Source organism: Protopterus annectens, chromosome 16.part0 (assembly GCF_019279795.1).
Source record: "Protopterus annectens isolate FY-2018-M chromosome 16.part0, PAN1.0, whole genome shotgun sequence".
In the NCBI taxonomy this organism is placed as follows: Eukaryota; Metazoa; Chordata; order Ceratodontiformes; family Protopteridae; genus Protopterus; species Protopterus annectens.
The window spans coordinates 305,027,128-305,099,216 of NC_056750.1; positions in this window are offsets into that span (position 1 = coordinate 305,027,128).

Consider the following 72,089-nt stretch of genomic DNA (forward strand, 5'->3'; position numbering starts at 1 on the left):
GAGTGACATCAGGCAACCTTTCCACTAACCCAGTCTACGAGTGACATCAGGCAGCCTTTCCACTAACCCAGTCTTTGAGTGACATCAGGCAGCCTTTCCACTAACCCAGTCTACGAGTGACATCAGGCAGCCTTTCCCCACTAACCCAGTCTACGAGTGACATCAGGCAACTTTTTCAATAACCCAGTCTACGAGTGACATCAGGCAACCTTTCCACTAACCCAGTCTACGAGTGACATCAGGCAGCCTTTCCCCACTAACCCAGTCTACGAGTGACATCAGGCAGCCTTTCCACTAACCCAGTCTACGAGTGACATCAGGCAACCTTTCCACTAACCCAGTCTACGAATGACATCAGGCAGCCTTTCCACTAACCCAGTCTATGAGTGACATCGGGCAGCCTTTCCACTAACCCAGTCTACGAGTGACATCAGGCAACCTTTCCACTAACCCAGTCTACGAGTGACATCAGGCAACCTTTCCACTAACCCAGTCTACGAGTGACATCAGGCAGCCTTTCCACTAACCCAGTCTACGAGTGACATCAGGCAGCCTTTCCCCACTAACCCAGTCTACGAGTGACATCAGGCAGCCTTTCCACTAACCCAGTCTACGAGTGACATCAGGCAGCCTTTCCCCACTAACCCAGTCTATGAGTGACATCAGGCAGCCTTTCCACTAACCCAGTCTATGAGTGACATCGGGCAGCCTTTCCACTAACCCAGTCTATGAGTGACATCAGGCAGCCTTTCCACTAACCCAGTCTACGAGTGACATCAGGCAGCCTTTCCACTAACCCAGTCTATGAGTGACATCAGGCAGCCTTTCCACTAACCCAGTCTATGAGTGACATCAGGCAGCCTTTCCACTAACCCAGTCTATGAGTGACATCAGGCAGCCTTTCCACTAACCCAGTCTACGTGCGACATCAGGCAGCCTTTCCACTAACCCAGTCTGTGAGTGACATCAGGCAGCCTTTCCACTAACCCAGTCTGTGAGTGACATCAGGCAGCCTTTCCACTAACCCAGTCTACGAGTGACATCAGGAAGCATTTCCACTAACCCAATCTACGAGTGACATCAGGCAGCCTTTCCACTAACCCAGTCTACGAGTGCCATCAGGAAGCATTTCCACTAACCCAGTCTACAAGTGACATTAGGCAGCCTTTCCACTAACCCAGTCTAAGAGTGACATCAGGCAGGCTTTCCACTAACATATACCTCTCATTCTGACATCAATATAGGTAAAGCAGCATTCATTCCATTAGATAAAACATGACAGAAATGCACATCTTTAAATTAGATATTTTAAACAGACCCCATTATATGATCTGTCAGTCATATCTAAACATTTTAAATACAATTTCCTCCTCCATAAATCATTTCTTCCTCTGAGAACCTGTACCAGACACTGTTATGAGACTACACCCAAGTGAAGTCCTACTTTTACCAACAGTATAGTAAAGGTGATTGCTATTTCAGATTACTTTACATTTCTTCATTTCTGTAATTGTTCCTGCCATATTACTAAGTCTGGAGGTTTTGTATTCTTCCCTCTCATGATGGTGCACTTTTTTGCATAGCAAGTAAACTCCAGAAAAGAAAAGTTATGCTATAGATACTTTGTTAGGAGCTAACTCCCTAAACCCTTATTCTGAGGTTCGGATAAAAGGTTGTACCTTACCTTACATCATTCTCTAGGTGGGCCATTTATGACTCAACCTCTAAAAATGCATTGCAAGATCCCAAACTACTGTCTAGGTATCTCCAGCATCTATCAGGTAGTTCTGGAAAATATTAGTACCCACTTTCAAGTGTAAAAATTGCAATTTAAATAAGTCCCTACAAACAGTTGACTCTAGATGAATACTGTGGAGCACAAAAGGAGGTCTCTGTGCCCATTGAAAGGTGGATAGTGCCAACTGTTTCCCCAAATCCCACGATGATAGCCGAAGTGGTAATTTACTATATCTAAGTACCTTATATCCAGCAGAGATACAAGAAGATTTAGTAGAACCCTTTTCTCAAAATCTTTTGCAGGAAGCCACTTAAAGAAGTAATAATGATATGAAATGCTACTTTCTTTTTGCTTGTAGGAGGACAACAGAAATACAAAAAAACTTACAAGTTTAATTTGTAGAGGAACTTGTCTCCCAGTGGGAAAAGAAAACATACTCATTTTCTAGAATAAAAAATATTTGTGTTCTTTTTCTGGGAGGTAACTCTAGATACAAAGCCAAGCTGACACACATGGTTAGAAACTCTATAATGCTCAACACTCCTCTTTAGGGATTTTTTTTTTCAGTTATAATGTAAGTACTCAACATTATGGCCTACTTTTAAAATTTCTACCCATAGTAATCAATTGTCTGATACTGTGAATAGCCTTGCTCTTATTAAACTGATATCCATAACCATCAAGATGAGCATTATTTCATATTTTCTGGTTATTTACCTTCAAATGAAATTCATACTCTTTCAATGTTGATTTAGTCCTTAAATTTTCATTGACTGCTAAATTAGTCTCATGATTCATAATTACCTGAAACACACTGACAACCAAAACAGAGTAGCATGGCCACAGTAATGTGTTTATTGCCAAGTATACTACCAAACTGTAGTTTTCAAGGAGATGCGTGTAATGCAAGATATTGAAGGAGACCTCAGAGTAATTTCCCCTAACACTACAGAGTGGCACCAATGTCGATATCTAGCCTTTTTAGTCATCACATCAACAGCCCCATTCTCATTCATAGCTTAATATGTTTCAATCAAAGACTGGCACATTACAATCAGCAAAGGGGAATTAGCTAATACATCCTATGACCTTCTCAAGAGCCACCTCCTTTATGAGATGTTTGGCTAAAAAGATTCACATCCTCCTCACATACCTTAGGTCTGTTACCAAACCTGACTTCTGTCACTGAAGGTGGGAAACCTTCCCTGCTGCCACTAAGCACCTCTCCTTACCTACCATGTAATCCTGCCTTCAAGTTAGCATAAAATTCAGCCATCATTTAATTTGACGTGAAACCCAACTCTGGTACATTTCTAGCAATCTGCTTTTATGATGAGGTATGATATATAAACATCCTCTGCCACTAATATGTATGCACAGTTATTAATTCTATGTTTAATCCTCCCTGCCACTCTAATAGATATGGCCCTTTGCCAATTACACCTTCATCCCACTTCTGAATTCTGACTGATGCCATGCTGAGACCATTATTGTTTTATAATACACCACTTTTTGCTATATTAGCTTTATCAAGTCCCCAAATGGCATTTAACATAGGTCATTACACTCTAGGTGCAGAAGAATTCTGTCCAGCTACCTCCAACACTTTACCTGATGTTGCAGCTCAGACCTTAGCTGAGGCCACCTAATTCACCTCTTTTCCCTAATCATTTTATTGACCACAAGCAGTCCTCCCAAAAATTGTACTTGGTTTTATGCTGCAATTACTATTGTAATCTTTTAATATATGAATACCCCAGGATTAATATTTTCTCAAGACACAATACAAAAGAAAGAATGTTAGAGCAAGTTGCCTTTTGGGTGTATTTTATAAGCATTAGATGTCAATCTTCTTAATTTATTGATGTACTCCTAGATGTCCCTGTCCATTTGTGCACCAGGGGCTGCCTGTATCCAAAATGAATAGGGTATATGTATATGTGTATATATATACATATATATATATATATATATATATATATACATATATATACATATATATATATATATATATATACATATATATATATATATATATATATATATATACATATATATATATATATATATATATATATATATATATATATATATATATATATATATATATATATATATATATATATATATATATATATATATATATATATATATATATATATATATATATATATATATATATACATATATATATATATATATATACACACACACACACACACACACACATATGTGTGTATATATATACACACACACACATATGTATATGTATATGTATATATATATATATATATATATATATATATATATATATATATATATATATATATATATATATATATATATATATATATATATATTTTTTTTTTTTTGTCAAAGTCACACTACCCAACTGTCTTCTTTAACACTGCCCTTGTATAGAACTAGTTAAGACAGTATCCTTGTTAGTGACAGAAAAACTGGCCCCCCCTTGAGTCTTTCAGTGCTTTTCTTCCATGCTTTCTACTACATTCCATTTTGTGCCTAACATGGTTTGAAGATACATCCATTGTCCCCTGTTTCTTGGTCAGTCTTGGACTTCCCACTAGTGTACAGGCCTAATTGCTCAATATCCTCACATCCAGTGTATGCATAACTACAGGATGTTCCTCTTTACCTTTAGGCTAGATTAATTTTGGCCTCCTAAATGCTTCACAAAGGGTTAACAAAAACAAAAAAAAAGTTCTGAACATTCACTTCTCATATTCATCATGGCATAATCTTAGAAGTTTGTCCCATAACGTTTGCATTTCTGCAAGGCCAATGGAGTACTTTCAATCGAGGTTGAAGGGTCTCTCTCAGCCCTTCAGTATGCTTATTATTTGAAATGCTTTAGTGGAGTCTACCCATACAACCGATAACTGCTAGATGTATGGCTGCCTTACCCCTGCTCCATACATGCATCTTACATTACAAGGGTGTATGCTCATAACTGTTTAAATGTTATGAACTGCAACACTAGCCAACCTTACATACTTCTGCTGCATATGAAGTATGTTTGTACTGGGAGGTAATTATTAGCGGACATTCTCATGGATCCACAATTCACATAAATTAAATGGTACCTGTTTCAGTATTGATGCCACTTCTGGTGCCAGCCTCCTGAACCTGGCCAAATGTAGACAAGGAAAGGAGTCAGCCAAAAAGCTACCTAACCCTCATGCATGTTAAACTCTGATCATCATATTCGACTCTAAGCAAAGCAGTGAAGTACCGCGTTAGTCTAGCCATTCTCCTTTCTCTCCCACCTAGCTATATGTTCTGCATCAGAACTGTCTGACCTGAGTCTAATTGCTTTATGTGCCATCTGCAGCCCCTACAGTTCTAATACAACCACCACTAGGAAGAGCTCCATTTCTATACAAGGACATTTGGCTTCCTGCTGCTAATCATCCTTGACTGCATGCTGCTGAACCCAGTTTACTTAAAAGTGTAAACCCTATTTATCCTCCGTCTATGTCTATGTATAGTCCTGCTGCTTTTTCTTGCTGATTTGTTGCCTTAGTGCTATTCCACTGAATACAAGAGTAAACTTTAGCCAAGCTTGTAAATTGCATTGCTAATCCTTTGTGACCATAATCCTATGGTGTGGCTTTATGCATCCTGCCCTTTTGCTGCTAACCTCTGCATGACTGATCTGTCTACTTGGATCCCTCAGTAAGTGAAATTCAACAAGCACATCAGTACCTGTGGCTGCTCATGTCAGAAACTTAGGTAGGGTTGGCAAAGGATGAATGTTGGTGGGCGAGATTCGGCAATGCATTCCATTTATGCATTTAAACAGTTGCAGTTATGTGGCTGTTCAAATGAACTGAATGAGTGCTGTAATATTTGAGTGAAAGAGCTTTCTTTCTTTCTTTATTATTTTGTTGCTCCTCAGCTTTAGTTTTAAGGGGTGCCAATCTGGGCACTAATCTTGCTAGCTACTCCTGTGATTTTAGCGTGATGTTTCCAAATCTCAACCCATGATTCAAAGCTTTGTGTAATTTCTCAGTCTTTTCCCCAGTAAGGTGGCAAAGCCCACCCTGCTATCCATCTCTGTTTCCCAAAAATGAGATACTAGTAGAGGGTCTTCCTGCCTTCTTGGATGTCAAGGACAGTAGTAGATCCTGTCATACTATCACAAATCTTGTCACTAACTGTTGACACTGCTTTGAATTTGCCCTCCCCATGAAGAGGAAATCTTCCAGACAGTGTATTATGTAATCCTTACCTACCTTTTGTGGTGTCTTCCAGGGCAAGAATGCATTACATTTCATTTCTCAAATGCTGCACAGGCTACAGAGCCTTCCACATGCATACACTTATACATCTAATATCACTCAGCCATCCCTGGTACAATTCATCTCTCAGCAACTACCTAAAAGCTGTTTCTAGGTCTGCCTTTGAATCAGTGTTTCCTTAACTATCTGTTGCATTTTAGTTATGGCCTTAAACAGGAGACTGATGCTTCCCTTTCATCTGTATAATCATTTACTGCCCCCCACCCCCAGGAATGATGAATGAGGAGTAAGACTGAATTCCCCTGGTTGTGAGGAGTAAGACTGAATTACCCCGGTTGTGAGGAGTAAGACTGAATTACCCCGGTTGTGAGGAGTAAGACTGAATTACCCCGGTTGTGAGGAGTAAGACTAAATGACCCCGGTTGTGAGGAGTAAGACTGAATGACCCCGGTTGTGAGGAGTAAGACTGAATGACCCCGGTTGTGAGGAGTAAGACTGAATGACCCCGGTTGTGAGGAGTAAGACTGAATGACCCCGGTTGTGAGGAGTAAGACTGAATGATCCCGGTTGTGAGGAGTAAGACTGAATGACCTTTATCTTGGTAGTTTGCTGAATGATCCTGCAATCATCCATGTTTTTGTCTTCTTCTCTAACTTTGCTCTTACAACATCCTGCCTTTCTCGTTCTGATTTTAGACTGGTTATCCAACCACCCCCATCCCTTTCAGTGGCATTCTGAAGTCCTGTGTAAACCCTTCTGCAGAAGAATGCCACTGGTTTATCTAGTTACCCGTGCAGATATTCAATTAAAAGGTGCTTTATATTTGTTTTTAATGGGTCTGGAAATATTGGATATATTGCCACTTTGTCTTTGAAAAGGAGGCTTGTCCCCATTTCTGAGGCAGGTTTTTGACAGGTGGTTAGACTTCTGACATGACAAACATTGGTACTGAAACTTACAATTTGTACACTGACTAATGTTATATACAAAACATCTTCCTGGTTCCCCTCTATGCCTTCAACGGCTGTCTCTCTTGTCCCCCAGCAGCCCATCCTCCCTTGATTCTTCCGCGATAATGATGCTGACTGATTCACCATAAAGTCACAATTAGTAGTGGTTGTCCGATCTTCTGATAGTCCAACAGAATGCCCCTACATCTCCCCATGACCATGTTCTCTCCAGGTAGGCTTGTCTCATCCTCCTGTGATCTTCATCAAATCTTAGTAACTTACTGCTCCATGTGTACACCTTATTGGGGTCACCCCCTGGAAATGTGACCACATACCTACTGCTTTTTGGTGTCTTCTTTCTCCCATTCTTTTGGCATAAATGGAGAAATATATGGTACATCTGTCCCACATTCTTCTCACAAAATATTTTCTTCTTTGTTCTGCCAAATTCTTATGTTCTTATCTTTGCCTTCTCCCTTCTCGTCTCCCCTCTTTATCAAGAAATATCTTCATACTTCTAGATTGCTATTTGCTGTTTGAGATTTTCCGTCAAGTGGAAACCAATTGGCTGGTTCTGAGTTTTTACCCCATAAACTTGTTGCTGTGAAAATTCCAGACCAAAGCTATCTGATGTAGTTCAGATAGACTAATACTGGTTGCTAGCCAATCTGTATTTCCAGTGACTCTGTCAGGATTGTGTTCTTATCTTTCTTTTACAGTTTACTTGGTCCTTCCTTTCAACTATAAAAGATACTTAAATCATTTTTTTCCAGAATTAAGACTGTTTTTCCCATTCTTACTCTTTCTCTTATACTCAGTATCACATTTTATATTATTTCATTCTCTGATGTTTACTCATCTGTGAAAACAAAGATGGTTTGTCACCTAATAGTAAGCCTACAGCTTCAGACGGCACAGTGGTGCAGTGGTAGCATTGTCACCTCGCAGCAAAAGGTTCTTCAGTTCGATTATCAGCTGGAGTGCCTTCTGTGCAGAGCCTGCATGTCCTCCCTGTATTCATGTGGGTTTTCTCCAGGTACTCTGGTTTCCTCCCATGTTACAAAGACAAGCATCTGGAGTGTTTCTCCCCGGGCCTCTGCTGAAAAATTGCTTTATTCCAAGTCAGACTTTCCCAGTAAACAAATGTTAAATAAATAAATGTTCCGTCCTACAAAAACATTCTATGCAAGCTTTTCCTGGGCCAACTGTTTTAAATATAATGAGCTATAAGATGTGAGATTCAGGTAGACAAATTGCAAAAGAAAGTATCATAAGGCATTGTACAAGCCTAACATGACATGCTCTGGAGAAACAGAATAGCAACGAGGTGTCAAAGAAGGTCAGAAAAGTCTACGTTATATTTGTATGTTGCAGTGTAGGGTCATTTTATAGGGAGGAAAATACACAGTAGTAGAAGTAATCATTAAGTTTCTGGCTCATAATTTAATACCTCGTCCTAAAAAAAATACCTCAGATATGCAAAAAATACACGCACAAATACACGCACGCGCACGCGCACACACACACACACACACACACACACACACACACACACACACACACACACACACACACACACACACACACAACACACACACACACACACACACACACACACACACACACACACACACACACACACACACACACACACACACAGCATTTGTGGCCCTGAAATAAAGATCCAGCTGCCTTTGTTGCAACAGAATATACTCTTCTATCATTAAAGGCACATGTGTAGCCTGCTGGCTGAATAGCAGCATGACATGTCCCAGTGGTGGTGCCTAGTGAGATGTGACAGCAGGCAATGACGGCAGGAGATGAAGTAACCCTGCAGAAAGTCTAGGATTAAAATAATGACTTTTTGTTGAAGGCAGAAAGATGGGTGCTAAGAGTGGTGCAAAAGATAGTATTGAAAGGATTGGAAAGGCTTAACAAAACTGGGAAGCAGTCTAAACCATACAGCTTGAAGTTCTGATGTAGACCCCCGACCGAGTGTGTTCCCTGTGTGCTCTTAAGGGAAACTGTGCTTGATGCAGAGAGCTGCATCTGGAAATACTAGATGTATCCGTTTTTGTACCAAGTGAAAGTCCCTCTCCAGTGTCAGTGGTGAGGATTCAGCATCCTTGATTACTGGCCCAGAGTGGGGACATCACGTATTAATAAGCAGTGGTGTGGATATTAATTGAACTTCTGTAGCCTGTAGGGAGTTGTCACTAAAGGTGCGTGTATTCTCGGCAGCCACAAGGTAAACATACAGAGTTTCATTTCCACAACAGTTTTATTTATTTATTTTTTTTGTTAGTTTAGTTTGGTCAGGGAAAGCAGGCAAAGATGTCAGCACAGGATTATGGCAAGCTGAGAAAGAACCAGTTGGCCAAGGTGCATGAAACCAAAGGACTGGTATATGCCAACCTGACTAAAGAGGAAATGATTTCAACCATAGTCACAGCTCAGAGCAGCAACCAGGAGGACAACCAACTTGGTGAAGGGAACGTACAACCCTCAGAAAAAGAACAGTTCACCTTTTCCTCAGAGGACCTAAAAATCCATCTGGAGTTAAAGAGACTTGAACTGGAAGCCAAATGCTTAGAATTAGAATCAGTAGAGACACAGTGGCATTTAGAGGTTGAAGTAAAAGCAGCAGAGACACCGTGGCATTTAGAGGTCGAAGTAAAAGCAGCAGAGACACCGTGGCATTTAGAGGTGGAAGTAAAAGCAGCAGAGACACTGTGGCATTTAGAGGTCTTAGTAAAAGCAGCAGAGGCACAGTGGCATTTAGAGGTCGAAGTAAAAGCAGCAGAGACACCATGGCATTTAGAGGTCAAAGTAAAAGCAGCAGAGAGACAGTGGCATTTAGAGGTCAAAGTAAAAGCAGCAGAGACACCGTGGCATTTAGAGGTTGAAGTAAAATCAGCAGACACTGTGGCATTTAGAGGTTGAAGTAAAAGCAGCAGAGACACTGTGGCATTTAGAGGTTGAAGTAAAAGCAGCAGAGACACTGTGGCATTTAGAGGTTGAAGTAAAAGCAGCAGAGACACTGTGGCATTTAGAGGTTGAAGTAAAAGCAGCAGAGACAGGATCTTATGAGGTATAAGAATAGGGCACCCTCTTAGGACTCACATATTAGATTTATCACTACATATGGGTGTAATACACCTAATTTTTTTACAAGTGATCCAACAAAATTGGAATATACTGATGGGAGATGTCAGGCTTGGCAACATGTTACCAGGGAGATGCCCTTTTGGGTATGGGAGAGGTAGAACATTGGGATCTTTTTGTACTCATTACAAAACTGGGTTCTTGGACATTCAGCCACAGCATCAAACAACGCTGATGGGGGATCATCTGTTGGGTGTTTTCCATGTAGGCACTGCACCCGTTGCATCTGGGTGGACAAGACCAAACAATTTACCAGTAGAAACACGGGCCAGGTTTATGATATAAAGTTTTTTGCTAATTGTTCTAGCGAATGGTTGATCTACTTAGCTACCTGCTCATGTTCTGCGTTTTATGTAGGACAAACTTTGAGACCTGTGAAACTCCATATTAGTGAACATATTAGTGATATTAAAAATAAAAAGCAAGTAGTGCCTTGTAGAAGCATGTTTTGAACCACCCTACAGCCAATTTTAGATTTACTATTATTGATATAGTCATTGGTAAGAAAGGGAATAAGGTTGGTTGGCACAATATATTAAATTCCAAAGAAAGAAAATGGATCATCAAACTGGGGAGGTTATTCCCCCCCTGGGCTTAATGAACAATTGTGACCAATCATGCTCTTTTGCCAATTAACTGTTGTATATATAATGTGGCTATTTGTGGAAGTTTTGTTACACTGAGAAAAGGCTATGTAATCTTTGCTGAAACCGGTCTGTTTGTTGTCACATTAAATATTATTTATACACCACTTTGGGCTGGCAGTTCTTTCTTGGACTTTGTTATTCATTTTGGTGCTGCGCCCTTGCCGTACCTGTTGAGGCTGGTTGCTGTGTACATCTTCTAGCCACAGCTCATGACATTCATTTTGCAGGTCATATGGGCATGAAGCATACAAAGAGACATATTATGCAGAACATTTACTGACCTGGGATTGCAAGGGATGTAACGGGGTACTTCAGGACCTGTGAGCAGTGCCAAGCTGTAGGCCATGCAGGAGATAAGGTCAAGGTTCCTTTGATGCCTTTACCTGTGATTGACGAGCCATTTTAGAGGGTAGCTATGGATATTGTGGGGCCTCTGAATATCCCAAATTCCACAGGGAAAACGTATTATGCTACTAGATACCCTGAGGCAATAGCTCTGTCCTCTATCGAGGCACAGAAGGTGGCAAATGCTTTGTTAGAGAGTTTCAGCAGGGTAGGTTTCCCCGAGAGAAATACTGACCAACAGAGGTGCCAATTTCATGACAGACCTGCTGGCTTGTCTGTGGAAGTGTTGTGGGGTAAAGCACCTAAAGACCATCCCCAGACTAACAGTCCTGTGGAGAGGTTAAACTCCACACTAAAGACAATGCTATGGGCATTTGCAGACTAGTTTAACAGAGAGTGGGACAGATATTTGCCCCATTTGCTGTTTTCATACAGACAGGTACCCCAGGAATCCACAGGTTTTTCACCCTTTGGGTTGCTGTATGGGCATAGGGTGAGGGGGCCTTTAGATTTGATTCATGATGAGTGGGAGGGTGAGTGTAAATCCCACAAGGAGTCTGTTGTGGCATATGTCCTAAACCTCAGGAGAAGACTTAGGGAGCTCATGGACTTGGCCCAGGAGAACCTGGCAGCAGCCCAATAGCAGAAAAAGGTTTGGTATGACAGAAATGGTCAAGCCCGAGAGTATGCTGTGGGACAGCAGGTTATGGCGCTCATTCCTATCAGACACAATAAGCTGAAGGCAGCTTGGGAGGGACCCTTCAAAGTGGTAAGGAAGGACAGTGATGTTAACTACATGATAGAACTGCTAGGCAGGAGGCAGGGGCACAAATTACACCATATTAACATGATGAAGCCTTAACTCATTCCCTCCATTACAGCTCTCTTAAGTGTGTACCTTTAACTCCCAGTGGGTGTGGCTTGAGCTTTTAAAAATAAAGTTAGCACTTTACAGTTCAAACAAATATTCATATCTCTGAAATGATAGACAAAGGTCAAATATCAATACAATTGTGTTTGTCATCATAAATTCTTTAAAATGAAATCTTCTGATACCTCGTATGTAGCATGGTTTTGGAATTATTAATGCAAATATGAACAAACAATATTTGATGCATAGAGGCATCAGTAAGAGTTAACTGCAGAAACGCCTGGAGGCGCACTTGGTTGTAATGAGTTAACATGATAGGAAGGTACTTGTTCTAAGTATTTGCAGTATGTGGCAGGAGCAGTCTGAGGAGGATCTATGGCTACATCGAGCCAGCCAGCAAAATGCCAAGTTGCTAAGGTGGATCCTAGGATTGCAGGCATATGAACTTGTAATGCAGCACTGTAGTGGTGTCAGCAATGCCAAGGCAGATGGGATCTCAAGACAGGATACAGGGTAATGTATTTCCAGACAGGCCCACTCCTCTCAAGCAATGTTTCTCAAGGGTCACTTGAAAAACTAGATTGAGTCTTCAAAGAGGGGAGAGATGTGATGATGCGAGGTATTTACAGCTATATCTCATTAGACCCATTATAGAATACAACGCCCCATTTGGTATGTACCTCTCAAGACATCTGCAACAACTGGAAAGGCCTCAGAAATACCTCACTAAAAGAATCACAGGCCTAAAGCAGATGCCCTACGCTGACCGCCTTAAAAAACTCCAGCTATACTCTGTCGCATATCGTCTACTCAGAGGTGATCTCTGCTTAACATACAAGGCCATGTCAAACCCAGAGCTGTTGGACATGCTACACTTAAAGAAATCCCAATCCCTCAGAGCTACACGCTCCAGGGATCTAAACCTTGTCATCACAATAAACAAAACATGCTGGAGGGATAGGTTCCTGACCCAGAGACTCCCCAGACTCTGGAATAGAGTGCCCATACATGTCAAGCAGAGTGCCTCTTTGGACCTCTTCAAGAGGAACCTTGATGACTGGATGGGAGAAAGGAAATTCACCCCAGGGATCACGTCAGTCACCCTGCTAGACAGGGGTCCAGGAAAGTAAATAATGTGGGAAGAAATAGCCAGGAAATTGTTATGGCTAGGCTTGTATAGGCCCTAGGGCTGATAGCCTAGTACCAACCTATGAACCTATGCCAGGAGAATTAGGGCAGTGGACGTGTAACATATGCCAGCACAGATAGCTAGAATTTTGTAAAGAATTCTATGCCATTTGTATATTAAACTGATACTGCTGATTATCCTTCTTCTCATATCAACCTCCATGGTTTTACCCAAACCATTACCTCAACTACTAGGCTCAACAAACATAGCAATAGAGAAAGCATCTTAGACTGGATTCTCATAAACAAAGTCAAAGATAGTTACAAAGTAGGAACATTGCCAGATGATGTTAGCGATCACTCCTTAACATTCATAACAAGGGAAAAGGCAGATTGTGTAAACCCCTGCACTATAAGAAATATACGCATCATCAAACATTTTAACCCTGAACTGTTTCAGTCTGAACTAAGTGCATGTAACTGGAACCCCTTAAATCACTCCCTCTCGAAAATGCAGTACTATACTTTAACTCTACTTTCTTATCCATTCTTAACATTCATGCTCCTGAACGCATCATTAGAATTAAATCTAAAGCAGCCCCTGGCTCTCCCATGAAACCAAACAACTTATTCTCACTAGAAATAAAGTCTGGGCCACATGGAGATCCCACAGAAATAACCCTGATCTTCTACACTTCCGCCAGCTTAGAAATTTAACCAAAAAGGCAATAATAGCTGACAAAAAGAAATTCTACTTCAATCTACAACAAACTCACCTTAATAATTCTAAACTTTTCTGGTCCTCAGTCAATAGACTCCTCTCCCCAGGAAGTTCTAAAACTCCTTCCCCACTTAATGCTGATCCTGATACCCCTCAACTAACTGCAGATGCCTTCAATACATTCTTCACTAAAACTATACAAGCTCTTGCTAAACAACTAAATGCCAACAACTCACACACACCTTATAACCTTACAAACTCTTCCTTTAAATTCTCTCTACATCCAATCTCTACATCTTACATATATAGACTCCTTCTCAAACTAAAACCTTGTACCCCCTCTGCTGACAAGCTACCTTCACTGATTCTACAAAAAGCTGCCAAGGTTATCGCATATCCTATTTCCATTCTCATAAATAGGACAATCAAAGAAGGAATCATCCCAGATATCTGGAAGGTCTCTCATTATCCCACTCCATAAAGGTGGTAACTCCATAGACTACTCCAACTATAGACCTATTGCTCTCCTCTCTCCTCTGGCCAAAATTATGGAGAAATGTATCCATCATCAGCTTGTACAACACCTCTCTCTCCACAACATCATAGCTAACTGTCAACACGGCTTCAGACCATATCGTAGTACTACTACCGCCCTGCTTTCCTTTGTAGACACTATTAATCTGAACCATAACAACAACCTACACTCTTCTGCCATCTTCATTGACCTCTCCAAAGCATTCGATATGGTTAACCACTCTTTATTAATCAATACTCTTGAATCCCTATCTTTTGATATCCTTGCCATTAGATGGTTTAATTCTTATCTTACAAACAGAAAACAAGCAGTTCTCTGGAATAACCACATTTCTTCTCTTTTGCCTGTTTCTATCGGAGTTCCACAAGGCTCCATTCTTGGCCCACTTCTCTTCTCCCTCTTCATTAATGATCTCCAAACAATAATCCCTCAAGCTACTTGCATTCAATATGCCGATGATTCCACACTCATCTGCTCAGCATCTTCCACCTCAGAACTTATCTCTCATACTCAATAAATCTTTAATACCGTTGAAACATGGTTCTCTAGTAGATTCCTCTTATTAAATGCTAAAAAAACTAAACTTCTCCTCTTCACCCCCACTACCAAGACCCCCCCCCCTTAAACTTCACCATCTCCTCCAACAATGCCACTATCATTTCTCCCGACTCTACCACTAAACTATTAGGTATTACAATTGATAATAATCTCTCTTTCAGCCAACACATTAACAACTCCATAAAACTTGTCAATAGAAAAATAGGATCCTTATATCGGATTAGACCATTTCTGACACCTTCCACTAGAACTAGGATTGCTCACTCCCATCTTCTTTCTACTCTTCTCTATGCTTCTCCCATCTTTACCAACCTCAAGAAAAACAACCTTACCAAATTGGCTACCTGCTACAATAACATTGCTAAGCCGCTACAGGTAACCCCTACAGAACACACCACTGTCTCAACCTGAAACCACTAGGCTGGCTAGAGTTTCAAAACTATCTTGCAATCCAACAACTCACTATTGCCCATAAAATTCTGTACCAACCAAAGAACACCCCTATACTCTCTCAACTCATAATCCCCTATAACAACCTTAACTCTCCGCTCCTCTAATAAACTATTGACTAGTTCTATAAAATCTAATAACACTGCTGGTGACTCCCTTTTTACAAATTCAGTAAGTAAAAAATGGAATTTATTACCTAGCAACATAACAAAGATTACATCATTGCCTCTTTTCAAACAAAACATTAAACTGCACTTCCAAAACCACTGGCTGTGCTCCTGTAGTAAACCTGATTAACTTTCCACTACTTATACTCTACTTTGAACTACCTCCTACTTCTTTCTCACTGACTCTACCCTCCACCTGGCTTTCTTCTTCTACTCCCACTTGTCTTCCAAATTACTTCTTTGCTTGTTGACTGTCTTACTTGCTCTCCTTTCCATAACTTATCCCTTATAACTTCCCTTATTCTCAGCTCTCTTCTCGCTCTCTTCCTACCCTGTATCTTTATCTTACAAAGTATTTTTATCTTTATTCACAGTTTTTCAACTATGACTGTGTGTGGTAGCAATTATTTTATATAGTATCATTTAGTATCTTTATCATACAAAGTATTTTATGTTTGTATAAGGTTCTTTGGACTGTAACTGTGTGAACTGGTAACTAACTCATTTAGTAATAATAGGAAGCTGTAGAGTTTTTTTTTTTTTCTTTGTCTTTTACGAACTTTCTTACAAACACTATGATGTTTTTCTTTATTGTATTCTGTGTGGAGCTTTTCTCCCCGGGCCTCTACTGAAAATGGAAATATCTCCAGCTAGACTAGCCCGGTCAACAAATGTAAAATAAAAATAAATAAATAAATAAATAAAATTTGTACAGATGCTTGTGTTGAAAAATGTATTTGTAAAGCTGCTTGTGTTAAAAATGTGCCAACAGTGTACCTTGCTGAACAGAAAAAGAATATACATGCCTTACTGAAACTGTTTAAACGTGTATGTTTTAAAAGAGGATACTGGAAGAAAAGAGGCTAATCTCAATCCACCTAACTTTGAAAACAGTTTGAAATTAAATTGCCTAGCTTAGGCCATAAGGATTGCATCTTACAGTTTGCAATGCAGCCAGAGACACACAGTCTGTACTAGGATACTTTCTGTACTGTCTCTGGGGCGAACTAATTGCTACTCTGGAAGATTGGAGGTTTGAAATTGCTTTATGACTTCCAGAAGCTGCAACAGATCTCAGCAAAACTCTGTGTGTATTACTGATACACAAGTGCAAATTCCTGGCAGTTTCTAGCAATGGGGATAGCATGGGAACCGGAAGTCAGAGTCTCAGATGTATGTAATGTCATTCTGTAATCTAGAAGAAAGATGTTTAATATTAGATGAGATTGACATTTCACTGTAGTCTGTTTTTGGAACCTGACAAAGAAGGAACCTTCACCTACTTCATCTTGCCTTGCTAGAAAGTGAACCAGGGAAAAATAATTTGTTTAGATCAGTCAGGAAAATATAGTGAGATCTACTGTTTTTTGTATCTGTGTGAATCTATCCATCTGTGTTATTTTAATATTTCCTATGACTGAAACTCTGTTTACTGCAGTTAGATATTTACTATTTTTATGATTTTTAATATTTATTATTAAATATATTTAAAGTTTTCATTGTGGCTTGTCCTTTAGAGAATACTTTAATCTCCGTATATATATATATATATATATATATATATATATATATATAGATAGATATGTATATATATATATATATATATATATATATATATATATATATATAAATAATGTATGTATGTATATATTTGGTGACAACTCTGGACGCTCCTCAAAGCCTTGCTGTTGGTCAACCTACCATTTATATTAGTATTAATTTCACTCTGTATAATTGGGTAGCCTTGCAAGAGCTTTAGAGTAGCTGGCTTTGGAGCGTGTGGTGGCAGTGTAACTACCTTATAGTTTGGGCAGAAGGGGGCATAGTTAGTAAATCTGTGTCAGCCTTTCCCAAGTGTGTGTGTGTACATGTAAATCAAATCTCAAACAGTGTGTGTCTGTGTGTGTCAGCTGCTTGCAGCAGGGTCATGAAGCACTGGTTTCATAGAGATAGTGGTGAAGAACTTTGCTTAAGCACTCAGCTGAGCTCTCAACTCTATAGCTGTGCTAGTAGTGAGTCTTATTGGGGACCTGGAGGAAGACAGATAGAGAAATCCAGACCACAGGCTGAGTGTCTTCGCTTTGTACTCTTAAGAGAAATTGTGCTTCATGCAGAGAGTTGCATCTGGAAAATACTGGCTGTTTCCATTTTTGTTCCAAGTGAACATCCCTTTCCATTGTCAGTGGTGAGGATTTAGACTCCTTAATTACTGGTCCAGAGTGGGGACATCACAAAGCATATCAGTGTCAAGCATCAATGGAAATAAAATCAGAAGTAGACAAAAATTAGGCAGCAAATTAATGTACCAAAACAACAAAAGAAAGAATATTAAGTGAAGGATTAGATGAAAAGGCAAGAAACATGGAAAAGCCATAAATATAGTTGCAACAACAGAAAACTCCTGGAACAGCCTCATGTCAATCAGGATCTTATGCAGGAATGTTAAGGAGAAGTGACTTTAAACCAAAAGACGAAAGGGTTAATAGAGGCAGACCAGCATAGTAGACGTACACGTTGGTTTACAAAGTCCATTTAACATATTGTAAAAGCAGAATAATGCAGGTTTTGTAAGAAGGAACTGAAAACAGTTACATACCTTGTTGCTGGGTGTGATACACTAATGGTAGAAGGCCTTTATATTGAAAGGCATAATAATGTGGCAAGACTGTTACATTGGGGATTGTGCAAACATTACAATAATGAAATAGCTGAGAAGTCTTAGAAACATGAACCACAAAGCATTGTAGAGAATAATGAAGGTTATATCAGATGGCACCATCCATTACCAACAGTTCAAACAATAGATGTGAAAAAACATATATAAAGGAAGGCAAAAGTAGCAGTGATCATTGAAATTGCTACACCCAGTAAATACAGTGTCTTTTATACAGAGAGACACAAAGTCATAAAATACCAGAATTTGCAGGCAGAAATGAGGGCAACATGGAAGAATGAGAATACCCAGACAGTTCCAGTAGTAGTGGGATTAATAAGTCTCATAAAAAAATTTACCGTCATATTTAGATATGGTACGGATACATGTAACTCCATATGGAGTCAATTTTGGGCACATCTTGGGTGCTGCAAGGAGCACTTTTGGCTAACAACAAAAATTGAAACAATACTCATTTCATGAACTTTATTCATACTTTGAGTTAGGAACTGGGTCCATTTACATCATGGTATTAGAAACCCAAAAGGCTTGCAGAATCGAAACTGTGAAGTACCATTAAATTTTTCACTAGGTCATTGAAATATGGGCAGATTCTGCAAGAATGGACACATGCACTCATTAAAAATATCTTTCAGTGAAAGGGGGAAAGGATACAACCACAGTCATGTAGATCTATCGGTGTACTTTCTTGTTGTGAAAAATAATGGAAAAAGTTATTTTGCACAAATTACTGTCAGAACTGGAATAACTGGGACTTGAAGCCATAGCTCAATATATGTATGTTGAAAATAGATCTATAACTACCTGTAACATCTAACTATCTACAACTCCTTTTCCCACTTTTGCACATGGGGTCAAGGTATCACTATAACAGTAACAATCCTCTAGAGCCAAGGTTCACACCACTGGGCGGCTAGCCCTGCCACAGAACTACTTGTAACATGATCTATAATATTATAACAGCTATAAATGAAAAAATATACTGTGATGTAATTTATATAGACTTTACTTCAGCCTTTGATAGGTCATACACAAAACATTGATTAATAGATTAGAACAACTAGCCATTAATGTAATCTTGATAAGATGGATAGCTGCATGGCTTGCAAATGGGACATGGCAACTATCACACAGACAGGTGAAATTCTAGGTTACAGTCAGGATATCCCAAGGGGTTCTGTCCAAAGCCCATACTTGTTTAAGGTGTATCTTTCAGATCTGTTTTTTTTTTCATCTGAGGTGTTCTATAGTCTGTATATACATGACTTTAATTTAGGTAAACTGATGACGTGTTACAGATAGGGCAAATTATTTTGCAGGCATGCCCTATTGGTAACTGATTACATGTGTTACAGGTAGGGCATGTCTGCAAAAGTTCTGCAAAAGAAGTTGATTAAACTGACCATTTGGGCACAGGAGAATAATATGCTGGCAAATATATCAAAAACAAAATGTATACAATTTGGGAGACAGACTGAAGCGGATTAGTTAATACAGCACACAGTGATTAAACTGTACATTTATTTAAGGACTTGGATATATGGGTAGATACTGTTTAAGAGTTTTTCTGATGGGTATAAAGCTATAAACTAAATAAAAAGGTATATTAACATCTAAGAAATATGATGAAATCACTGTTTGTAAGTTATATATGAACCAAGCTGTAGTATGGAAACCTTATAAGGAAAACTAGCATGAATAAACAGAAAATAATACAGCAGAAAAATGCCAAGGGCATCCATGAATGTGAAAATTTAAATTATGAAAGATTAAAGTATTTGAACTTGTACTGAGTCCCCCAACAATGTTAATATACTGCAGACAGGGTTAACACAGACAAATAATTGGCACCAAAGCCACTGATTAAAGACAAAAACAAAAAAATGCATTATTATTCCTGTTTGGAAAGATGACATCCCTGCTAATTACATTATAGACAGTACCCCCTTAAGGGTCTATATCATATGAGCAAATAGGAAAAAACGTGGTCGCTTACAATCTCGAAAGTACCGGACCTCGAACTTGCCCATACCCCCCGCTAAATATATATTCCAACTCCGAGATCACACTACAGTGCGGAAAGGGCAAATATGCCATTCTTCACTGTACCACAATCTCAGAAAAAGCACTTTGAGGTCCGGTACATTTGATATTATGAGCATTTTCAGTGTTTCCTGTTCGCTCATATGATATAAACCCCCCCACCCATTTAAGTGTAAACCCAGTGGTAAGTTGTCTGGGTACTCAGGTTGATAGCAGTCTTAATTCTGGCAACCAGATAGCCACAGTAGTAAGGAAATCCTTCTGTGTGTGGCACATCTTTTAAGTAGAGGCATCACATCTAGATGTAAGGATGTTATAACAACATTATACTCTGCCCTCATCAAACCAATAATTGAGTACAATTCTCCATTTTTCATGTACTTCACCATACACCTGCAGGAATTGAAGAGACCATAGAGGTTTCTCACCAAGAAATTACAGGGTACATAAAACAAGTCGTACACAGAAAGACTGAAATCCCTGTCACTGTATTCTACAAGTTGCTAAGGGATGACCTGTGCCTAGTTTATAGGGCAGTCTCTGAGCCGGCCCTGATAGAAATGCTTCACATTCATAAATCAAACTGAACAAGGCTCACTCACTCCAGGGATCTTAACCTAGCACTGACATGAACAGGTCATGCTATAGATAGCTGCATCTCCCAGAGTCTGCTACTTTTCTGGGACAAGCTTTCAATTCACATGAAACAGAGCCCCTCCCCTGACCCTCATCAAACACAGCTGAGGTCAATGGATGGGTGACCACAAATTTACTCCTGTGGTAGCACCCATATTCTTCCTGGACAGAAGAAGTTAGTATCAACTACCATAGACCCTTACCTCTGTGAACTTCACTCACCTAACCACTGACAATTGGGGCAACTCGGGAGGAATATGCCTAGGCTTGTAAGGGCTGTAGGACCATTATCTTAGTAACCTTCTTTGAACCTACAGACCTATGTACAGTGTTTCATATAGCTATTTAAGAGGTGACCATATTCAGGTATATAGGTCATTTACAGGCAACTAAATCTGGAAATGTTTAGGGTTATCAAAGAGTAGAGACAGCACATGTAGGAGATTATATTGGAATTAGAGATGTACTAATTGACTCTCTTAGAATAGCTGATGAATGGAATAGGCTAAGAAATTATATTAAAGCAAGCACTAATTTACGTATTTTGAAGAATAACTTGGGCACCTATTATGGGCAGGCTAGAAGGGCCTTGTTGCCCATGCCTGAAATATTTGCTTGCATTCATGTATGTATTAAACATCCAGTGATTATAGATGTCCTCATTTATGACATGTATCCATTATAGTCTGACCTCAAGAAGTCTACAGAGGACAGCCTCATTCCCTTGACTTTATGTCAGGTAAAATGCAACAATGGCAACAGATAATATACTTAAAATATTGCCTGGTTTACTCAAGCATAACAATGTTTACGTGTTTGGGCAGGGAAAAGATAAATGAGATGAGAGCTGCAGTATGTTTTGACACGAATGTTATGCTTGAAACCTCTGTCCTGTGCAATATGCACTGTTAGTTTGGAACCAACATATTGGTGGTGGCAAGTTTGTGTTCCCTGGGATGTTTTCCATGTAGAAACTGATAAAATTAGGTTAACATGGAGGATAGGGATGGAAAAAGTGTACAGAAGATAAGGTGGTGTTCTTTTATGTATTTATTTACATACATACTTTTTTATTTCTTTGCAGTGATGTAAATTTGTTACACAAGTACTATTTGACTAAGAGAATCAGACCACTGCAACAGCATGTTTTATAAGAAAAGCAACAAAATGGTTATTATATTTGGGAAACAATTTATATGAAGTTAATTTTATGCATGGATTATTTATTTTAGGGCAGTGCAAGAGCGTTTACAAAAAGAATTAATTGCTGAACAGTTATAGTGGGCTTCTTTTGTGTTAAGTCTATGGTGCATGCAAATAAATTTGAAAAATATAGATACTAAGTGATTTTCCAGCAGACAAAAGTCCCAGTATGAAAAATAATTCACACGCTGTTGCTTCTACATACTAATGGTTTGCATAAATTAGTGTAAAATCATAATTTTCTCTAGTAACAGGCTATTTGTCAAGCATGCCAGAAGCAGTTTGTACATGAAAGAAGTACCTGAAATAACAAAGCAATGTTTTCATTTAATGTCTTAAGCATCGAATAGTTAGTCACACATAAGCTAGTTAAAGGACAGAGCAGAAGTGTTTAAATTTATTAGTATTACACAAAAATGGTATCTTCTGTTGGCATAGTGAGTACTTTTTAAGGTTAAGAGTGGTCATAAAAGTCTCCACACTACTTAAGGCAATGGCTGTTGCTATGTTTATTGGCACCAGAGGTCTGAATCAATTTATGGATTCATAGCCACCCTCCTGACTATTGCTGCAGGTTGGTGGGTGTCTGGGCCATGGACAGACAATTACAGAGTTTGAGAAAGAATGTCAAGGTTTCAAGCACAAAAGGGTTACTCAGGGTAAAAGAGGTGTGGAGCAGCTAGGAAAACTTGTCATATACATATACAGCAGTGTGCAGCAGGAAGGAATGCAGAGGTCATGGGAGATTTTGTCACATGTCTGTCCACTGCAGTCCCATCAAACAGTATAAAAGTAAATGCTAAAAATGACCAGTCTCCCTGCACATTAGTTTATGTAACACTAATGCACACACATATAAAATGTACCCAAATGTCAGTGTGTGCAGTGATCCACATGTGCAACATCTGCATCTGCAGCATATTAACAGAAGATCCATATACTGCTTATGCACAGGACACAGGCGCACCGTTACAATGAATGTTTCAGTGCTATCCTCATCATATATTCATAGAGAGCAACATTACTTTGTAGAGCCTCAGTATCAGGCTGACAGCACCAGGGCTAGCATTAGCCGATCTGGTGCTCTAGGTGAAGGGCTTCATGGGGCCCCCCATGGATCACCCAGTGCTTCCATTCTCTCCTCCCTCACCTACCCACCCATTTCTCAGATTTTGATTTACTCTCTCAGGTTCTTCCTGCATTCATTCATTCATTCAGCAGATCCTAACTAGGCAAGGCTGCACTTTGGTAATCATCATGATCATCATCAACTCCCTTTTTCCCAATTTTGTACATGGGGTCAGGGTGACGTGTCAACCATCACAGTTTCTCCCTATGCAGTAACACTCTGTTACTTTCTTTGACACTCATGCCTGACTGTCACAGGTCTTCTCCCATACAATCCATCCACCTCTTTGCTGGATTCTTGCCTTCTTCCTGTCTGACCCAAATCATCTTCACCAGATTTTCTTCTGTTTTTCTGAACATGTGCTTAAATCAATGTTATTTGTTATCTTTTACCTTTTCTGCAATTGTGGCTACTTTCATCTCCTTCACCTCTAGTTTCCTCAACTGCTCTGCCTTTACTCCCCAGGATTCTGTACCATACAGCAGTACTGGTCCCACTACTGTTTTGTACACCTTACTTTTTAGCTTCTTTGGCATTCTTCTGTCATGTACTACATCTGACATTTTGTGCCATTTGGCTGCAGCACCTCTGATTCTAGCTTTGACCTCCTCATTCAGATTTTCCTTGTCCTGTTCTCTGGTAACCAGTTTATTTTGATTTTTCCCCATTTGCTGAAATTACAGCTGTACAGTTTTATTTATTTATTTAAATTTGTTGACCGGGAGTGTCCAACTGGACGTGGGTCCATTTTCAGCGGAAGCCCGGGGAGAAAAGCTCCACAGTAAAATAAACAGACAGTAGTTACATTGGATTACATAGCGATTAACAATTTAACATAGAAATTACTTACAACATATTTACAGATGAAGAACATAGTACATCAGTAGACAACTAGAATCTTTATCTGTGAAGTTTTATTTTTATTTTCCCCATTTGCTGCAATTGCAGCTGTATTATATGTGCTCAGTTTCATCCCATGTGCCTTCAGTTTTGTATTCCATTCTTCTATCCTTTGCTGAAGTTCTTGCTCACAGTCTGCCTGTGATTTCACATTGTCTGTATACAGCAACTTTGTTGATCTGTCCTTTCTGACCTGTTTGCTAATTTAGTCCATCACCAGTATGAACAGCAGTGGGCTCAGAGCTCAACTCTTACGCACACACTCCCACTGGAGACCCCTCTATGACACCAAGCTGTTCGTATTTGAGTCATTCAGTTCTTGTACACAGCTTGCACTAATTATACCAAAGTTTTGGGGACTTTGAATGGAAGGAGAGGTTATCCCTCAGTTTGTACGGGTGAGTCTGATTGGACCAGCTGTTATTCTCCAGAAACTCACTTAACACTGGAGAACGTATCACAGTAATATTCTTATTCTATTACTTTTTTTTTCAAAAGAGTCAGAGGTGGCAAAACAGAAATCTATAAATAACTGCCACTTTTTTTTTTTCATGCATTCTTTCAAAAGACTTCAACTGACCAGGGCTACACTTAGGGGAAATAAGTGCATTAAGCTGGGTCTGGAGACAGCGAGGCTACTGCTAGCTGTATGGCTCCACATGCTCTGAGGTACCTTTTAGAAATTGTTTTCCAACTTTTTAATCCAATGATAGCTTGAACACAAATTGTAAAGAAAGAAATTCAGTCTTTTTCTTCCTTTTATTTCAATAAAGAAGTACATTTTATCCAAGGCTTAATGCTCAAAAATGACAAAATAGCAGTATGCAAAAACTGAGAAGACAACGTGCAGGCGTTCACAAAAGCTGTTCTGGTCATAGGGCATTGATAATTAAGGAAATTGGGGCTTGGATGGCTAGACTTAAAGGCTCTAGCTCCATTAGCCTAGAAAACTCCTACAATTCTATGATCTTATATGTCTATGAGGATACATAAATCATATCTGGGAATATTACCTGCCTCTCTACCTCTGAAAAAATAAGACACTTTCTTTGTATCCCTTTCTTATGCTATACTGAGATGAAAAAGAATACATAAATGGTCAAAGTCATGTATCTTTCAAGTCTCTGCTGTCATACATACACAGAATATGTTTCCTCACCCTTTCCTCCAAAAGAAAGACTCTGTGTACCTCTGTCAGACTGGGACAGAACTGAAAACAACAAATACAACCAATTTCTGTGCATGTTTCTGTCAGAGTGGTCATCATCATCATCTTCTTTTGGCTGTTCCCATTAGAGGTCAACACAGCGGATCATCTGTTTCCATTTCTTCCTGTCCTCTGCATCTTGCTCTGTCACACCAATCACCTGCATGCCCTCTCTCACCACATCCATAAACCTTATCTTAGGCCTTCCTCTTTTCCTGTTACACCTGGTAGCTTCATCCTTAGCATCTTTTTCCCAATATACTCAGCATCCCTCCTCAGCACATGTCCAAACCAACATAATCTTGCTTCTCTGGCTTTGTCTCCAAACCTTCCAACCTGGGTTGACCCTCTAATATACTTATTCCTAATCCTGTGCATCTTTGTCACACCCAGTGCAAATCTTAACATCTTTAACTCTGCCACATCCAGCTCTAAGTCCTGCCTTTTTGTCAATGCCACTGTCTCCAACCCATATAACATAGCTGGTCTCACTACCCTCTTGTAGACCTTCCCTTTCACTCGTACTGGTACTCGTCTGTCACAAATCACTCCTGACACTCTTCTCCACCCACTCCATCCTGCCTGTACTCTCTTCTTCACCTTTCTTCCACATTCACCATTACTCTGAACTATTGATCCCAAGTATTTAAACTCATCCACCTTCACCACCTCTACACCTTGCATCCTCACCATTCCTCTATCCTCCCTCTCATTCACACACATATATTCTGTCTTAGTCCTGCTGACCTTCATTCATCTTCTCTCTAGAGTATATCTCCATCTCTCCAGGGTCTCCTCCACCTGTTCCCTATTCTGACTACAGATCACAATGTCGTCTGCAAACATCATAGTCCACAGGGACTCCTGTCTGATCTCGTCTGTCAACCTGTTCATCACCACTGTAAATAAGAAAGGGCTCAGAGCTGATCCTTGATGTAATCCCACCTCCACCTTAAACATCTGTCGCTCCCATCGCAGACCTCACCACTGTCACACTACCCTTGTACATATCCTGCACCACTCTTACATACTTCTCTGTCAGAGTAGTATGAAAGTGAAAAAACAAACAAAAAATAGCATATTTCAATCTGTCATTGTTAGATGTACATAAACAACATGCCTTCTAACATTCCTACAAAAGACCTGTATATGCATCTGATATTTGGTTGTGAGGCAAATAAAACAATCAGAGTGATGTTTCCAACATGTTACTGACAATACACTACTCTATACAAGCTATAGTGACCCTCTGTGCACATATCCGACATCTATAAGGAAAGTTAATGAAATTAGTGATCAAGCTATCCCCAGACCAGTACAAGCTATGGTGACTTGTGCAGACCTCTGAGGTTTGAGAAGAAAATTTAAGAAATAAGGACATCATCCATAGTCCCCCACACAAACTACAATGACCTACTTTGCATACCTTTGAGAAGGGCTTGTTTAAGACTACACTGAGTTAAAGACAGAGGCTACTAGTAAGCCTGTGTCAAAAATCACTTATACTGCCACCATACCTCCAGAGGCTCTGATGTTCTGCAATGCATTTACTATCTTACTGTTTTGAAAGACAATTTAAACTCAGCAAATCAGAAGGGAGTCAGTTACTTTCATTCAGATATCCCCCAACCCCACCAGGCTGTTATAGCCATTTCTGTGGAGAATTCAGACCTCCGATTGTTATAAAAGATGACCATGTAATGTAGTTCACCTTTTCTCCACACAGCTGCCAAACATTAAAGTACTCCAACTTGTTTTAAATTTGCTTCATATATTTCACATTAGTTCTGAAAAGCCTAAATAATGATCAAGCAACAGCAGATCCTTTTCCTCTACTGGCAGCCCCAACAATTACAGCTACTTGGTTTTGTGTGCATCTCAGAAGTCCACTTATGTAATCTACCTTATGAAAGGCAAATAGTGACTTTTTAAACTGAGCAAAGAGCAAGAGGTCAGTTACTTTCAGCAGATAGCTACAATCCCCACTCAGCCATTATAGCTACCTCTGTATGCACTTCAGTTCATTGTGATAAAAAATGATGGCCATATATTGTACTTTCACACAAATAGCAGCCACACATTAGTATTTCAAGTTCCTTCACACAAATCACTTTAATCTTGCAAATGCACAATAGTCCTACAGTCCAGATAATGACTCTCTACTCTTAGAAGAGTATCAACAGGATCAGTCTTCATCTACAGACAGTTCCCACCCCATTCAACAATTATAGTTAAAAATGATGGCCCTGTATTTTATTTCAGTTTTGTTCCATGGAAACAGCAGCTGCATATTTAAGTTGTCCAAGTTGTTTCACTTAAAATCACAGTAATCCTCACATAAAATCATAGTAATCCTGCAAATACATGCTAATTCTGCAAAGCCAGGCAGTTACTTGTCTCTGCCCTGTAGTCAGTTATGCCTTCCATTACTTTTTTTTAACTGCATTGACTAATGTTTCAATGGAACAAATCTAAAATACAATGCATAGTTTACTTTAAACACCCCCCAGAACATTTCACGCAGATTTCAGAATGTCTTTGAATAACTGATGGTGAGAGAGGAATGTTCATATGCAGCAAGGGGGCTAATGCCCAACTTAAGCATCCCTGTGTTGTGTGCATAAAAACAGATAGTACAATTTAGTTATTTCAAGTTGTGCCAGTGTAGTAACCTAATACATTAGTATGCTACTGTTTGAGACGTAATGGGCATGAGTCAGAGAATTCATAGCAAATGCTAAGGCAGTGCACTAGAGGATGCAATGCAGTCAGAGATAATTATCTAAATAGTGAAGCAGACAATGATTTGCATACTTGCCAAATCAATACCTCACACATTTATAGTGGCAATGATTTATACAATTATGCATTTCTGAGTATAAAGCCTCAGGAACATAATGCAGCGTGTACTGATGTGAGGTCACAAAGCACAGCCAAAAATGTATCAACGGACATTGGAAAATCTGATTTTGCTACAGCTGCAGGTAACTTAGAATTTCTTTATCATACAAAGAAATAACTTAGGCTACAGTTACAAAAAATATGCTACTGATAGGACTGTTAAGTGACAATTACTAATTCAATTCCACTATACTCTTGTTTAAACTCAAGTGAGACAGATGACATATGAAATGTCAGGGCCCGCTAAAGTGAGTAATAAAATATGGATACTGAATGGCTGGAAGATCAGACCTGTACATACCGTGTGCAAGTTGCGATTTCTCAAAATATTCCCTGTTCCCTGTGGTATGGCAATCTCAAAATTGGTTTATCTAAGTTTGGTGTTGTGGGTTATTTGCTCCTCACATGGGAGTACAGAGGGGCCTGCCTACCCAAAAGAAGTTTAAATGAGAAAAGTGATTTTTTACATCCATTCTTCTCTTGTGTTTTTGATCTTCTTGTTGGCACTCAACATTTTGAGTACCAACATTTCAATAGAGAGCCACAAGCCATGTGCCAAGCCAGCTCCATAATCTCACGTTAGGTAAAATGTAAGAAACAACTGGAAAATGTCAAGTGTAAAGAGCATTCATGTGACATTATGATTTGGTTACAAATGTCCAAAGAGAATCTGTAACAGGAACCACAAAAACTCCTTCAAAGGTGTGATTTCCAGACAACCCATTTAGAAAAGTTGCTTGATTTAAATAAATATGAATTGTAGTTCTGAAGCAATAACAAACTAAAATGCATTGGTAGTAATTTCACTTGCAAAGTGATAAAAAGTCATATAAAACTTTCTTCTCAATGTACAATTCAGAATTTCAGACAAAAGAAATACGCATATTTGTGAAACAGATCTCAAACCATCTACAGCAAGTCTAATTTTGAAATTATCATAATAAAGTAATTCTTACAAAGGCAAAACAGGGGTTGTATGTTATTATCCTCATAAGAAATCACAGATATTAGTTTCATTGTCACAATCCAACACACCCTTTCTGATATACCACTGTGAAAAGGTAGCAAAATACACCAACTCACAAAATGAGGCTGCCCCTGAATTACCAGATTAAGGACTATTTAATGTAATCAAATAATATCATGAATCAGTCACTTTTTCCATAAATTATCTCCATACCAACCAAGTATAACAAATTTAAAGACTATGCACACCTCACATATCTGAATGTGATTCACACATTAGCCTAGTTAAGACAGATCAATAACTGCTTAATTGTGATCAAATGAGAGCAGGGTTCACAGTCACTTTCATTCACAGATTGCCATTGTGTCCACAAAACACAATCAGTTTATGAACTGGGTACATATCAGATGACCAACTATGATCAAATGAGACAATGAATAATGGTCACATTAATGTATTTCAGCTTGCTGGTATTAATTGCATACAGAGCATACATGCCTCTCTCCCCACACATAAACACACAGTCTAATGTTATGTCTACTTGATGCTATCACTGACAGCCATGCCAAAACACATCCACAACCCTGTAATAACTAAATAGTTTAAAAAATGAATAGATCACTTCTGTGGGCATTGTGCACTGATACTATCTGTAAAACTACCTGGAAGAGAAAAAAAATGTCACTAAATATCAACCCACATGTATATCTGTTATCCCCCAATATTTATTAAACTACCTAGCAGGACAAATAATGTCCCTTAAACTCAGGAACATCTGCTTTTATTTACATCCCAAGTTAGCATTAAGATTGGTTGCATTGGGCAAATGATATTTAGTACTTCATCTACATCCAATCATTCACTGATTATCTGCTTTATCTTGATCAGGATCATATTTTTGACCCTTATAAGGTTACATGGATAAGTAAATAATAAACAAGTGCTTTTCCAAGCAACTACAGCTTTTATGACCCATAGTGTCATGAATGATCACATCCCTTACTGCTGCTGCTGCTGTTTTCTTAGCTATGGGTGCTTAATTATATTCAAATGACAGCAGAAGTCACTCACTTTCATGCACAAAATGCCTTCATACCCTTCAGATGTAGTTACTTTATTGAGTGTATACACCTCCACTTTGTGATCAAATGAAAAAATACATAATTAAATAATGGGCACAGTAATGTGTTTCAGTTCATGTGCATCAGACGCATACACAGCAGCCTGCTGCAACCGTCCAATTATGTACTAATGCATGAAAACACATAAGACAAATGCACACATGCTTGCACATGTTATCACTCTTCCTCTGAAAATCCATATGGTCAGTTGATTGCCTGCTTCCCATGCCAAAATGATAGCCACATCCTGATTCTTTTTTCTGTTTTATGATTGTGAAGAAAATTAAAGATAATAACATTCACAGTAATGCATTACATTGTTATTCAAATATTTATTTTATACTGCCTCCTATTCCTCCCCCTCTCACATGCCATATCTGTAACATTGATCCTAGCCTTGATCACTCTATTAAATGAATAATTAGTTAAAAATTAGTGGATCAGTTCTTTAGGCAGTGTGCACTGATATCGGTGCCCACAGGTATATCTGGTACCTTGTCAGTATTTACAAAATTATCTGAAATTGCAAAAACATCCCTAAATATCAGGAGCATCTGTTTGTGTTAACATGTCATATAAGCTCTGATCACTTAGCTCCCCATCTAGTTGTCTGTTCATTCGTTCATCAGTTAATGGTTTATCTAAATCAGGATCATCCCATTCCTCTGTTTAGAATAACATGCATACACGGAGAATAACTGAATAAATGGAATGTCTGTTTTTCCAACCCAGCTGAATCTTTCTTGGAGTCCCCATACACGCAAGATGATTTAGGGCCCCCTGCAGCTATGAGCTTTGCACGTACTTAGCAATGGCTGTGGTATTCATCCTTATGATACACAAGTTGGAGGCAACCTATAAGGCATGTCTAAGCAACCTGTGCAGTTTGGCCAAAACAATGTGACTGAGCTTACAGCCCATATACAGTCTCAATGATTTTGTAAAGGCATTTCTCTAAACTGAAACAAAAACTGGAGACAGCTTCAGTCTCAGAGTCTCTCCAAGGACCAGTAATCCCATAATTTAGCAAATGATAAAGCCTCTGATTACCCTTCATATCTAACCCCTGAAGAAATACGAGATGTCTTCTCAAGTAATCCAGACTGTATGCATGTATTTTTAAATGGATGCAGGAAAAATATCTAATGAAATTACCTAAAATTATGGAAACTGTGATTCCAAGGTCCAGTAACTGCTAACGTGTGTGTGTGTGTGTGTGTGTGTGTGTGTGTGTGTGTGCGCGCTTGATGCAGGATTTCCCACGCATCTAGGATGGGACCCTATTAAAAGCATGAAACCCTATGCCAAAAGTCCTGACACTCCAAAAGATAAACTGTTAGTCAAACAAAAATAACATTGAATTCCAGAGTTTGCTATTACACTTCCATGTGCTTTTTACAAGGGGATATCACTAACACTGCATGCTCTAAGGTGACAGACTTAACTCACTGCATGTCCTCTGCTTATAAATACCTACTCTGACATCTCTGTATTTCAGAGCAGTGAAAATACTCTGAGACACTGTAACTTTGTTTTTTGTATATATTTTACCATTTTGACTTTCAGTTCTGATATTGTGAGGATTTCAGTTATGGTCAGCAAAATATCAATGGGCAACTACTCAGCACCCTTTAAGCCTAGCACTGCCAGCTAAGGAGTAAGTGTTCACCCAGAACTCTTAAAGATGGTACAGGCAGAACAACAGAGCACGAATACTACAAAGGCGGGGGCCCTAAGGGGCTGCCAAGCTGCTAGAGATGTAATCCATAAAGAATGAAGTCAGACCTTGGAACCATTTTTAGGGAAAAAAAGAGATCTATACTATTATCTGCATGTTAAACTACCTTACTTAGTGCTATGAAACTTGTATTAATAAACACACGCATGCACAGACAGAGTCAGAAATACACAAAACAAAGTCTGCAGAAAACTCTTCTCCAAAAGTGTTCATGTTCATTAAAGTAATGCTTACGATAAATAAAGAATAAAACAGACAGGATAAGACATCAAAGTATGTAAACTTTCTTATACTTTGTAGTACATTAGGGATGCTGTTGTAATATACTTTGTACAAACACCTGCTTACATTATTAATACAATGTGTACTTTACAAGGGTGGTTGTCACTTAGTGCCTACTGCATGTCTATAGGTGTGAGGAATGCTAACAGCTGTTTATCAAACTTGCTGATTAATATTCCACAAAAACTGTATTCTAACTCCCAGCATTGTTGCCTTTATAGTAATTATATCTCTAAGCATATCACATACATTCACATTATTTCCATCCACAGGTATCAATAAAGTCTATAAATTTATTTTTGTTGCACTCTGTAATATATATATAACACTGACTCATGCATTCATACAGTTGTCAAGCAGATTCCCTCGTACCCAAAAAAGTGACAGCGTACACTTTTCTGTAGGAGATTTTCCTGAAATATCAAAACCACTTAAGCTATGCATGTGCTCAAGAGGCATTATGCTTACACAGACAGCATCAATCACAAATATATCAACCAAGATTTACATGACCAAATGTGGTGTTTCCCAATTTATCTCTCATCTCCTTTAAGACATTCATCCAGAACAGTCTGATCCGTGCACCGAAGTCAATGAATCTATCTGCATACCTTTATTAACCAGCCATGCTCTGAGCAGTATTATATCAGTGACAACTTTCCATCCAGTTTTTATGGATGATTGAAATAAGCAGCATGAATGCAATGAACAATAACATATTCCTACTGCATTGCTCACCTTGTCTTCTCTGCCTGTAGAAGAAAAGACCCCACCCTACCCCGTATGACTTTGGGGCTTAACTCAATGAAACAGACATTTATAAATTCCAATTCCATGTAAAGCAACACAAACACCTACTACCAGTTTTTTTTTTTCAAAAAATCCAAGTTCATCAATTCTACACCTTTTGTGTGTTTCTGTACACTGTATGTTGCATATCATTAGCTATCATTTAAAACTGAATGAGATCTAGCTATCTACACAACTACAAAGTGCGAGAGAGTAGGTCTGGCAACAAAGGTGAGACACTTTCAACTGAAACCTGCAATTTTTTAAAATGGCTAATAAAATTATGCTTTTCAGCTTTATTACCAAAATTAAGGCTCACTATAAGAGATTATTTTTGTTATTTCATGTCATCCAATAGAGTACAGCTGTTTTTTACAGTATTTGGAGAAAAAATAGGACACATTTAGCACCCAAAAGGCATTAGACATGTCATTTTCATATTTTTGGCATTACACAAATTCCTGAACAAATATTGAAATGTGACATTAACAAGAAAAGATTATAGTTACAATTGATTGCCACTGGAGCTCTACTATGTTGGATGAAACTAATGATGAATGTCACATTGCTAATTGCCAACCTAAATTTTAAACAAATGCATACAACAGTAACTAGTTAGCACGTATACTTGAACTTTTTACAGATTTGATAGCAAAAGAAAAAATACACTTCATGCAATGAATAATGAATGCACTGGATATTTTACTAATAATCTGAATCATTTTTAGTAGGAAGAAAATAGATCTGAAAAGCAAATGGATACGTTTGTTAATAATAAAGTTCAAGTGATTTTTTTAAATAAATCAAAGTAAAAGGAGTTCACAACTTCTGAAATCTAATTTCTTTACTAAGGAAAATTATTAAAGAAAGACTTCAAGAACAAAGTAAAGGGCCGTGTGTAATGAAAATGATAATTCTGCTACAATACATATCACCATGTAGTTGTTTTTCCATGACTGTCATTCTTAAATCATGCAAAACAATTTCCAGTATTTTGTTCACATGCAAAAATGTCTGCATACTTTTGCTTATATGTGTCTGCGTTATATGTAAAGACAGAGGGCAGGAATCAGAAAGGCTTTCCACAATGCATTGCCTGGTGGGGAAAACATTACCACTTTCAGGTCTTTCAGGGCGGTATTTGATTCAGAGACATGGTAATGAGCTGCTATTGAGGTGGTTTTATGCAGCTTTATCATGTCTCTGAATCAGAGACTCTTTGTTGAACTAATTGTCCAACCTGGTTTGACAAATACTGCATAGAGTATCTTTATGACTCCCAGGGACAGTATTTTTGTCACATCCTTATCATACTATGTATAACTTGCCTTACTTAACTGCTTTATCATTTTGAAATGAGGCATGCACCCTCAAAGCTCTAGGATTTTTATAAGTTTTGTGGAAACTACCATGATTTGCCATCACCTTCCAGTAAGAGGTGTATGAAAATAAATCTGCATTGTCTGTTTTAATTTCCAGCTGGATTTGACAAGAATCTCTGAAGCTGCTTTAGTACTACAGAAAAGCAAGCATGAAAAAGCATTACTACTTATTTATTCTTTACTCTGAGACATGCTTTTATCATCGAAAAATGTCACAAAATATAATTTACAAATTCCCTATAAGGAATGAGGAAAGATATATTTCAGGTTTTATGAGATGCAAAGAATCAGTTTTTATGCATGCACAAATACTTTACATAGAAAACTACTATATAAAAACTGCTTTGGAAAACAACATATATATATATATATATATATATATATATATATATATATATATAGATAGATAGATTCACTCTTTATAATCCTGAAATATCAAATTTCAGAATTTCGAGATCATAAAGTCGAAACCTGACAATCCCGAAACCCCAGAAGCACAAATTTTAAAAGCGGGAACACTACACTAAACATACACCACACACACATACACACAGCTTCCCCCAACACACAAATACTCAAATCTACACTACATACAAGCAGGGGGCAAGCCCCTCTGCACCCTCCACACCCCCCTACTTAAATATGCTAACTCCATGGTCGCACTACACAGACAAACACACAAAAACACCACCATACAAGCTACATTCCCCTCGCACACACAGATCACAGTAACCAAACACACTGGCACACACTAATGCCCCTAACCAAAACCCTTAAACATAAATACTTACCTGAACTTCCAGCTATCACTTCACACAGCACAACACCAGAAGTGCTATTTCAAAATCTCTGTACTTCGAGATTTTGAAATTCGTGCTTCTGGGGTTTCAAATTTTGAGCTTTCGGCTTTATAATCTTGGGATTCTGAAATTCGGTATTTCAGAATTTCGGGATTATAAAGTGTTCCTATATATATATATATATATATATATATATATATATATATATATATATATTGGACACCCTTTGTTAAGGGCCTTAGAGTAGCTTCACTATATTTTCCTGACTGAATCTAGGAGAATTACTATTCCCTATATGTATATATATATATATATATATATATATATATATAGATATAAATATATATACATATGTGTATATATATATATATATATATATATATATATATATATATATATATATATAAGTATATAGGGAATAGTAATTCTCCTAGATTCAGTCAGGAAAATATAGTGAAGCTTAGTGTCGGAGTCTGTCCATCAATGTTATTTTATTTTCAATATTTCCTGGAATTTGAATGCTTTGATTTACTGTAAATATATATCCAGTATTGTCATGTTCTTTTATTATTTATTATTAAGTATGTTTAAAACTTTTATTGTGGATGGTCCTTTTAGAACGTATTTAACCTTTGACAGTGCTTATATTTATTTTGTGACACTATGTGGGCCACTCCTGAAGACCTAGCTGTCTTGGTTAACTACTACCATTTGTATTAGTATTAATATTACACAGTATAATTGGACACCCTTTGTTAAGGGCCTTAGAGTAGCTGATTGTGGAGTGTCTGGTGGCAGTGATAACTATCTTATACTCTGGGCAAAGTTGGTAGAGCAGGTAATCTGTACCAGCCTTTCCCAGGGGTGTGTGTGTGTATGTGTGTGTGGGTGTGTGTGTGTGTCAGCTACTTTGAGCAGGGACATGAAGCACTGGGCTCACAGAAAATGTGCTGAAGGACTTGGCTTGGACACTCAGCTGAGGACCTAACCCTACAGCTGTACCAGTGGGGAGTCTTACTGGGGACCTTGAGTGAGTCAGATAGAAAAATCTGGACCCTGGGCTGTGTGTGCACCCTTTGTGCTCTTAAGGGAAATTGTGCTTGATGCAAAGAGGTCTGCATCTGGAAATACTGATTGTATCCACTTGTATTCCAAGTGAACATCCTCCCCAGTGTCAGTGGTGAGGATTCGGGCTACTTGATCACTGGCCCAGTGAGGGGTCATCACATACTATTTCTCTCCCCCCTTCAAAGACTCAAGCTAGTTTTTCAAGTGACCTTTGAGAAACATGGCTTGAGAGAAATACGCCTATTTGGGAATATGTTACCTCATTTCCTGGCTTGAGAGCCTATCTGCGTTAGCATTGCTGACCCCACCACAGTGTTGTATTGCCATGTCATATGCCTGAAATCCTAAGCTCCACCTTAGTAACTTGGCATTTTGCTGGATGGCTCTATGTAGCCATAGATCACCCTCAGACTTCTCCTGCCTCCTACTGCAAATACTTAGCACAAGGGCTTCCCTCTCATGGTAAGGTTTTATCAGTTTAACATGGTACAGTCTGTACTCCAGCCTACTAGTACTACCATATAGTTAACATCACTGACCTTTCTTACTACTTTGAAGTCCCTCCAAGCTGCCTGCAGCTTGTTTCTGACACCAATGAAAACCATCACCTGCTGTCCCACAGCATAGTCTCTGGCTCTAGCATTCCTGTCATACAAGACCTTTATCTGCTATTGGGCTCCTGCCAGGTTCTCCTAAGCCAAGTCCATGAGTTCTCTGAGCCTTGTCCTGAGCTTCAGTGTGCCACAACAGACTCCTTGTGAGATTCATACTCACCATCTCACTCATCATGAATCAAATCTAGAGGTCACCTCACCCTATACTCATACAGCAACTCAAAGGTTGAAAAACCTGTGGATTCCTGGGGTACCTCTCTGTACGCAAACAGCAAATGGGGAAAATATCTGTCCCACTCTCTCTTAAATTGGTCTACAAATGCCCATAGCATGGTCTTTAGTGTAGAGTGTAACCTTGCCACAAGACCATTTGTCTTGGGATGGTAGGGAGTTGTCTTTAGGTGCTTCACCCCACAGTTCTTCCACAGACAAGCCATCAGGTCTAACATGAAATTGGCACCTCTGCCATTCAGTATTTCTGTTGGGAAACCTACCCTGCTGAAAATCCCTAGCAAAGCATTTGCCACCTTTTCTGTCTCAATGTAGGACAGAGCCACTGCCTTAGGCTACTAACACCAGGATATACTTCTTCCCTGAGGCCCCACAGTATCCATAGCTACCCTCTAAAATGGCTCCTCAACTACAGGCAAAGGCATCAAAGGAATTTTGACCTTGTCTACTTTTTGGCACTGCTCACAGGTCCTACAGTACCATGGCAATCTCAGACCAATAAAAGTTCTGCATAATATGTCTGTTGGTACACTTTATGCCCATATGACCTGCAAAAAAAATGTCATGGGTCATGGCTAGAAGTGCCAGATGGTAGGCTCTTGGCACTACCAACTGATGTATTACTTCACCTTCTAGCCCTCCCTTAGGGGGTCCACTCTGTATACAATAACCCTTTTTTCCAGTACACAGACTCCCCTTTTCCTTGAGAATCAGGCACCTCCCTAGCTACCACCCTCAAACCTTTTAATGTAGGGCCTGAGAGCTGAGCTATCTCAACTCTATATTTGTGACTTTTCACAGGAAGTCTGGCATCCTCTGACAGTTGTCCCTCACTGTCAGCCCAGGTACTACCACTCATCACTGCCCTTGCAATCACCCTAAGTGACCATCAATACCTACCAGCAGCTGTGTCTTCATGCTCAATGCTACAGGGTAGCTCCCTCCCTGAATTAGCCACATCACCAGTTCTGGCTTCAGAGGTGCAGTCTATCTTGGTTTCCCCCAGGCTACCAAACCCAGATGTCTGTCTCCAAGCCTGACTGTCACTGCATGCACACAAGGTACTGCATTATCAAAATAATTCACTATCAAGACATCTGCAGGGATATCCTCAAACACACCAATTTGCTTGCTTCCTTTTCCATTCTCCCAGTCATAGTGAACCCTAGCCAAAGGAATTTGGAATGGGATCCCTACTAAAGCTCTGACAGGAGTGAACTGCCCTAGCAAGTACTGCTCCTCTTTAACCACTGTAGGTTTGACAATGGTTATATCAGAGGCTGTCTCTCGATTGACAGTGGCCTGTTTTCCATCTACCAAGTTTGGATACAAACTCTGGTGATAGTTTGGTACCCCTGTTGTCTCCAGACAACTTACCACTGGCATTCTGCCTCCATGGACCATCTATATGCTACATGTCTCCACTGGTTACATTTAAAACAGTTAACCCTTGATCCTGGCCATGTACCTGAAATAGTGGCTTTTCCTGTTACTGGCAGACTCTGTTGGGGTGGTTTAGGCTACCTAACATGGGTTCCCTTATATCCATGTGCAGCACTGGGTATCATTTCCTGTGCAGTTATGGCCTGCTTGCTAAGTAGAGATCCCCTTTTTCCCCAGCTCATCTGCAAAGATGCATTCTGTGTCTGATAACCAGATTCTCATGTCCTCAGGCAAAGTACTAAGGGCTTGTTCCCTCACCAAAAGGTCTACCAGTCTTCCAAAAGTGGTAACCTGTCACCCATTGACCCACCTATGAAAATAAGTGCTTAACTTAGCAATATAATCACATACACTTTCATCTGCTTTGAGTCTATGCTCACAAAACTTTTTTCTGTAATCTTCAGGCATTAACTGTATCACAGTTTAAGCAGTCAGTATTAGACAATTTAGAAACAGCAGTTACAGCTTTACCATGGAGTAAGGGGGTAAGGGAAACATATCCAGAGCCCTTGGTCAACATTATACTGTTTACATACTCTTTCAAATATATGAATAAAACTATCAAAATTATCACCTTTGTAAACTGAAGAAGAAATGTACTGACCTTTGTTGCGTCTAGGGTTCAGTTACTTCCTTCATTACCTCCATGACCCTGGCAAAGGGCCAGTATTTCCTTTTAATGTTCCCGCTGTTTCTTATTTTCTTCAGCCTCCAAACATCACATTTTTCTGCTGACTCCAATTTGATTTGTTTTGCCTGCCACATTCTCTCATTTTCTTCTGCCTCCACACTCCTCATTCTCTCTGCGGATTGTAATTCCAAACCTTTGGCCTCCAGTTCAAGTCTCTAACTTCAGATGTGTTTTAAGTACTCTGAGGAAAAGGTGAACTGTCCTGTTTCTGAGAGCTGCACATCCCCAATGCCAGACTGGTTATTCTCTTGATTGCTGGTCTGTGCGCTGCAGCTGTAATTAAGGCTGCAATCATTTCCACTTTAGTCAGGTTGGCATGCACATGTCCTTTTGGCTTGGTACACCTCAGCCAACTAGTTTCCTTGGCAGCTTGCCATAATCCTCTGCTGACATCCTTGCCTACTCTCCATGGCTAACTAAGCTAACAAAAAATAAATAAATAAAAGTATTGTTATTTGAAACTCTGAATGTCTACTTTGTGGCTACTTGAAAGTACAAGCACCTTCTTTAGTGACCTCTGCTTACAAGCTACAGAAACTCAATATGCACACCACTGCTCACCAATGTGATAACCCCTCACTGGGCAAGTGATCAAGGAGACTGAATCCTCACTACTGACACTGAAGAAGGTCGTTAACTTGGAATACAAATGGATACACTCAGTATTTCCAGATGCAGACTTCTCTGCATCAAGTACAATTTCCCCTAAAGAGCACACAGGGCAGACACTCATCCCAGGGTCTGGATTTCTCTGTCTGACTACCTCCAGGTCCTTAGTAAGACTCCCCACTGTTACAGCTGTAGCATTAGGTCCTCAGCCGAGTGTCCAAGCCAAGTCCTCCAGCACCCTCTCTGTGAACCCAGTGCTTGGTGTCCCTGGTACAAGTAGCTCACACACACACACACACACACACACACACACAGACACTGTGAGGTTTGATTTTCAGACACACACACACACCCACGCACGCACACACACCTGGGAAAGACTGGCACAGATTACCTGCTCTACTAACTTTGCCCAGATTACAAGGTAGTTATAACTGCCACCAGACACTCCAAAATCAGCTACTGTAAGGCCCTTAACAAAGGGTGTCCAATTATACTTTGTAATATTAATACTAATACAAATAGAAGTAGTTGACCAAGACAGCTAGGTCTTCAGGAGTGGCCCATACAGTGTCACCAAAGAAATATAAGCACTCTCAAAGGTTAAATACTTTCTAAAAGGACCAGCCACAACAAAGGTTTTAAATATATTTAATAATAAATAATAAAAGAACATTAAAATATGGAATATATACTTACAGTAAACCACAGAGTTCAAATCACAGGAGCTATTGAAAATAACACTGATGGACAGACTCAGACCTTACCTCACAACCACTTAACACAAGCAATCTGGACAAAGCCAGTAATAATGGGGGGCAAAGGCTCAAAAAGAGTGACAGATTTTACATATTGCTCTTATAGACTTAGAAAGTTGTTAGAATAACAGATTTTGTGTTAGCATGTATTTTCTGAAGGATATGAAATCTGAAACTCAAAAATCTGTCATTATTTAATGACTTCCAATCCCAATGATTTGCCAGAAAGTCTCAAAATATATGAGGAACAGACAAATTGTGTGGCAAAAATCTGGACAGTTAAAACATATGAGACAAAGAAAACAATATCTAAACTAAGCTTTGCTATATTTTCCTGACTGAATCTAGGAGAAGTACTATTCCCTACTTACATAACAGAGCAAAGGAGATGATGTGGTGAATGGTCTTCTTGTTTTCAGGCCCAAGACAGAATACTCAGTACTTAAAAATTTCCCACTGTAATATCCAAGACATAATTTCCAAGATGGCTGGCAGAATGACCTCATCTGGTCAACTAACAATGGGGTCTCACAGTATCCCCCTTTGAAGATGAGACAGGAATTTAGACAGCTACAATACACACCTAACTGTTTATGGCAGTACCCTGAAGCCATGAAACACACCTAACTGTTTATGGCAGTACCCTGAAGCCATGAAACTATTACAATAGTTCACCTACTCTTTACAGAGACTATTAAACAATGGCCTCTCCAGCCCTATTGACTCCAGTTCCATTCAGGACAGTGGGGTGTTGTGTTGATGGCTTAACAGCTAATTTAATTTCAAGGATTTTCCAAACCTAACTAGACACAGATTAACTGCTTCTCTCTTCCAGTGTCCTTTACTAACATATATACATACAGTCTCATATGTATATTCCTTCTCTGTCCAGCAGGACCCACTGCTGATACATTTTTTTTAACACTAGCAACTTCACAAAATATTTTGATTTTTAAATTCCATATAGTTTGAATACATTTGTAACATAAGCATCTGTACAAATCAGTTTGATATTTAAATGCCATACAGTTCTAATACATTTGTAACATAAACATCTTGTCTAAATTGGTTTGATATCAAAGGACATATTCTTTACAGAACTCCAGCTGGTTATGCTGACACTAGCCCATATCATCACACATGCAATAGGCTCATTTTATACAAATGTCATCACAAATCAACCTTTAAAAATTACATCAATGCTAGAAGCATCAACATAGTTCATACATTTTTGTTTTGCTTTCACAACTAGTATCACTGTTTATCAAGAATTTTTCATTGATACCTGGTAACTGAGCTGAATTCAGCAAATTTTTTTCAACGCAACTCTTTAACAAACTCAATCTATGGCTGGAAGTCATGGGGTTGGAATAAATTTCCACACAGTTAAACTTTTTAAGGGTTAGAAAAACCTTGCGCTCTTCAACTTTTGGCATTCCAACAGTGCATAAAACAGTATAGACACCCCCCCCCCCATTAAGACCCACTGTGGTATCTGAGGGGCCAAAACTTTACCTTTGGAACAATTTATGGACAGGAAACTGAAGGGATTTTTTAAAGGACAAAAACATATCATAGAGGGCTCACACCATTTTTTTTCTATAGTAGTTTTCTACATGGTGAGTCCTTTATGCTGTGTTTTTTACATAACTGTATTTTTGAGAGGAACATTTATTACATTTTCATCATAGTTACTGAATTTTTTGTAGAGTTACACAGTGCTTTAATATTGGTTAATAAGGTGTTTATTGATTGGACACAGCTATGGGTTACTAAGCTATGACTGATTTGAGCAACAGGAAATGAAGTGGATGATGTTCTGATGAAGTTTTGTTTTGAATGTGAAATGAAACCACTTAACATTTAAAATATTAATAGACCTACCACTGGCAAGCATTTGTTTTTTTTTTGAGCTGGCAGTGCTTTTTTCATGCTGAATTTGGAGTCTTTACTGGGGCTAGATAGTGCTAACAGATTTAATGTCATGCCATTACAAAAATGTATGTCAGTAAAATATTTAAAGTATGTTTAGGCTAAAAATATGTCTAAATGCTATATAAGAAGGAAACCAAAAACAATATAATCCTTCCTAACCACATTATAAAAAAAGACTAAACATGAGGAAAATACTGCAGTTAAACACAATAAAGTAATGTCATCACCAATGATTAAAAAATAAGTTCAGGTCTAAATAATTGGCCTTGGCCTTAAAAAGTATAGTGCACATGCATTTACTGTATATTTGCACAGCTTCCATTTTGCTAACTGAAGCAGCTGGGGTGATGATGAATGCATCTCTTTTCAAGGACTAATAGTCCAGTCTTTTGTGACATGCTGTTGTCAAATGGATGCATTACTTTAATGCCTTTAGTAGGTAAACTTGTCTCCAGGCTTTGAGATGTTAAACACTTAGGAGGAATTGAATCCATGAGTTTAGAAACTGTCAAATGTTTTATGTAATTAGTTTACTGTGATCATTTTAAAGATATGACAAACTGGTAACTGAATACTTGTCTGATCACTGCTGGTATTGTGGAGGTTTACTTTTGTCTCAGGCAGACAGGCATTACTGATAGAAATGAGATATTATTGATCAGATTCTCTCTCTCTCTCTCTGTATAAATGTGTGTTTCTGTATGTAGTTATTTACATTTTTTAACCTATAAAGAATGTTAGTCAAATGACATTTTTAATTGTGACTTGGACCTCACTAGTAAAAATACAGTTAATACGTCTTGATTAAAAGCTGACATACAATCTTGGTGTGGCTCACATAACGATTATAAGTAGACTGAAAATCTTTGAGACTCAAAATTCAATATAGCCAAGGAGCAATAAGAAAGCTTAGAAGAGAGAAATGCAGAGTGAGTGCTGTGTATCTCCAATAAGTACTTCAATTTGGTGTTCTGAGTAAGAGATCAACTGGTAACAAAAGCCCTATAAGATAAAATGCAAACACTGGTATACTAAGAAATAGCACTGCAAGGTTTGTCGAAGGATAAGCAGCGGATTAAACCAGCATGTTATTCCTTTACAGAATGCTTCAAAGATGAAGCAAGAGAGGAATTACTTAAACCAGGAGCTACTGAATTCCATATTTAGCACACCAGCTTATAGAAACGCATCTTCATACAGTTTATGTCGCAAGATGGCCTAAGCAGGTTACTTGTACTATAAGGTAGGTATTAATTATTAGCTGTAACCAGGAGACGAGCAAAGGCAAGGAAGAATTTTACTAAACAAAGCGGTTCACAGATAATGGTCGCACATAGAAGAGAGGCTCCTAACATCAGCCATAAGAGTATAAGAATAGAAATGTAAGTTACAAGGATGGGCTCTGTTATGGGACAGACCAATACAGTGGCATATTCTCTTTAATGCTTTCTGATGTAGGTTACTGTTTTAGTTTAATTTAAGGTAAAGAGAGGGAGACAGTATTCCAGCTTGGGAATGATATTGCTTTTGGCTATGCAGTAATGAGTGTTCAGGATTTAACTGCTGGAATACTTTTCACCCCAATAAATTCAATGTAGGAGTTGAAGCTTAGGGAGGTGGTCTAGCCATATGCAAACATATTTGTTAAAGAAGAATTGTGAGAGACAGGATAAAGGCAAAATTCTCTCTGTTGGACTAATTGTTCTGCTGGGCTCCTTTCTGGAGTAGTTTTAAGTAGAAGAGGACAGTTAATGCATCTTTAGGTGGCTCCACATAACATTTATTTCCTTTTAGATGAGTTGGTCATTATGCTAGAGTAAGGGAGGGACAATGGCTGATCCTATTAAAGTTGTCCTTTAATGAATTTTGAACAGTAGGTGTGTCACTGGTTGCTCTAAGCAGGAGGTAATCTACATAATGACTACTTTGGTTATCCCACTCAAATGCTCTCTTTCCCTTCTTCCTCCTCTGCTTCTTAATTTAAGACCAGACAAGATCACAGCACTACATCAGAATTCTGATACTAAGTGAGTGACTTGTATAGTTAGCATTTGTAATTTTCTTTTCTGGGGCCTTTAATTTTGCTGCTGACACAAATAATATAGGATTTAAAATGCCTGTGTGAAGAAGAATGTAGTGCATCCTGGAAACATTGTGAAACGGCAATGACAAAGTCTTGTTCTGGTAATGTACACAGCATCGCATTGTTACGGAGCTGTGGCAAGCTCTGGCTTTTCTGTCGACTACTGCTCTTGCAAGTTCTGTAGTCCATATCTGATGTAGTTAATGGAGTACTACTGCCCCTACTGACCTACACTAATTTATTACTGGCTGCATTCCATGCTTCAAGTATAATTACTCATTACTATTATTTTTATGCTTATTTGTTGGTAGCATTGGAACTTCCAGGCGGTATTAATTTAACAGGGAATTTGGGGAGAAAAACTTCTCAGAACTGATTGATAAGCAGGCAAAACAAAAGTAATTTTAAAAACATAGATAAAATAAAAAACAGTAAGCATGTATAAAAATGCATGAGAAAAATAGAGCATCTGACACTATGCAATCAGCACATATATAAGGATACCTTCTGTACCTCTTTATAACAGGACAATCCGGATTTGAACAGTTGTCATCTTCTAAAATGTTGTAGGAGAAAAAATACATTTTTTTAACTTTCCCAAAAAGACTGGATTAAAATATGATAGCATATGTCAGCACATTTATATGATATAAAACAATAGAAACAACTAAAGTTTTACACTGCAATTCCCTTTTTTTAGTAAAAAAGAGAAAATACATAATTTAGACTGGTTGAAGATATTATGGTTTGCTCTACAAAGTGTTATATCTAAGGTCCGAGATCTGTGACACAGTGAGATGAAGCCCTGCCGTGGACTCATACAATCCATGATTGAGTAAGGGCTCAGGAGATGGAATAACTTGGTTTGGGAGAAGTTTTAATTAATGGATTATATTAGCTCACACATCCTTGGAAGTAATGATAATCTAAGTCAGCCAAGTGCTAGTGGTTAGTGGTCTATGGAGGAAAAAATATATATTTTAGTAAAAAATGTCTGATTTTTAGCAAAAGTGGTGACCCTAAACATACAGAATAATCTAAGGCTAAAAACAGTAAAAAGCAGTTTAATTCATCCAATAACATGCATACTGGTAAAGTACTTCACATAGCTTGATTATAGTATTAACAATATCTAGTCTAATGTGGAAAAATTAATTAAATGCAGTCACATGGATGCAAAGTACTGCATGAAATCTTCAGATTTACTGTAGAACAACAGGCTAGTAGTATTCATTTAACCAGGTTAAGTGTTTAATTTCACTATGCAAAGACATAGTTATACTTATGGGATTCAAGATTACTGGAAGGCAGTGTTTCACAGAGTTAGGTGATACCATATGTTGTACAATTATTAGACAGTTTTTATGAATGAAAGCAGGCAGAAAAATGACATGATCAAATGATAAACAGTACAAAACTCTGAGATGTAATAATGCTATGTATCTGAGTCTACATGTGGTCTTGAAACATTTAGAAAGTTTGTGATGGATGACTTTATGGTGCTAACTAGTTAATGCCTGCTTACCTGGTAAGCTAATACAGTGCAAAAATTGTGTACAAAAATGCATGTGTAAATTGCATTTGATAGAGCAACATAATTTCCTTAAAAGTGTCAAGTATTTTTTGTTATTAAGTACTTGTCAATGATGAGTAGCAAGGCACACATTGGCAGTTGTTAAACTATCCACTCTGTTATAGAATACTGCTAGATTTGACAAAAAAAATTGGGAGGGTGGCCTAATGGTTAAGGTGTTTGCTTTGCAAGCATAAGGTGCAGGGTTTGAGTCTCACAAGGGATAATTGGCTAGGCTTAAAAATGGCTTGCAAGGGCAGTTAGCTTAGTACTAATCTATGAACCTATGAAATAAATAAATATAAATATAACAATGTCAGGGGGTATTACCTAGGAAAAGTGATCAATTCAGCAAATTTAGGGGTTAGTACAGCTTGCATACCATGATTGTTGTTTTGACTGTAAGCCAATCAGATCATCCCCCCACGTTTTTGGTCTACCTGTTCTACCTCATTATCTATTCTGTTTTGGAATAATAATTTGCTCTCTGTTAGGGTGGCCATGTGCTTTTAGTTTTCTACGGTCCTTATCTTAATTGTGAGTGGGAAGAATATTACTGGGTCAAAGACTGAGCCCTGGGAATGTTGACTTCTGCATCACAGATGGATGAAGAGTTGTTCTGTCACAGGTTACAGGTCAGTGACTTAAGTAACTACTAAATCAGCCTAGAGAAATGTGTCCCACTCCCCTCTAACTGCAGCCTTTCTTGGAGTAGTGAGTGACCAGCTAGATTAAAGGCCTTAGAATAAAGATGCTGTGCAAAATCCCTGATCATTAGTAGAGATGGGGTAATCAGCAATCTTGCTATGACTGCTGCTAGCCTGTGACCAGTTCTTAAGCCATGTTGTGTTGGTGTGGGATACTGTGGCATGTGCTTTGGAGGTGCACCTACATCTGCCATAATCTGGCAGAATGCCACAAGCCATGCTTACTTGTTCTCAGTGGAGCAATATACAATCACAAAATGGCCATACTATGGGCAACCATTAGGATAATTGTGTTATGGGCCCTAACACACCCCCTGTATGCTTCATAAAAGTCTCAGGGGTTGGCATGAAATTGGGTACATTATGGGAAATCATTATTCATTTCAAAAAGTGATAAAGACCTAGTCTCTCTTTAACTGGACAGCTACCCCTAAGTCTCCTGTCTTCAGTGGGGATGCATTAATAGGAGAAATGCACGTTGACACACCTGAAACCTTAAACCTCCAAACTGGGAGAGGCAAGAAGGTATCACATCTTTGTCTCCATCTTTGTTGAGTCATTCAGGACCAGGGCACTAACTGAACCAGGGTCAGCAGAGTCATAGTCAAGGCTTCTTCATCTCTGTATATCATGAGCTAACATGTTGTACAGTGATAGGCAATTATTAAACTGAGTCTGATCAACTTTTTGCAATTACTTCATTTTGAGGGCAGGGACTAGTGGTTGGTCTGTAATTCTCTTCTTCTGTAAAAATGTTATTGCTTATTTTCCAGCTGTAGGGGAATGGATTCTCATACACTTTAGTTTATAATGAGGATACAAGTATAGGCTCTGTATAGACATACAGAAGTAATCAGAGACAGAGGGAGTGCCCTGGTAGGTTGTGTGCCACTGGCTAGTAAGAGATGAACTGTTAGGGAGGAGAGGGACGAGTAGAACATGTTGGCAGTTTCATTCTAGATAGATTCATTAAGGATAACACATTGTCATACATATTGGATGGTCATGCCTGAAAAAGAGCCTTTTGACCAACACACTTACCCATTTAGCAAATGTATACATAAATAAATAAATACATCAATAATGGTGTGCTTGTTTTAGTTGATCATATTATTTATCATACTGCAAAATTTAGGACGACTGGAGAAATGTTATTTATAAAGTTTTATAATTTTGTTTAGTAACTCTAATTTGGTCTTGCCACAAGCTATATGGTTATGTATAGGAGTACTTTTAGTTTTTTACACCCTTAATATTGTAAAGTCTCTAGGCTGAGACTCAGATTTAAACTTACCACCATTTTAAAGAGGTGAGTAAAAGGGGTTTGTGTGTATCCAGGTTTTTTGTACTCATGAGTAATCGATAACAGTACTAACGAATGAGGAGTTCAGACACATCTTTGCAAGTATTTACATGTCCACAGAATTCAGTGGTAAAAGATTCTATATAATCAGTGGGGTCATCAGGACAGAAGGGGCTTTTGAATTTAGCCAGGTCACCACTTAGTTTTAGTAGATTAGCCTTGGAATAATCTCTGAATACCAAGGTATTGGAGGATGCTTCCAACTTCAGTCTTAAGGTGAACATGACTGATTTGTGATCCAATTCCACCAGGGAAGTTACAAATGATAGGAAGCAAAGCTGCCTCTTACTGGCAAGGAACAAGTCCATGATTTTATCTGCCCTGGTTGGAGTTGAGGCTAACTAGTCCAGTGTGTTTGGACTAATGAAGTCCAGAAATTTTAGGGCATATATAGCTGAGGATGTATATGTCTCTTATTTAATGAAGGGATAGCTGATGTATTCTAGGAGAATGATGTTTGGCTTAATACATAGGGATGCCATACTCATTAGATAAGAGATATGCACTTAGGGGGCCATAAAGGGGGTCTTATAGTTAGCTGTGATATGATAAGGGGTTTTATTAATAGTAAGCTGGACATGGAGTAGTTCCAAGTCATTATCTTGTATAATGAGTCTGCTGATAATGGAGACACCACCACCTTTAGTGCCTTCATCTAATTCAATGGGTTTGAATGTGTGTCTGGCATTGAAACTCTACACTGATGGACTGTTCTCACTGGTCTTGAACCAGGTCTCTGTGAAGATGCAGATATCAGTCTTTTCTAGGGTAAGGAGTGCATATAGAGACAGATTTTTGTTAAAGTTCCTAGCACTGAGCAGCAATACCTTTATCATCCAGCTTCTGTTTTATGCTGCAAGCTTTAGAAGACTAATGTTGGGGGTGAACAAAAATTCCAATATACAAATGTCTTGGGGGGGAATAGGTGCAGGCCATCCTTGGCAAAGCAGTTAGGACTGTATACCATCTCATTCCAGGCTGATATATATTGTTCCTCCATAGAGTGACACCAAAAGCTAAAACAATTGTTGAAGTCAATAATCTTTTTAGTAACATGACACTATTCTTGGTAAGAAAGAATACTGCTCAAGGCTAGGTTCATAACTTGCTCAGATACATATCCCGAGAGCTCCATCATGTCTCTCTTTGTATAGTCCATGGATATACGTCTCAAGTCTTTCACACCCATGTCCACTAGTTCTATGTCATATGGGTACTTGTGGTGCAAGGACTTGAGTGCATGTGTGATGTGGCAAATCCTGGCACCTGATAGGCAACTGACAATGACTCTCTCCTTTCATAGTGTGCTGTATATCAGTGTGTCCCACTGCAGAGTCACCTATGACTAGTATATTGGAATTTGTTGAGGTTTGCCTTATGGATATTTCAACGGAGTCAGTTCAACTGTTATGTATATGTTATGAGTAAATGCTGCCTGTGTTGTGGGTTTGTGAGGTTGGGGAGGGTACTTGCTTTTGTGTTACATGTAAGAGGCCTTTTTTTGTCTAGGTATGTTACTTTTAAGAGCCTCAGCATTTGTAGATCTATGCATTTGGTCCGAGATTTGTGTGTTTGGTTTATTGGTGTGTTGTATGGTACTGACAACCTGTGCGTTATTTGTTGTGGCTTTGTGTCATCTTAACCTCCAATAACATTATGTAACTACATCTCTCACACACCATGTCATTTTGTTTCAGCAGTAGTTGTTGACTGTCAGTAACCTCGAGAAAATTGCTGTCTCAGGATGCCTATTTCAACCAAGCTGGCTACAGACAGTTGCAAAGTACAAAGCTGTGGTTCCAGGCGATTACTAGTGTGGGCTGAAAAAGAAGTAGTGTCTCTGTGGTTTTTAGTTGACTACTGGACGAATTATTATCTGGTAGTGGAAATAGTGCTGGTCTCAGTTCAGCTGGGAATTAATGATCATTTGCTCCTACTCCCACAAGACAGAGAACAGTAGTACAAATCATAAGCTGCTTCCTGAGTAGTAGTATTAACCCAGATCCTGCTGGGTTCAGTACATAGGCTATAGTCTTTTCTTGCTTCCTGAGTAGTAGTATTAACCCAGATCCTGCTGGGTTCAGTACATAGGCTGTAGTCTTTTCTTGCTTCCTGAGTAGTAGTATTAACCCAGATCCTGCTGGGTTCAGTACATAGGCTGTAGTCTTTTCTCGCTTCCTGAGTAGTAGTATTAACCCAGATCCTGCTGGGTTCAGTACATAGGCTGTAGTCTTTTCTTGCTTCCTGAGTAGTAGTATTAACCCAGATCCTGCTGGGTACAGTACATAGGCTGTAGTATTTTCTTGCTTCCTGATAACCCAGATCCTGCTGGGTTCAGTACATAGGCTGTAGTCTTTTCTTGCTTCTTGAGTAGTAGTATTAACCCAGATCCTGTTTGGTTCAGTACATAGGCTGTAGTCTTTTCTTGCTTCCTGAGTAATAGTATTAACCCAGATCCTGCTGGGTTCAGTACATAGGCTATAGTCTTTTCTTGCTTCCTGAGTAGTAGTATTAACCCAGATCCTGCTGGGTTCAGTACATAGGCTATAGTCTTTTCTTGCTTCCTGAGTAGTAGTACTAACCCAGATCCTGCTGCATTCAGTACATAGGCTGTAGTCTTTTCTTACTTCCTGAGTAGTAGTACTAACCAAGATCCTGCTGGGTTCAGTACATAGGCTGTAGTCTTTTCTTGCTTCCTGAGTAGTAGTAGTATTAACCCAGATCCTGCTGGGTTTACTACATAGGCTGTAGTCTTTTCTTGCTTCCTGAGTAGTAGTACTAACCCAGATCCTGCTGGGTTCAGTACATAGGCTGAAGTCTTTTCTTGCTTCCTGAACAGTAGTATTATCCCATACCCTGCTGGGTTGAGTACATAGGCTACAGTTTTTTCTTGCTTCCTGAGTAGTAGTATTAACCCAGATCCTGCTGGGTTCAGTACATAGGCTGTATTCTTTTCTTGCTTCCTGAGTAGTAGTACTAACCCAAATCCTGCTGGCTTCAGTACATAGGCTGTAGTCTTTTCTAGCTTCCTGAGTGGTAGTATTAACCCAGATCCTGCTGGGATCAGTACATAGGCTGTAGTCTTTTCTTGCTTCCTGAGTAGTAGTATTAACCCAGATCCTGCTGGGTTCAGTACATAGGCTGTAGTCTTTTCTTGCTTCCTGAGTAGTACTATTAACCCAGATCCTGCTGCCTTCAGTACATAGGCTATAGTCTTTTCTTGCTTCCTGAGTAGTAGTATTAACCCAGATCCTGCTTGGTTCAGTACATAGGCTGCAGTCTTTTCTTGCTTCCTGAGTAGTATTATTAACCCAGATCCTGCTGGGTTCAGTACATAGGCTGTAGTCTTTTCTTGCTTCCTGAGTAGTAGTATTAACCCAGATCCTGCTGGGTTCAGTACATAGGCTATAGTCTTTTCTTGCTTCCTGAGTAGTAGTATTAACCCAGATCCTGCTGGGTTCAGTACATAGGCTATAGTCTTTTCTTGCTTCCTGAGTAGTAGTATTAACCCAGATCCTGCTGGGTTCAGTACATAGGCTGTAGTCTTTTCTTGCTTCCTGAGTAGTAGTACTAACCCAGATCCTGCTGGGTTCAGTACATACGCTGTAGTCTTTTCTTGCTTCCTGAGTAGTAATATTAACCCAGATCCTGCTGGGTTCAGTACATAGGCTGTAGTCTTTTCTTGCTTCCTGAGTAGCAGTATTAACCCAGATCCTGCTGGGTTCAGTACATAGGCTATAGTCTTTTCTTGCTTCCTGAGTAGTAATATTTACCCAGATCCTGCTGGGTTCAGTACATAGGCTAAAGTCTTTTCTTGCTTCCTGAGTAGTAGTACTAACCCAGATCCTGCTGGGTTCAGTACATAGGCTGTAGTCTTTTCTTGCTTCCTGAGTAGTAGTATTAACCCAGATCCTGCTGGCTTCAGTACATAGGCTGTAGTCTTTTCTTGCTTCCTGAGTAGTAGTATTAACCCAGATCCTGTTGGGTTCAGTACATAGGCTATAGTCTTTTCTTGCTTCCTGAGTAGTAGTATTAACCCAGATCCTGCTGGGTCAGTGCATAGGCTATAGTTTTTTCTTGCTTACTGAGTAGTAGTACTAACCCAGATCCTGCTGGGTTCAGTACATAGGCTGTAGTCTTTTATTGCTTCCTGAGTAGTAGTATTAACCCAGATCCTGCTGGGTTCAGTACGTAGGCTGTAGTCTTTTCTTGCTTCCTGAGTAGTAATATTAACCCAGATCCTGCTTGGTTCAGTACATAGGCTGTAGTCTTTTCTTGCTTCCTGAGTAGTAGTATTAACCCAGATCCTGCTGGCTTCAGTACATAGGCTATAGTCTTTTCTTGCTTCCTGAGTAGTAGTATTAACCCAGATCCTGCTGGGTTCAGTACATAGGCTGTAGTCTTTTCTTGCTTCCTGAGTAGTAGTACTAACCCAGATCCTGCTGGGTTCAGTACATATGCTGTAGACTTTTCTTGCTTCCTGAGTAGTAGTACTAACCCAGATCCTGCTGGGTTAGGTACATAGGCTATAGTCTTTTCTTGCTTCCTGAGTAGTAGTATTAACCCAGATCCTGCTGGGTTCAGTACATAGGCTATAGTCTTTTCTTGCTTCCTGAGTAGTAGTACTAACCCAGATCCTGCTGGATTCAGTACATAGGCTGTAGTCTTTTCTTGCTTCCTGAGTAGTAGTATTAACCCAGATCCTGCTGGCTTCAGTACATAGGCTGTAGTCTTTTCTTGCTTCCTGAGTAGTAGTATTAACCCAGATCCTGCTGGGTTCATTACATAGGCTATAGTCTTTTCTTGCTTCCTGAGTAGTAGTATTAACCCAGATCCTGCTGGGTCAGTGCATAGGCTATAGTTTTTTCTTGCTTACTGAGTAGTAGTACTAACCCAGATCCTGCTGGGTTCAGTACATAGGCTGTAGTCTTTTATTGCTTCCTGAGTAGTAGTATTAACCCAGATCCTGCTGGGTTCAGTACGTAGGCTGTAGTCTTTTCTTGCTTCCTGAGTAGTAATATTAACCCAGATCCTGCTTGGTTCAGTACATAGGCTGTAGTCTTTTCTTGCTTCCTGAGTAGTAGTATTAACCCAGATCCTGCTGGGTTCAGTACATAGGCTGTAGTCTTTTCTTGCTTCCTGAGTAGTAGTACTAACCCAGATCCTGCTGGGTTCAGTACATAGGCTGTAGTCTTTTCTTGCTTCCTGAGTAGTAGTATTCACCCAGATCCTGCTGGGTCAGTACATAGGCTGCAGTCTTTTCTTGCTTCCTGAGTAGTAGTATTAACCCAGATCCTGCTTGGTTCAGTACATAGGCTGTAGTCTTTTCTTGCTTCCTGAGTAGTAGTATTAACCCAGATCCTGCTGGGTTCAGTACATAGGCTGTAGTCTTTTCTTGCTTCCTGAGTAGTAATATTAACCCAGATCCTGCTGGGTTCAGTACATAGGCTATAGTCTTTTCTTGCTTCCTGAGTAGTAGTATTAACCCAGATCCTGCTGGCTTCAGTACATAGGCTATAGTCTTTTCTTGCTTCCTGAGTAGTAGTACTAACCCAGATCCTGCTGGGTTCAGTACATAGGCTGTAGTCTTTTCTTGCTTCCTGAGTAGTAGTACTAACCCAGATCCTGCTGGGTTCAGTACATATGCTGTAGACTTTTCTTGCTTCCTGAGTAGTAGTACTAACCCAGATCCTGCTGGGTTAGGTACATAGGCTATAGTCTTTTCTTGCTTCCTGAGTAGTAGTATTAACCCAGATCCTGCTGGGTTCAGTACATAGGCTATAGTCTTTTCTTGCTTCCTGAGTAGTAGTACTAACCCAGATCCTGTTGGGTTCAGTACGTAGGCTGTAGTCTTTTTTTGCTTCCTGAGTAGTAGTATTAACCCAGATCCTGCTGGCTTCAGTACATAGGCTGTAGTCTTTTCTTGCTTCCTGAGTAGTAGTATTAACCCAGATCCTGCTGGGTTCAGTACATAGGCTATAGTCTTTTCTTGCTTCCTGAGTAGTAGTATTAACCCAGATCCTGCTGGGTCAGTGCATAAGCTATAGTTTTTCTTGCTTACTGAGTAGTAGTACTAACCCAGATCCTGCTGGGTCAGTACATAGGCTGTAGTCTTTTATTGCTTCCTGAATAGTAGTATTAACCCAGATCCTGCTGGGTTCAGTACGTAGGCTGTAGTCTTTTCTTGCTTCCTGAGTAGTAGTATTCACCCAGATCCTGCTGGGTTCAGTACATAGGCTGTTGTCTTTTCTTGCTTCCTGAGTAGTAGTATTAAACCAGATCCTGCTGGGTTGAGTACATAGGCTGTAGTCTTTTCTTGCTTCCTGAGTAGTAGTATTAAACCAGATCCTGCTGGGTTCAGTACATAGGCTATAGTTTTTTTCTTGGCAGATACCCTGGATAGACCTTCCAACAGATGGATGCAACACAGACCTCTCAACTATCTATATTTTTACAGGAACGTTCCAATTTTCAGATCTGGTTTGCCCCTCTTCGTAATGTTCTTGTTTTTGGAGGTATGCACCTATTTTAGGTGTGATTTACCTGTTCACATAATTTTCTGAATCCTCATCCCTGCTGATTTTTAAACTGTCTAATACACATAACACCACACTACATGGCCAACATACTACTGGCACTGAAAACTTAAACAGGGCGACATCTTACATCTCTTTGTACCTGACATCTGGAAGAAATTTTATGTCATTCCCTTTCACAAAATGGTAGTATCTCAACTGATTCCTTCAAATTTCAGACCAACTGGTATTCTATCTTCCTTGTCAAAATTTCTAGAAAAATGCATTCATAAACAGCTCCTTGGTCACCTTCTCCTAGAAAATCTCCTTACCCCCTACACAGCATGGTCTTTGTCCAAAACACAGTACTGCTACTGCTCTGATATCCTTCACAAATTCTATTCCAAGCTCTCGTGACAATAAGTTTGTCTCCTGTCTGTTTCTGGACCTCTCCAAAGCCTTTGACAGCATTTCCTACAGACTACTTCTATCCAAACTAACTACCTTCAATGTATCCAACTCTGCACTTTCTTGGTACTCCAGCTACCTCTCCAACAGATTCCAAGCAGTCAAATAACAATCTAACTTTTCTGCCTTCTTACCTGTACAAACAGGGGTACCCTACTGCTCCACCCTTGGACCCCTATTATTTAATATCTTTATTAATGACCTCCACTCTACCTCTCCGCACTCTTATTTATTTGACATTTGTTAACCAGGATAGTCCGACTGAGTAATCGCTCTTTTTTAGCAGAGGCCTGGGAAGAAAAGCTCCATAATACAAGTAACCAAGACGAATTATAAGACCACAGTAAAATATATATAATAAAAATGATTGGACAATTGTCCATAACAGTGGAAGTAAGAGAAAAATAGCAACAGAGGCATTTACACTAAGTAGCAGTTACAGAATTAGGTAATGATTAAAAATTGGAAAAAAACACACACACACATTAGGGTTGTCATTAGCATACAGCTGTGCAATGCAAGGCAGTCTCTTTTTTAAGCTACCGTAGGTGTAGAAGTTTAACATAAAAAATCAGATTGTAAAATTAGGAAGCAGTTATTCAGCACTCTTCAGTTATACAATATGTTTATGATTCCACAATCATAGGTTCATAGGTGTTTACTAAGCTAACTACCACAAGGGCCTTTTTAAGCCTAACCATGCATCCCAAATCTCTGACAAGTTCTGATACCCTTGATAAGTGTATGCATTTGCCTGGGAGATGAACCATTTGCAGGTTACTTGTGCCCAACCAGGGATGAATTTCCAGTTTCCCATCCAAATGTTGCAGTTGAATTGTGTTAAACAGGAATTCTGGTTCACATGGATGGGAAGCCTGTTCCACAGATGGGGTAGTCTCGGGGATACATACCTATCTCTCCAGCAGGTCTTATTTATATTACAGGCAAGGTTTAAGTCTTTAGAACGGGTAATTCTGGTATTTGTTTTGTGGATATGCAGGAGTTCCATCAGAGTGGGGTCTGACAATGCCCTGTATGCCAGGCATAGATCTCCCCTCAAAAGCCTGTAGGAGACAATATATGGGGATAGGGCTTTGAGTTGATCTGCACAGGATATTTTACTTGCACTCTGTATTCTTTTAAAGAGGAACTTCCGTGGACGTTCCAGTTGGTGGATATGCCTGTTTAGGTAAATACCAAAGACAGCATTGTACTCAAAGATAGGTCTGATGAATGCCGAATAATGTGGAACAATGACTTCCTTGGACTTGCATGCCATACCTAAGGCCTTTATAAGTTGAGCAGCATAGAATGATTTCCTCACTACTGTGGACGCATGATGGTCAAAGGCTAGATTATTATCTATGTGAGTCCCTAAGTCCCTGACTACTGGGTCAACTCTGAGGGGTGTGTTGTCAATATGATAGTTACGAGGGATGGATGACTTCTCAAAGGATACTATTATGCATTTCTTGGCATTTAGTTTTAGTCCATGGCTCTGACACCAGTTGTTTGTCTGTGTCAGCCCTTCCTGGAGAACATTTGTGTCAGTGGGAGATTCAATGACAGATCCTGATTTGCAATCATCTGCAAATTTAGTCAGCCAGAGATCAATAACACTGGCCTTGACTTCTGAGAAGTAAGTGCCAAAAAGAAGCAGTCCAAGGACTGATCCCTGAGGGACTCCACTTGTGACTGGCCTCTTTGTAGAGGTGGACTCCCCCAGTTCTAACTTCCTGGGTCCTGTCTGTGAGCCAGTTGGCTATCCACCGGGTGACATACGGGTTTGTACCTAACCTCTTGAGTTTGTCAAAAATGCCCGAGTGAAATATTGTGTCAAATGCCTTGGCCAGGTCAAGATAGGCAATGTGAATGATTTTGCCCTCATCCACTGCTTTGATGACCTTCTCAAAGAAGTCCATCAGACTGAGTAGGCATGATCTGCCCTTGGCCAAACCAAACTGGGTTGGGTTCAGTGTCTGGAGGTGTACTATGTCTCTATTGATCATCTCCATGATAATTTTTTCCATGGCTTTACATACAAGACTAGTGAGACTTATGGGTCTGTAGTTTCCAGGGTCTGTAGATGGCCCACCTTTATGCACAGGGATGACTGTTGCCTTTCTACATTCATGAGGCATGAAGCCTGTTTGGAGGCAGTTAAATAGTAATTCCAGAGGCCCTGATAGGTCATGTTTCATGCTATTTAGAAGGCATCCTGGGATATTGTCTGGGCCCACTGATCCATTCTTCTTGGTCTTAGAGAGAGCATTAAGGACCTGTTCCTTACTAATAGTAGGGGGAGTTATATTTGATGATATTTGAGGGAAGGTTGAGGGAAAGAGAGGGATAAAGTTGGAGCTGAATTTATCAGCCAGAGGCTTGCTCCATCTTCTGGCTCAGTATAGGTGGCTCCATTTACAATGAGCTCTGCACACAACTGTGTATTGCCTTTGATGTTATGGACATAGCTAAGGAATGCTTTGTGGTTGCACTTGGCCTGGGAGGTCAAACTTTCCTCAAATTTGGCTTTGGTTGACTTTGTCCTCGGAGTTGTTTACTTAGTTTTATGAAAGTGTATCTATCTTGATGGGTGTTGCACCTCCTAATTTTTGCCATGATTTTCTTCTTCGTGTTATACAGCCAATTGATCTTATGATTTCACCAGGGTGGCTTATTTTTTGAGTTAGTTCTATACTTCTTCCTGTTGGGTACAGCTGCCTCTATGCAGCTATTAACATACTTGTACAAGGTTTCTGTGAACAGTTCTGCATAGGCAGCAGTGTTCTCGGGGTTTATGGGGACTTGAAATTTTGTCAGGTTCTCACTTAATAGCAGGAGGTTAGCCTTAGAATATTTCCTGAATATTCCAGGTTTAGTTGGGGGTCCAGGTTTTATTTTAACATTTTGTGGTCTGACCTTTCCAGGGAAGGGATTACAGTAGGGGGTGAGCAGTAGTCTCCCAAATTTGTGAGGACCAGATCCAGTATGGTTGCATCCCTGGTTGGTGTACTGACTACCTGGTCCAAGGAGTTTGTTTACAAAATCCAGGAATCTCTGTGCATGTACGTTTGGTGTCATATAGGATTCCCAGTTTATAGTGGGGTAATTAAAGTCACCCATGAATATGGTATGGGGTTGGATGGTTAGTGTTTCTAATAAGTTTAAATACATAGTATGGTTTTCCTGGGTCATAGCAGGGGACCTATAGCTTGCAAGGAAGAGGTATTGGATTTTACCTATGGTGATTTGAACATGGAGCAGCTCAAGTGCATTGTCCTGTTTGACCAGCCTTGAAATATATTTATTTTTGATGTAAATAGAGACACCTCCACCTTTATTCCCTGCCTGTGAAGTAGCTGGCCTAAATGTGTGGAAGGGATTATAACCTTGCACTGTTGGTGTGCTCTCCTGCTCTGAAAATATCTCCCATCTTCACAACCTCACCCAAGAGTCTCTGCACTCAATCGAAAAATGGCTAACTTAAAACCAACTTCTACTTAACCCTAAGAAAACTAAACTTCTCATATTCCGCCATAACTCTCTCCAACATTATACTCTCTCCAACATTATAAAGCTCCCTAAACAACACTATCATCTCTGTTGAACCTAACACCAAACTTCTAGGAGTTATTATTGATGACCAGCTGAAGTTCGATCTCCATACTCAACAGTGCATTAAAAAGATTCAAAAGTTGGGCCTGCTATACAGGCATAAAAATTTCTTCGCAAATGCTTCTAGGCCCTCCCTTGCACAAGCTTTCCTAATCCCTACCCTACTCTATGCAGCCCCTATGCTTACACACCTCCAATCCAACCTTTTGTCTAAATTGGAACTTGCCTATAGTAAAATTGCATGATTTACCTCCAACTACCCCTACCGCTCTCACCATTACCTAGACTTAAAAACCCTGCAGTGGATGGAATTTCATCATCAAATCCAACTACCCCAGCTTTTCATGACTCATTCTGTCTTAAATGAACCCTCCTCCTGCCCCTCTCTCTTTTCCCTCATCCATCCCTACACTACCAACCATGCCATCCATAGCTTTCAACAGCATCTTATACAAGTATATGTGCCCAACAAAAATATAGGCAAACTCCTCTACAGCTACTCAGTGGCAAATGCCTGGAATAAACTACCACTTAATGTTAGATCGATCTCAAACCCTAACAATTCGCAATTCATGGTCATGCTTATGAAATCACCCAACTTAACCTTATCTTCCCCTCCTCTAACACTCCTGCAGTAACCATCTCTGTCAACTCTCTGACAAATCTACTAATGGTCAGTTTTTCTCAAAGCGTAGGGCACTGTAGACCTGAATAGTGATCTGTGTCTTGGGATTATCTCCTGTATATAGTGTACATTTAGAATTTGTTCACTTTTTTCTGAGTACTGTATATAACTTTTGAACTCTAATATGTTTTACGTCACTGTACATGTTCTATAATGTTTATATTTGTTAACTCTAAATGTTTTTGTTTATTCTGTAATTTTTTTTTTTACTTTTTGTTGTATGTCCTACCAGGAGCTTTTCTCCTCAGGCCTCCAATGAAAAGGGTTGCTGCCCAATCGAACTAACCCAGTTAACAAATGTCAAATAAATAAATATATTTTTTTCCAGAAGCAAAAGTAAATGGCTTTGAGTGGTAGTATTTTGCAGTATGGGTTATTAAAGTCTAAGTTTTACATAGTCTCCTTGAAAATATGCTTTCATTTTTCCATCGGTTTTGTTGCTCTCTGTTTTTAAGCATGTAGTTCTGACTAGTATCCCACATGCTTACTGGAAACAGGAAGATTTGCTATTCAAATTTTATGCTGAGTAGATGTCCAGATTTTTGACTGTTGAGAGGTATGACACAACAGAAAGCCAAGCTGCGCAACATTCCTGAACAGGCTCTTACCAAAACTGCAACCAATCACTCATAAAAATGCTCGTTTAAAAAACTGCCCATATTAACAGAGTTTATCACCTGAAAGCACTGGAAAGATTTACAAGGAAAATACATATGCCTTGCATTAGTATTATTAGGAAATCAATTGTTGAATACAAAATACAAATGGCAAATTAGTATATGCTGAGCAATGAAACAGATTCCAAAACTTAAGCCTGGATGGCACAAATGTGTTCAGTGCCTTTACCTATTATTTATATAAGGCATTCATTATCAGGTTTAATACTGTAGCCTAGCAAATGTAATGCAGACCCCAAATTCACAATTGATTAGATGAACTATTCTGTTTACAAATTCCTGAACAGAGAGGTATGTGCCCTAATATTTCTCAAAGGGAGTATATACCATTCAATGTCATGACCCATATGAATATCGTAGATGTGAAGCTACTACATTCCTGAACAGAGAGGTATGTGCCCTAATACTTCTCAAAGGGAGTATATACCATTCAATGTCATGACCCATATGAATATCGTAGATGTGAAGCTACTACATTCCTGAACAGAGAGGTATGTGCCCTAATATTTCTCAAAGGGAGTATATACCATTCAATGTCATGACCCATATGAATATCGTAGATGTGAAGCTACTACATTCCTGAACAGAGAGGTATGTGCCCTAATATTTCTCAAAGGGAGTATATACCATTCAATGTCATGACCCATATGAATATCGTAGATGTGAAGCTACTACATTCCTGAACAGAGAGGTATGTGCCCTAATATTTCTCACAGGGAGTATATACCATTCAATGTCATGACCCATATGAATATCGTAGATGTGAAGCTACTACATTCCTGAACAGAGAGGTATGCGCCCTAATATTTCTCAAAGGGAGTATATACCATTCAATGTCATGACCCATATGAATATCGTAGATGTGAAGCTACTACATTCCTGAACAGAGAGGTATGTGCCCTAATATTTCTCAAAGGGAGTATATACCATTCAATGTCATGACCCATATGAATATCGTAGATGTGAAGCTACTACTGAAGATGTGAAGCACACTGCACAGGGCAGGAAAAGAGACAACATGGTGACAGCATGCTAGAAACACAAATGTACCTTTGCAAGTAGAATGCCGAACACCAATATAATGAAAATCACATAAAATAGGTGTGTGTGAAGGACTTCTATAAATAAGGAGTTTTGATGCAATGACTTGAATACATTCATCGACTCCTTCCATTCATATTCATAAAGGTCCTCCAGCTGCAAGCAGTGAGGACCTCACCTATCAGCATTTCTCTTATGTACACAATTTTTGATCCAGTAAACAAGTGACACTACCTTTCTTTTCCGTGTCCCATCCCAAAGTATTAAAGTCAGTAATCGTGCAAGACTGTTTATTGCATTAGTTCTCACAGTAATATCCACCAGTTTGTCCAGTAGTCTTTGATCAGCACATGCCATTGTCTCTAGCATGCGTCTTAGCTACCTTGATTTTTTTCAAAACTTTTGCAAATTCTGCCTCAGTATTTTCTTTCATCTCCCACAAAGTGCTTCTGGGACATAATTTTAAAGTAGAGATTATAGATACCAAAAATACAAGCTATTAAGGCTGCACTATATTAAATTATTGCTCTATTATTCTAATTGTTTTTTTTTCAGTATATAAAAAGTGTCTGTAATATGGGATGTCTGTACCTACTTACTTTATATTAAGAATTAGGACAATGTTACACAAAGTTCAATAAAAGTCAAACAATTTTTCCCACTCCCCACACCATACTCACACAGTCTACAGCATGCAAAAAGTACGCTAACAAATGTGGTATTTTCTTCTTATGTATTAATTCACACAAGATGAGAAGACGAATAAGAGATTATTTTTAGCCACGACTCTTATCAATGTCCCATGACTAGCACAACAATAATGTGTATAATAGAGCATATTACACACACGCATCTTATAACTGGTTAAGTATTTTCAGTTTAGTCATTTTCAGTGCAGCAAAGAATACATGCTAAAATATGAACTTTATACAACTTACAAGAAAAACTTATATTAGTATGATCAGATTTAAAACCGATAAAGAACTGGTAGCACCTTTGTAAGTAAGAGCATTAATGATTCTCTGACAGAAGTCCAAGACCAAATTCCTAGAGTCTTTACATCAGAAAGAATATTAATTCTGAAACTTACCATTTTGCAACCTTTTTTATAGTATGTGTGTGTTGGGTGGGGGTTGATGTTTCCTGCACCCCCCAACATGGGGGAACTGTGAGTCTGAGATTAATCTGTCTTGGAGTAGGGAGAGTACTTCTGGATACCACAACTCTGGATTTAGTATATATCACCTGCATTTACACATTCACACTATTCTGAATACTTCCAATTACAGACATCAGGATTTCAACTGGAAGTCTGCCCAAACAGGTGCAGGTTACCTAAGAAGAAATTTGATTTGATGTAAGTATTAAGGACACATACATCTTCAAGTATAATGTAGAATACAAGTGAAGGAATCCTAAAGTTAAATAATGACATTTGGAGACAAGGGTGTAGCCATAAGTGGAGGCTGATGATTTTAATTCTTATCTAGACTGTTGTAGGAAGTGGGATGGAAGAGTGTTCAATAGTTACCGATTATCCCTAAAATAGGTGCAAATATAGAAGTTAGAAAAGTATTGACTTTTTAGGGAAGGCATGGTAATATGGGTCATTTGAAAGCTCAGAAGGGTGCAGGTTGCAGGATGGGATGGATAATGATCACTTCAAGCTTTCTTCTCACTCTTCACGCTTGCAACAGCAGCAGGTGACCAAACATACACATGCAATACAGCAAGCTGCAGTAATTTATTAAAAAGAATATGCACTCAGAGACTACGGACAAAAAAATAAATCAGCAGCCTGAGATTTACATTTTCATGAAATATTTTACATCTTAACACTTTGAATGAAATAAAGAAAACAGAAGACATTGCTTTATATATTACTTCTTATACCTCACTTGTGTCTTATTGAGGTATATGATGATAAAACTGTTCACAGCTTTTAAGTGATCATTCTGCATGCCAGCAAGGGGTCTGCAGTTTATAGATGTGTGCTATCAGACCTCTACCTGTTCGATGACAAACTTGCATGCAAACCATATGAGTAATGCATGCATGTAAATGCTTTAGGAGGCAATATGGCACAGTGGTTAAAAGTGTTGCTATATAAATCTGAATCTCATTAAGCACAAGTGATCCTAAGTTAATTATATAACACATTCACATCGGAGTCATTTTAGTCATGGATACTAGTGGAATTTGCTTGAGAACAAAACTGAAGTAAGGATTAAAACACTTATGATACACAGCCTAGTCTGTTCTTATAACATCAGAGAGGTGGGGAGCACTCAGGCCACTGGTAATAGCTACCTAACAACAAATATCATTTGTTTAAGCAAATATGATAAGCGCATTATATTGTAATGCAACAGACCTGAATGTGAATCTTATCCCATTCCACTGGCACACTGTTTGATCCTCAGCAGTTTCTCCCTTTTGCTCATGCGTCATTCTGAAAATGGATCTCAGATTTCAGCGGGCTTCCTTTGATAACAACATATATGTTAAATCATAAGCACTAATGACATACCATTCTGAACATTTTATATTCTCTGTTTTCATAGGACCACTGATATAAGGCAATATTCAAAGCCAAAATGTACTCCATCCGACTAGCAACAGCTACCTACAGACATCCAGGTTGCTTAAAGACACAAGTCTCTGGCTTCATGAGACACAGAAATAAAGCCTTGATTGTTTCCCGTCAAACAAAGACTTATTAGTGACTTGAAGACTTGACAGGCAGAGTGGGAGTAAGTGAACAATGTCAGCTCAACTATCCTGGATGGTGGGAGTCATCTACAGTTTTAACTACTGGTGGACAGGTATCACACTAAAAAACATAGGAAAAACTGCACGGCTACCATCCGATACAAGGAAACTTTCATAAGGAAACTTGGTAAACACAAGGACACTGAACTTGAAAAATAACAAAAAAATAAGTGCTTTCGTTTGATTACTATCAAACTTCATCAGATTAAATTCAAATACATCATGCGACTCCTTATATAAGTCAAGAAATGCGTGCAAAACCCAATAAATACAAAGTAGCCAATGGACTTAAAATAATATATATCCAAATACGTAAAATGTTACAAGTACAGGTTTAAACTCATAGCAGGCCACAAATTGCTGTATATCTAAAGCTATTAAAACATAAAACCATGAACAGTCAACGCAATATAAAATTCAAAGTAAAAAGTCAAACATACAAAAATGTTAATATTATAAAGTTATCTCTCAAAAGATTTCAACTTTAAAAAAACTTGTAATGGAGATATGATATGATATAGACCAGGAGGGGCGGTCATATGTAAATAAATTTGCCACCACTCCTCCCATTTCCCACAGATCCCCTCTTGGACTTTTCACCACTTGTAATACTGCAAACTTAAACTCATGACCAGGAAATTAGCAAATATGTTTATATAAAGCATTGGTTATTTTCTTTTTTATTTCATATATATGCTAGTAGATCCATTGGCATGATTTACGTTCAGTTTTGCCAATGTAAAATCCACTACATTGCATACAGCTAGCAATATAAACAATTCCTGGGGTGTAACAGCAAAAATAGGTTGTAATTAAAATACATTTATTTCCCACTTGCACCCCTGATACACAATTCATGTATTGACATTGGTGACATGCACCTCATTTAAACATCTTGCCTTCAGTTTTATTATTACCCGATTGCTCAAAAATATTCTTAAAATTAGGACCTCTTCTACATACCAAAAAGAGGCATGCAGCCAGTTGGTCACCATTGTCATTTTTGGCCACAATCAAGCCCCAGTTCTTAACAATAACCTCCAAAATTACTGCACTATTCAAATAAGTAGTAGTAACATAGGGGCAAAATGTAGCATTCTTAACTGAATCACCTTTGGGCACCATAAAGTTAATAGTAATATCATTAGCAATAATATCTCTAGTAACCCCATCAACATCAGTAACATAAGATATTGTATGTCCACTACTCAAGTTTAATACAGGAACATAAAAAAATGATTTGATGTTTATGTGTGACTTCCTGTTGAATCCTAGAAATTAGACCAAGAGGATACCTCCTATTTAAAAACATTTGGTGAAGATGGTTACATTCATAGACAAAATCACTATCAGAAACCATACGTGTGGCCCTAACCATCTGTCCCTTAATGACCGCACGTTTTACATGGAAAGGATGGTTGCTGGTGCAATGTAAAAAAAACTATTAGAATGCATTGGTTTTCTGAAGATAGTAGATTTAAGTCCATTAGTACATACTTCCTTGGACAGACACGCATCCAAATAAGCAATTGACTGATGTACCTCCGTATATGTAAACCGAAGAAAGGAAGTAGTACCATTAATATAACTAATAAAGGGGGACATTTCCTCTTTAGGGGCAGTCCAAGTATCAGAGATACATTGTAACAAATGAAAAGTAAAAGGGCTAGAAAAAAGAAAGTGGTATTCGCAAAACGCCATCATAATATTGGCATAAAGAAGCCCATAAGCAGCCCCCATGGCTACACCTCTAAAGGGTTTAAAAAGGTGCCCTTCAAAATAAAGAACATTATTAGTTAAAACCAGATCCATTCATTGATTGAAAGTATTAATTTTCTCCCTTCCAAAATGCAAATGTTCAAAAAGAAAAACAGAAAACCACTGGCTTACTAACAGAACCCAGACTGTAAAAGTAGCCGACTCCAAATCCAGCTCCAGACAAGTGGAGTACCTCAGGGTTCAGTCTGGGACAGCTCTTGTTTGGCATCTACTTCTCTGGCCAACACTAAGGAACTCTGGCTAACAAAGTTCCCAGATGACTGCAAACTGGGAGCCATTACTGAATCCCCAAATGATGTGGATACTCTACAAAAGAGCCTTACAGAAACAGATGCTTGGTGCCAGAGCCATGGGCTCAAGCTCAATGCCAAGAAATGTATAGTTATCCCCTTTGGGGAAAAAACATGTACCCATGAATTACCACATAGATGGCAGTACACTAAACACTGAAAGTGTGATAAGAGACTTAGGGATACAGGTGGACAGTGGTCTCATCTTCGATAACCACATTGCCACAACAGTCAGGAAATCTTTCTATGTGGCACACCTCATCACTAAGGGCTTTTCATCCAGAAAAAAGGAGGCCATTGTCCCACTGTACCCATCCCTCATTAGACCCATTATAGAATTCAACTCCCAGCTTGGTATGTACCTCTCAGACATCTGTAACAACTGGAAAGGCCGCAGAAATACCTCACTAAAAGAATCACAGGCCTAAAGCAGATGCCCTATGCTGACCATCTTAAAAGACTTCAGCTATACTATGTCGCATATCATCTACTCAGAGGCGATCTCTGCTTAACATACAAGGCCATGTCAAACCCAGAGCTGTTGGACATGCTACACTTAAAGAAATCCCAATCCCTCAGAGCCGCACACTCCAAAGATCTTGTTATCACAATAAACAAAACATGCTGGAGAGAGAGGTTCCTGACCCAGAGACTCTCCAGACTCTGGAATAGACTACCCATACTTGTCAAGCAGATTGCCTCTTTGGCCCTCTCCAAAAGCAACCTTGACGATTGGATGAGAGAAAATAAATTCACCCCGGGGATCACGTCAGTCGCCGTGCTAGACAGGGGTCCAGGGAAGTAAATAGTGTGGGAAGAAATAGCCAGGGAATTGTTATGGCTAGGCTTATATAGGCCCTAGGGCCAATAGCCTAGTACCAACCTATGAACCCGATGTCACAGGGTATGCAGCTAAACAAATCTTTAACATCAATAGTAATAAAAACTGCATCAATGAATGGTACCAACTGGCTGCCCTTGCCCAAAAAAATCCCAGGACCCCAGACAAATATGTGGAATACTGAGGACATCACTCTAATTGATGATTGATAAAAAGGGAGCTATAACTAGTCTTTGATTGCCCAGAATCCACAATAGGCCAAAGGGGAAGATCATTAAGATCCTTATGGATCTTTGGAATGCCAAAAATAATGGGCATTTTTGGGCAGTCGATGCTCATATAATTATATTCCAAAGAAGTAATTTGCCCTTGTATTAACATATCCTGTAAATGGTATTCAGTCTTCTTGTAAGAAACATGGATTTCATTAATAGAGACTTCAACAGTATCTTGGTACAACACTTTAAACATGCATTGTACATAATCAACACTGTCCATAACTATGATGCCCCCACCTTTATCAGCTGCATAAGTCTCAACTGGTCCACTGACTTTATTTCCTCCAATAAATGATACTCATCAGAAGACAAATTATAGTCATAATAATTAGTATGCCAAACAAGGATATGCCTGAAATCCATCTCAGAAACCTTCTCAAATGTATTCAAGGTGGGGTGCAACTCCACATTAAAAGTGCTAGGAATTCTTATTGTACTATTGATAGAAAGCTGATTATATTCATTGTTACTATAAATTAAATGAAGATTCAAGTTACTTACATAAAATTTCAAATCACAAATTATTCAAGTAATATCTGCTCATTTACTAGGAACAAATGTGAAGCCCCTACTAAACAAATTTGCATGAGCGGTCATCAAATTAAACGCACTATAGTTGAAAAGTTTAAAATCGCCACTACAATTATAAATTATTTCATAAGTAGGCTGGTCATCTACAGAGATGCTAGTAGTTGGTGTCATCTCTGATGATTGTTGTAACCCCTCTTCTGAAAGGATCGGAATGTTCTGGAAACATGAGGGTAGGGATTGAAGTTGTTCTGCCTCATGCTCCGTATTCTTTCTGATCTGCATGGTGGAGACATATCTAAAGGGGCCTCATCAACATGATGATGATGTTGCAGAGCATTAGTGACTGCTCCTAAAACTGTTGAACTCGATTGTTCACCTTTCCTTTGCTATACACTTGGTGGGATAGGATAAGCTTTACCTTGTGAATGCGTCTGCTGGTCTCTCTGAAATTTCTTATTTTTCCTGAATTGAATGGAGGGACACATTTTGCCAATGTCTAAAAAAAAACACTATCATACTGTATTTTAAAGTCATGGAATAACACATTCTTGGTAATTGGTTACTACTTTTAATTTTTAATTAAATTTTGCATTTTTTTAATTTTATTTTTTTTTACAATTTAAACTAACCTTACATCTCTTCCCCTCTCAACAGGTCAAAAGGTATTATACTGCTCCCACCTGCAGCCCTGCGAGAGTCATTTAACACAGTGAGAACTTCAAATCCACGGACATTGGTGAGGAACAGCAAAAACAGCAAATAGTTACATTTCTACTGAGTACCCCTGCAGTGTATGTTTATATAATATTACTACAAGTACCTGTTTCCTCTAAATGCCATAGTGCATCATCAGAATGCCATTTGTTTGTCCCCTAATTTGTTCTTTCTAAATTTCATACCACCCACCCTATTATGGTTTTGTTTTGTTTTAAATCTTTCACCTCTCTCCAATGCTGTAGTCAGTTTTAGCTGCATTGCTGGTAACTGGTGTTATTATTTGGAGCACTATCTCCAGTGCTTCTTCAGCAGCTATCTGACCTGCTACCTATCTTGCAAACATCTCTGTTCAGTTTATATTATTTTTTGTCATCTACTGCTAATTACAGGAGTTTTTTCTCCTACTTTATAGGACTCACCTAGTCCGTAACTTGCTTCATTGACTGTTTATTGCAGTTTACCGAACCCGGATGCAATCCCGCACTGCACGGGCTTACATCACTCCCCTACCCTACCCCCATTCCTGTCCACCCCCTTTCAATACTTTTATACTTGCATAGGCAATGCCTCTTCCTTCCCTCCAATCATCTCACATTACCCTGCCCAACTTCCTCTTTTTATTCCACTTAACTACTTTGTTCTACACTACCATCTTTCCCTATCCTTTTAGTTACCACTATCACTTCCTTCCACATAATCTATAAATTTCCCTACTTTCACTGATTTTTTTATAACACATACTTTTAGACAGCTAGCCATCTTTTTCTTTCAAACATATATTGAATACTCAGAACTTCCTCACATTTACTTTTAATAAAAAGGTAATGACAACAGGACTCTCTTCGTACAATGCATAGAACAACAATTTTACTTTCTTTGTTAATCACTGCACTCACTATTACATCATGCATTACTTGATATCATACTAATTCTCATTCTGTCTTAATTACTCGATCACCCACCATCCCTACCCTATTAAAATAAGAAACTTTTTTCTCTCCTCTCTTCTCAAGATCCTCTAATTTGCTATACTACCAGTTAGCCCCACCCCACCTTATTCACTGTAGTACCAAACACCATGTCTCTATTCAGTTCCACTTATGTGTATCTAAATATTTAAAGACCATATTATACATTGCATCTCAGCTACTTACCAGTGGGGACATTCACCCTATCCCTGGTCCTGCAAATGGACCTTAACCACCCCATCCAACCCCCTACTAAATGAAACTTCCAAAGGGGTACAACTGATCTTCTAATACTTAATATCAATATAAGAAGTGTAGTAAATAAAGTTGAGGAACTTCATGCAACCTTGTCCATATACTGCCCTGATACTGTCCTTCTCAGAGAAACCTGGGTCAAACCCCATATATAAATGACAAAGAAATTCTACCTCAAGGGTATAATCTACTCAGGAGAGACAGGATACCCAAATGTGGTGGTGGGATTGCTATCCTGTACAAAAGCAATCTTACAGTTGACATCATAAGCATTACTCCCACTACATTCAATAATGCAGAGATCCTTTTTACAAAAGTAAAACTCAATGCTCAAAAGCAACTAAATATAATTGGCACATATAGTCCCCCTGGTACTAACCACATTGACACTCTAGAAGCAATTCTTCACTGGTGTACTCACAATCTTTCCCATTAAACACTTTTGCTAGGAGTTGTTAATACTGCCTGGTCCTCATGCATCCCCCCTCCCTATCATTCACATTAACCTACATAGTTTTACTCAACTAATACAATCCGCAACCAGATTTGATAAATCCTTCAATAAAGAATCTATTCTAGATTGGATTCTCAACAATCAGTTAACTCAGCCCTATAAATCTGGGACACTACCTGACGGTCTCAGTAACCATCAACCTACTTTTGTTCTAAGACACCACTTAAAACCCACTAAGACCTCTACCCTTCAGCACATATGTTACACGAAAAATTTTAAAGTCCAGAAATTCATTACTGCTTTAAATTAATGTAATTGGTTACCCCTACTGCATCTATCTCTATACAAAGCAGTGTATTACTTTAATTCTACTTTCCTAAACATACTAAACTAGCTTGCCCCTACTAGAATTATATAAAAAGTCCAATTATGCTTTCTGGCTAACCAAAACTACCTGGCAACTTCTAAAACAGAGAGACAAAGCTTGGTAAACTTGGCGACAAAACAAAACTTGTCTAAATAGGCAAAAATTTCAGGAGCTAAGAAATAAATCTAAAAAAAACAAATAAGAATTGACAAACATAACCACTACTCTGATATACAAACTAAGCACAAATCTGATCCAAGAAAATTCTGAGCTGCCATGAATAAAATTATTCAGCCTGGGAAAACTTCCACCCCACCTCTTAATATTAATATTGGCAACTCCACTTCTGACATCGCAATACAATTTAATGTGTACTTTACTAACTCTATTCAAAAACTGATTAATTTCACTTCTCCTTCTACTCATGATTTCTCCCAAACACCAACCCTTGAGCAAAATGTTTTCTATCTACATCCAGTATCAACTTCTACTACTTATAAATATCTAACAAAACTAAAACCCATAGCTCTTGCAGCTGATAGACTCCCAGGTGAATACCTTAAAATTGCTGCTAAGGCAATCTCTTATCCTGTATCTATACTAATTAGGGTTCACTATAGAATCTTGAAATACTGAAATCCTGAATTTCAGTATTTCGAAATTCTATAGCTGAAAGCTTTAAATCACAAAACCCCAGAAGCATGAAATTCAAAGTCCCGAAGTTTGGAGATTTTGAAATAGCACTTCTGGTGTTGTGGTGTGTGAATGGATAGGTGTAAGTTCAGGTAAGTATGTAAGTGTGTTGGTTAGGGGGGCTATAGTGTATGTTAGTGTGTGTTGTGGCTGTCATGTGTGTGTGCAAGAGGCTATGAAATTTGTGGGTGTGAGTTACCTTTGTGTGTGTAATTGTGCAATCTCGGAGTTAGCATATATATAACTAGGGAGGTGGGGGGTGCAGGGTTGCTTGCCCCCCTGCTTGTCTATAGTGTAGGACTGTATGTTTGATTGTCGGGGGACATTATGTGTATGTGTATATGTGTGGTGTATTTGTAGTGTAGGTTCGCGATTTTAAATTTCGCGGTTCTGGGGTTTCATGATTTAAAGCTTTCGGATATAGAATTTCGAAATACTGAAATTTGGGATTTCAGCATTTCAAGATTCTGTAGTGAACCCACTAATTAACAGGTCCATACTGTTATATCATACCAATTCATAAAGGTGGCAACTCAACTAACTTTACTAACTACTGTCTTATTGCAGTTCTATCCCCCTTTCTAAAATCCTTGAGAAATGCGTTCATTCCCAAACACCTCACTACTTACTAACAAATCTCCTTTCTGAAATGCAACACAGTTTCCGGCCAAACCATATTACCACTATTGCTTTTATTAGCTTCTCCAATACCATAAATCAACAGTGTAATTTAGGGAATCTTGTCTCTTCCATTTTCTT